Source organism: Lynx rufus, unplaced genomic scaffold (assembly GCF_022079265.1).
Source record: "Lynx rufus isolate CCGP_SWC_20201006 ecotype Redwood Valley unplaced genomic scaffold, mLynRuf1.p SCAF_4, whole genome shotgun sequence".
Lineage (NCBI taxonomy): Eukaryota > Metazoa > Chordata > Mammalia > Carnivora > Felidae > Lynx > Lynx rufus.
Genome location: NW_025814856.1, coordinates 71,896,260 through 71,968,020, shown reverse-complemented (window position 1 = coordinate 71,968,020; position 71,761 = coordinate 71,896,260). Strand labels below are relative to the sequence as shown.

Genomic DNA, 71,761 nt, shown 5'->3' with positions numbered 1-71,761 from the left:
CCTGCCCCTCTCCCATTTGCACATGTGTTCTCTCTTTCTCTCAAAATAAATAAACATTAAAAAAAATTTTTTTAATAAAATGACAGGTCTTTTTTGAAGGAATCTTAACAGACTTCAGTGATCACCATTAAAGAAGTATCGCTGAGCTTTTGTGTAATAGCCACTGCCCTAGGCACTTAACATTTTTAAAAAATTGTCTTTGCCCTCAGTCAACTAAACAAAGAATACAGTGACATGAGTTATGTGTGCAGGATGTGTGTACAATATGTGGGGGCCCAGCCATTGATGGAAGTGCTTCTTTTTTTTAAGTTTATTTATTTATTTTTGAGAGAGAGAGAGAGAGCACGGACGTGCACGCACACATGTTGGGGAAGGGGCAGAGAAAGAGGGAGAGAGAGAGAATCCCAAGCAAGTCCCATGCTGTCAGCACAGAGCTCAGTGTGGGGCTCGAACCCGCGAACTGTGAGATCATAACCTGAGCCGAAGTCAGATGCTTAACCAACTGAGTCACCCAGGCACCCCGAGGGAAGGACTTCTGGCAGTTATACATATATTATAATATGTGAGCCTCAAAATATATTATCTGCATGTTGATGATGCAACACATAAGAATACTTCTACCTGCATTCATTTCTGTGATTTTTTTTTTACCCTAAATGCATAAGAGTGCCGGTGACAGGCTTGATTTCACATAGATATTTTTACTTAGGCGATGGTCTTATCCCAACTTCTGGGGAATTTTTCTAAATGTGAGAAAGAGGGTCAAGAAATACGACTTTGGAAAGTAAGGAATCACTGTCACGGGCAGAGGTGAAGCAGGGGTGGAAGAAGGTGACTTCCCAGATCACCAAACAGGAACAAAGATGGCGCCATGTCAGAGAATCTAGAGACACTGGTGTCCTTCCCTCTGGTCATGGCCTTTTTAGCTCGATGTTTATGAAATGGACTCCTGCCTGCTTCATAAATTGAAGGTGTAACATATGTTTACCACCAACTTTCTTGGAAGATGAGAAATGGGAAGGTACTTACCTTAACAAATTTATCTAAAGACAGAAAATGTTTTAGACCTTAATCTAATGGTTAACACCAGACCAGCCAATAGCTCACCTGCTTTCTTTTCCAGGCTTCTTCCTCATTGTTTGTTTGCTTTCACAACCACACTATGCTTGATTTAATTTAGAGTAGGGTACTTAATTACTATTTAGGGTTAAAATAATCATTCCTAATTTACTATTTGGGGATGTGAAGTAATAGCCTATATTAATGTGTGTCCAGTTTTGTGCTAGGCTCTTCATAGGTTAAATTCATTAAGCGAGAAAAGATCATCTCTTTTTTTAATGTTTATTTATTTTGAGAGAGACAGAGCATGAGCGGGAGAAGAGCAGAGAGAGAGAGAGAGAGAGAATTCCAAACAGGCTCTGTGCTTTCAGTGCAGAGGTCAACACGGGGCTCGAACTCATGAACGATGAGAGTATGGCCTGAGCTGAAATCAAGAGCTAGACCTTTAACTGACGGAGCCACCCAGGCATCCCGAAAAGATCATCTATTTTAAGCCTCATAAAAAATGTATTAGGCAGATGCCATTAATTCCATTTTACAGATTAAGAGACTGAGGCCCTGAGAGCTTACATAACTTGGCCATGGCACACAGCTAGTGGCTGGCTGGCTGTGACCTGGATTGGGTATTCGTGAGCCCAATGCCCCTCCCCCTTCCCTCACATTACCAGCTGCAGTTGAGTTGGTCTCCCTTGGATTCCAGGAGGAAACAAGTGTACCCAGTGTCTCGGGCAGAGCTGAGCAGCAGCAGCCCTCAGTCCCTTGCTGACTGCACTGTCTCAGTGGCATTGGCTGGCTGTGCAAAGAAAGAAATGGAAGGACACCACATGGCACACTGCCACTTGATCTTACCAGTAAATCCCCAAGTGGGTTGATGATGCCTGGTCCCCTTCTCTCCTTATGACTCTCAGGAAATGAAAAACAGCTTCTCTTCATAAAATGTCTGGCACGCCCAGCTTGTGGTCTATAAATATCATCTCACCAAGGGACCAGGAGTCTAAGATGACCTTGGACATCTTGCCTTACCAAACAGCAACAAAGCTCTTGGTGACTACTGGGATTGACACAACAGGGCTCAGAAGCCAACATGAATAAGCCCCCACCTGGCAAAGATAACACAATAACTGCATTGGGTTGGAACCCATCAAATGTATTCAAATCCGTGAACTCACAATGATGCAATAAGAAAAACCTTGTTGGTCACCTTTAGTGGACGCTGGAGAATCAACACATTGTTGAGAATATTGGTGAATAAAAAAGGGAAATCCTCAACCATTTGTCTTGTCTTGTTTTATATAATCTGAACCTGAGTTATCCATGTGGTTGATGAGGGGCAAAGTCTCTTTATCCCAGCTAATAAACAGAAAAAGAATGACAGTCTCTCTATTTCGCAGCTTCTCAGTATTAACAAATCCAGGCAGTGATCCGACGGATAATCTGCCTCTTACCAAGTCTAAACTCCCAATTTATAGGAATTACGGGGGATGCAGCACCACCACAAGCCATTAGCATAATCAAAACTGTGGGAAATCCTCCAGAAGGAAAGACCCAGTTTTTCCAACAGCAAAAAAGAACACAGAGATCATAAGAGACACAAGAGAAATACCAACATATCACAATGTAGGAACTATATTTTCTTTGTGATTAAAACAAACTATTAAAAAGTTAATAAGACAGTCAGGAAACTGTGAACACGAACTGGTTATTTGGTTATATTAAGGTGTTAATGCTAAGTTCTTTAATGTTTATTTATTTTTGAGAGAGGGAGACAGAGCATGAGTGAGGGATGGGCAGAGAGAGAGGGAGACACAGAATCCAAAGCAGGCCCCCAGGCTCTGAGCTGCCAGCATAGAGCCTGACGTGGGGCTCGAGCCCACAAACCCTGAGATTATGACCTGAGCTGAAGTCAGATTCTCAACTGACTGAGCCACTCAGGTGCCCCAAGGTGTTAATGTTAATTATTTGGGTGGGATAATAGTATTCTGATTATTCTGTTTTAGAGGTTCATAAGGAAATATTCAGATAAAATTAGAAGATTTGGTCTGGGGTTTGGTTCAAAACAACATTGAAGAGAGTATAGTTCAAACAAGATTGCCCAGACATTAATAATTACAATTGTGTATTATATATATATATATATATATATATATATATATATATAAAATGACATATCAGGTTCACCATAGTATTATATATATATGTGTGTGTATATATATATATATGTATAATTTGAAATTTTCAATAATAAAAAGCATTCAAAGCTGGAAGACCCTCCCAAAATCTTTTCACCCTTCCAAACTTAAGGACAAATTATATGTGTTGATCCTGTAAAATAGAACATATGCAACCTGAGCTTATTTGCAAATTTAATTCTTTCTTCAACTACAAAGATGAACTGTTCCACACAAACCATTACCACAAGGGAATCCTGAAATGTCTTCCTTGTCTTCCTACGTAACTTTAAATTGACACTAATTTTTAGTGACAAGGCCACCTCGGATGACCAGATTTGGTGGTCCTGTCGAAGAGGGATTATGCATTTGGTCTTAAGGTAGCTGTGGCTCTGGTGCCCTCACCATTAACATCCAAAGGGCGACTGGGTTGTGCAGAAAAGGCCTAAAGCTCCTCCATGTGGCCAGTACAGGTTAAAACAAGTCATGCCTTAAACGGAAAAGCGGCGCAAGCCTCCTGACCCCTTCAGTCCTTACACACAGATACAGCCAGAAATCTAAGAGCGTACTCTTTGCCAGGCCTGATACACACTTTTTTTTTAAATATTTTATTTTGTTTTTGAGAGAGCGCAAGCAGGGGAGGGGCAGAGAGAGGGGGCAGAGATCATGAAGCAGGCTCTGTACTGATAGCAGAGGGCGTGATGTGAGGCTTGAACTCACAAACCTGGAGATCATGACCTGAGCCAAAGTCAGACTCTCAACCGACTGAGCCACCCAGATGCCCCCAGGCCTGATACATTTTTGAATGTGAATCCAGCTCTCCCATGTAATAGTCATAAAACAAATTTTCCAAAGAAATAAGTTTCCTTAGTCGGAGAACAATAAAAAAATATTTCAATAATAATCGTCCTAAAAGGTTTAGACATTTCATGTGTTTAAGGTCTTATGTGTCAGCTTTTGCAAATGTTTTATGTGATTGCCACTAAATTCTGGCATGGAAAAAGGGTTGTAGACATTTTGTTCTACTTTATAACAAATTATCAATGTGTCCAAATGGCGAAAGGATAATCCTAAAAAGTGAGCACTGTGAAAAATTTGACTTTCTCTGATAGCACTGACTTTCTGCAGTTCGCTGGGAATTAGAGCAGGAAAGAGGGCGTAACCGCTCTGGACTCCATCCTCAGGGCGGCTCCAGAGGGATACTGTTTCAGTGCTCGTGATGGAGAGGGCCGTGACCCGCCGCAGGAACACACAGCAGAGCGGACCCCAAGGCCAGGCCTGTCTCCCCCCAGGCGTGCCCTTCCCACAGCCCTACACACCGGGGACTTCCCTCTCTGTATGAGGCCTCAGGGAGCTCATGGCTGCCTTCAGCCTCCACTTCCTCTTCTGCAAAATGAGGGCACTGGGCTAGATGATCATTCTGTTCAAAAGCTAAGCCTTTACATTTCTCTAATGTCTGTGGAGCCCAAGATTCTTTGCTTGACCAAACTTTAGTTAGGTTCCTGAGCTTTCTCGTAGGTCCGTCGGTGGACTTCAGCAAGAACCCCCCACCCTTAACATCTGATTAGGTCCTCACCCTCCCCCATTCCCCAGGAATGGATCACCCCAGCCTACCTTCAGCCAAGATCCTGCTAGGCCCCTTTAGCCAGAATCCCCTCCAACCTCTGATGTTTCCTCTTAGTAATTTTTCATCCATTGACCCCCACCCTGTTCCTTGGCCATAAATCCCCACTTGCCTGTGCAATAATTCGGAATTCAGCCCAGTTCTAAACTGAGGTTTCTTTTCCCTGATTGTGATAGTCCTGAATAAAATCTGTTTTTACTACTTTAACTACTGTCCAGCTCTGACTTTTCTTTGACATGAACCCCTTCTTCAAATTGCTCTGGGCCAAGGGAAGCCTCCTTGTCTGGAGGGACGCTCCTAAGGAGGGGCAACTCGGCCCCAATGACTCAAGGAGGCGTACAGAGGCCAGGACTTATTGCCCCATACAGGGCAATTCTGAAGGGCTGTCCTTGCTCCAAGGCTCCCCATGCCTCAGTTGTGACTATACCAAATTTTAAGTAGTCCCTCTGCCCAATCTTACCTCCTTTACTCCCCACAGTGGATGAATCACAGCTTGGGGTCAAGGGCACACCCCAATAGACCTCCTTCGGCACATAAACCTCCACTTTGGAAGGAGCTCATTAAAGATAGAACCAAGGGAATAAGAGGCAGCTTCTGGGGTCCCAGGAGCCTGGTGTATTAGTTGTATGTTTGAGACTTTTATACGCTTGGTCAGGCGTCTGCATCTGCAACGTGGGAGTGATCCTCAGGCATAGGCTTCTCATGAGAATTAAATAGGACCATAATAAAGACAGGTCGGTAACATTTTTGTTCTTAGTAGTGCTGATGTTGACAATAGTAATGATGTGATGATGATGATGACGAGGTGGTCATGATGGTCGTGATGGCCGTGATGGTGATGGTGATGACGAAGAATGTAAATTAGTGGCTCAATGCCCCACCCATCAGATTAACTATTTCCATTAACGTTCTTTCAAAACTTGACCTAACCCTGTGGTTCCTGAGTTTGGATGCAGAGCAGGATCCCTTGGAAGGTGAAGAGGGGTGAACAGAGAGTCTCCTTTTGTAGCTTAGGACAGCCCCAGGTGAAACAGGGATCCCTGGACTGTACTCTGAGAAAACTGCCTCAAGCACATGGCCTCCTTCAGCTAAGGCCCCACCTACAGACTCAGGTGGCTCCAGGATCTAATCCTGACCCTAATCTGACGGGATCAAAAGATAGCCTTGAGCTCCATTCTAGAAAGGGGGTTTCCACATTATTCCAGAAGATGGCAGGATACAATGAAGAGAAAATGAGATTGTTGAGAACGTAGGTAGGTGTGACTAGGGACCGTAAAGGGGAACAGTCAGTCTGGAGTTTAAGTAGGGTCCTTCCCCGGGACCCAGAAATCCCACTCCCTGGGATGCACCCCAAGAAACTCTCATGTGTAGGTCCTGGTGCACACCAGGATTTTCATCCCAGAGTTATCTGAAGTCATGGGAAGTTGGAGGCAATCTAGAGGTCCATTGCAGGAGAATAGATAAATAAATATGACAGATGCAATTAGAAGCAATAACCTAAAGGTGAAAAAAGCAGAGTGGATAGTTGATGGAAAGAGTACTGAGTGGAAACAGTAGGAACCAAAACAAGACCTTTATAGCACAGGTTTGTCTATATTCCTAGAAATTCATACCCACGCCAGAGCACAAGAGACAGAGTACAAGGACATAGAAGAGCACCAAAGTAGTTACGTGGGAAGGACATATTTGTTATCAAGAAGCAGCTGCAACATTAATATTTTCAAATATTTGCATGAAAACACCCAAGGTGTACCATTCTAATGTGTTTCTCTCCTTCCCACCCTATAACACTTGGTTCTCAAACTCTCTAGTACATCAGAATCATCCAGAGAGCTGATGGAAGATATTGAGAGCTGATGCAAGAAATCGGTCCCACATGGACCACGGATGAGAATGAATTGAGGAGTATAGTTAATACACAACTCTGTATTTGCACTTGCAAGGAAGGGAAGAGAGGGAGGAGGGAAGCAAGGGTAGGGATATTAGACACCAAAATGCTTGAACCTCACCGCTATGCGATAGAATTACATTCAGGCTCTCTGATCCTGTTTCTCTGGCGAGAGTGGAGATGCACCCCTGCGCGTCACTGCTGTCCTTGTTTAGTGACTCGGCCTCTGAAAAGCCTCTGGCATGTGGTAGGGGTCTAATGTTAGTTCCGTTGTCTCCTTTTCTGAGACTATGTCTCCACCCCCTGCTTCTGGTTCCTGAGTTCCTGCCTGGCTAACCTACCCAGAAAGACTTGGGTTGAGGTTCTGCAGGCATGGTCGATGGCCAGGAAGTGGGTGGGATTCAAGATGCACAGATGACATCTACTGTCACTGAAATGGAGTGACTGCTACAGGGTGGCCCTTTGCTCCAAGGCTTCAGATTGCACCACATGAGTTCATTATTGATAAGAAATAGGTCCAGGATTCAAAAGGCACATAAACAGTAACTCTGGTCCACAGGCCCTTATCTGAAATTCTGAGACCCATAAAGCCCTTAAAGCTGCATAAAAACAATCTCAGGTAGCCACAAAACCTGGGCTGGCTTGAGGAGAAAAGATTTGTATTCTTTACATATCCCATTTAATTTAATGTGACTATTCACATGTGTGTGTGCGTGCGTGCGTGTGTGTGTGTGTGTGTGTGTGTGTGTATTTCACTGCTGAAATGTTAATGTGGTTTTTGCACAGAGTGCTGTTCCAGATGCTACTAGGGGATACACAATACATGTTATAATGTTTTTTTCTTAAAATCCAAAATAGTCCGAAATCCAAAACACATCTGACTGCAAAGATTTGAGGTATGGGATCATAGAGAAAGGCAGTATGAACTAAAGGGATGAAAAGTAGAAAATCAAGTCGCCATGTCAGGATTGCCTCCTGTGCCCCTTGGGGAGTAGCATGAGCTGTTGCAAGTGTCTGCTTAACTAGCGTGTCTTTGCTGCCAGGTTGCTTCCAGGGGAACTTGGGTATGTGGGTGTCATCACCTCCCTGATACCATGTGATCAGCTGACGAGAACATTCTGGCCTGCTCGATAGTCACAGTCTTCCAGAAGGACTCATGCATGAGCATCCCTGGCTGTCATCATTTTCCCAGGAGTTTTGTTTTGGCAATTCTGCCCTTTCTCTGGCCCCTGACGCGGATGAGACTAAATTTACAGACTTAGGAGGTTGAGACCCAAACTTAATGGTTTGCTGTGGCAACTGCTCCCTCGGGCCAGGCTGCCTCCTCCACTAGCATCAGGGACAGCCCATCTCTTCATGCAGTTGCCAGGGTTTTCTCAAGGTCTTACTGTTTCCGAACTTCACTTACTCACTCCCGGTTCCCAGCCAAGAACAAAATCTGCTTGCCTCAGGGTTGAGACTCCATAAAGATGCCAGGCCTTTTTTCTTCCTCACACTGTGAAACCAACCAAATCATTTAGAAAGATTTCGTTAGGACAGTTTCTTCACACTTTATATCATATCTTTGGAACAGTATTAAACATATTGTAGGCACTTAATAAAGAGTTATTGGCTGTTTATGCCTGATTTTGATTATTTTCACATTTTCTATGTCTGTCCCAATTCAACTTTGCAAGTGAACCTCTTCCCCAAAAGCTCTGTAATTTTTACTGCTTTGCCACATCATCACTTGTTCCCTGCCTTCCTTCCGCTCTCAAGATAATCTGGAAATAATATAATGTTTTGTATAACTTTTCCCCCCAACGATACCACTATAATTTTTTTCTGATGGTTGGTAACACAACTGAAGGGTTGACAACCTGAGCCCTGAATGGTGTTGGAGACTTAACCTGGATCCATTTAATTACTCGATGTCACCTGGCCAAACGCAACAGGGAGCATCTATGAATAAGGAGGTGACACACACCAGAATCTCTTAAAAGAAAATGATGTGCAGGTTGGAAATCTAAGAACCATTGAAAAAGAACCAATGTTAAATTTTCCCAAGTCAATATGTATGGACTGAGTCACTTTCTTCCAAATTGGTGAACATGCCAATTTGCTCTCAACTATTTGAATAAGAAAATCTCAATCCCCCCAACAGTATTTCTCACAGAAATAGAATAAGAGTAAAATTTGTATGGAACCACAGAAGACCCTGAATAATAATAATCTAGAGAAATATCTAGAGATATAATCTAGAGAAAATAATCCAGAGAAAAAAGAACAAAGCTGGAGGTATCACAATCCCTGATTTCAACATATACTACAAAAATATAATAATCAGAGCAGTATGGTACTGGCACACAAATAGGCACACAGATCAATAAAACAGAACTGAGACCAGAGAGAGACCAGAAATAAACTCACAATATATGGTCAACTAATCTATGACAAAGGAGGTAAGAATATACAATGGGGAAAAGACAGTCTCCTCAGCAAATCATGCTGGGAAAACTGGACAGCTACATGCAAAAGAATGAAACTCAACCACTTTCTTACACCATACACAAAAATAAACTCAAAAGTGGATTAAATACCTAAATGTGAGACATGAAACCATAAAGCTCCTAGAAGACAACATAAGCAGACATTTCTTTGACATCAGCTGTTGCAACATTTTTCTACATGTGTCTCCTTGAAGCAAGGGAAAGAACAAAAACAAACTGTTGGCACTACATCAGAATAAAAAGCTTCTGCACAGCAAAGGAAATCATCAATAAAATGAAAAGGCAACCTACTGAATGGTAAAGGATATTTGAAAATTATATATCAATATGGGGTTAGTATCCAAAATATATAAAGAACTTACTTGTACAAGTCAACACCAAAAAAATAAAATAATCTCATTAGAATGGGCAGAGGAGGGGCGCCTGGGTGGCTCAGTCGGTTGAGCGTCCGACTTCAGCTCAGGTCACGATCTCGTGGTCCGTGAGTTCGAGCCCCGCATCGGGCTCTGGGCCGATGGCTCCGAGCCTGGAGCCTGCTTCCGATTCTGTGTCTCCCTCTCTCTCTGCCCCTCCCCCATTCATGCTCTGTCTCTCTCTGTCTCAAAAATAAATAAATAAATAAACGTAAAAAAAAAAGAATGGGCAGAGGACATGAACAGATATTTCTCCAAGGAAGACACCCAGATGGCCAACAGACACATGAAAAGATGCTCAACATCATCAGGGAAATGCAAATCAAAACCACAACAACTTAACACCTTACCCCCGTTGGAATGGCTAAAATAAAAAAGACAAAAAAGTATTGATGAGGATGTGGAGAAAAAGGAACTTTTGTGCACTGTTGGTGGGAATGCAAATGGTGCAGCCACTATGGAAAACAGTCTGGAGGGTCCTCAAAAAATTAAAAATAGAATTACCATACGATCCAGCAGTTCCACTACTAGATATTTACCCAAAGAAAATGAAAACACTAATTTGAAAAGATCTATGCACCCCTATGTTTATTGCAGCATTCTTTACAATAACCAAGATACGAAAGCAACCCAGCGTTCAATAATGGATATTGAAAGATGAATGGATAAAGAAGATGTGGTATATATACACAATGGGATATTACTCAGTCATAAAAAAGAGTGAGTTATCCCTTTTGTAACAACATGGATAGATCTAGAGGGTATTATGCTAAATGAAATACGTCAGTCAGTCAGAAAAACACAAATATCGTCTGATTTCACTCATATGTGGAATTTGAGAAACAAAACAAATGAGCAAAGAAAAAAAAGAAACAAACACACAAAAAAAATTCTTAAATACAGAGAACAAACTGGCGGTTACAAGAGAGGAGGTAGGTGGGGGAAATGGGTGAAATAGGTGAAGGGGATTAAGAGTACACCGATCATGATGAGGACGAAGTATAGAATTGTTGAATCATAATATCGCACATCTGAAACTAATATAACACCGTATGTTAACTTTTCTAACTTTTCCTCAATTTAACGAAAGAATATCTCAATGCCCTGTACTCTGTAGAATTCAGCTTTTTTCTTTTCACCACCTAGAGCTGGATGTTCGCTACCGCCTGATGTGACCAGGATTTTGAATCAAGTGATCCATTTAGAGTGTCTGCTACAAACCACTTTATCCTCTTACATATCAGTGGCTGTTTGAAGATATACAACTGTTTAAATAACTCCTTTCTCTCTCAGAAGCTAAAGAAAGTCTCCTCCCTGTGCCATACCCTGCTACCCTATACAGACCCAAGCCCACCCTCATCCTACTTATTACTCTTCTTTACCCACCATCCCTGGGTCTGGGGGCCCGGCACTCCTAGTCTTCTGAAGGCAGACCTGGTAGGAAAAAAGGAAAAAGGAGAGGGAAGACAGTGAAAGAAAGGGAAGGGAACCCCCCCATTGTTCCCTTCCCCGACTCCCACCACTTCAGTGCCCCCAGGAGTGGCCTGGAGGAGATGGAGAAAGGGAGGAGGAAGGCAAAAGAAGAGAGAAGCGCCCACAGAGAAAGCCCTCCCTGGACATCCATTCTAGTCTCCCCATCTGCCTGCTGCTTACTTTCACCTGCCGATGCCGCCCAGCCCAGCCCACGACCCTTAACCAGACCATGGACTTGGAAGGACCAGCCCTTCTTCAGGGAAGGTATCCTCTGGCTCCCAAGTCCCACCTCCCAGCACAATGTACAAATGACCTTTTGTAACACAATGTTTTGTAAATAGACACTATTTAAATTCCACCTTAAGTTCTGGGATGTGTATATTTATACTTCATACTAAGTAAAACTGTCTTCCAGCATATATTAAATATAGCTATTTTAGTCTGTCAGTGTAATTAGTTACATCTGAAGACCAGCTCCATTATTTTAACCCTATTCCTTATTTTAAAAATCAACTGTCCTGGGGCGCCTGGGTGGCGCAGTCGGTTAAGCGTCCGACTTCAGCCAGGTCACGATCTCGCGGTCCGTGAGTTCGAGCCCCGCGTCAGGCTCTGGGCTGATGGCTCAGAGCCTGGAGCCTGTTTCCGATTCTGTGTCTCCCTCTCTCTCTGCCCCTCCCCCGTTCATGCTCTGTCTCTCTCTGTCCCAAAAATAAATAAACGTTGAAAAAAAAAATTTTTTTTAAATCAACTGTCTTTACTATATATATTTTATAATAACATTTGGGTAATTTTTATTAATGTTACTACTACAAATGTACAAATTACCATATATATATATATATATATATATATATAGGCACAGTGATGTTCATATCTGTGAAATTTACATATAAGAAATTACATATAATATATTACATACAATATAGATTTTAATACATACACAATATTAAAAGACAAAAGACAAAAAGACTGGCAGAAACTACTAAAATTTTAACAATGATACTAGAATTATGGGATATTTTTAAATCCTTTCTACTTTCTATAGTTCTCAAATTTCTTCTCCTAACAAATACTACTTTTAGAATTGGAAAAATAAAAATAAACATAATTCTATATTTTAATATGTTAATTCCTATTAACTATGAAACCTGGCTAACACAAGTGAAACAAGGGTACTTTTGAGTCAATCTTCCAAATTTGGGTTTTCAAAAACAAGAATACCTATTACAACGCTTTAAAATATGACTGTAGCGGTGCCTGGGTGTCTCAGTCAATTAAGCATCCAACTCTTGATTTCAGCTCAAGTCATGATCTCACAGTTAGTGAATTTGAGCCTTGCATTGGGCTCTGTGCCTATGGCATGGAGCCTGCTTAGAATTCTCTCTCTCCCTCTCTGCCCCTCCCCGACTTGTGCTCGCTTTCTCTCTCAAAATAAGTAGACTTAAAAAATTTTTGAAAACATATGACAGAAATTTGGAAATTGTCAGAGTGATAGAAACCTATAATTAAGAGACTAAAGAAAAATTATCTTTTCAGGATTATCTGTGGTAGAAACAAAATCTAGCTAATTCTTAGAAAAACAAACCCTTGTCTGGATATATATCTCAAGTAATAGAAAATCATTTCACTTCATGAAGTCTTACGTTCTTGGTGGATTTTCTGATTTAAAGACACATGTATATTTTCATCATTTCTGAAGCATAAATGTGTTTTTAACTCAAAATCAAAACCATGATGAGATACCACCTCACATCTGTCAGAATGGCTAAAATTAACAACACAGGAAACAACAGAATGTTGGCGAGTATGCTGAGAAAGGGGAACCCTCTTACACTATTGATGGGAATACAAACTGGTGCACTCTGGAAAACAGCATGGAGTTTCCTTAAAAAGTTAAAAATAGAACTACCCTACAACCTAGGGATTGCACTGTTAGTGTTTATCCAAAGGATACAAAAATACAGATTCAAAGGGACATATGTACCCCAATGTTTATAGCAGCACTATCAACAATAGCCAAACTATGGAGAGAACACTTTAAATGTCCATCGACTGATGAATGGATAAAGAAGATGTGGTTTATACAGACAATGGAGTATCACTCAGCCATCAAAGGGAATGAAACCTTTCCATTTGCAACGATTTGGATGGAACCGGAGTGTGTTATGCTAAGTGAAGCAAGAGAAAAACAGATACCATAGGATTTCAATCAAAAGTGGAATTTAAGAAACAAAACAGATAAACATATGGGGAAGGGAGAAAAGAGAGAGAGAGAGAGAGAGAGAGGGAAACAAATCATAAGAGACTCTTTACGATAGAGAACAAACTGAGGGTTGATGGATGGAAGGAGGTGGCTGGGGGGGTGGGCCAGAAGGGTGATGGGCATTAAGGAGGGCACCTCTTGGGATGAGCACTGGGTGTTGCACATAAGAGATGAATCGCTAAATTCTACTCCTGAAACCATTATTACACTATATGTTAACTAGAATGGAAGTGAAAAGTTGAAAAAGAAAAAAGATTTCTCAACTGTGCCCATCTTGCCTGGTTATATCAGTCTCCATCAAAGCTGTATTTGTGGACAGCGGGAACGGAAGTGAACAGGAATTAGGAGAACTGGTCTTTTTGCCCCGGCAGCTTGAGAAGAACCCTGTCGCTGTGGGCTGGTGACTCAGCAGCCCAGAGCCTCAGCTTCCTCACCTGGAGACTGGGTTCGACAGTACTGAGCACCTCAGCACGTGGCCACGAGGGCCCCACGCCTGTCAAAGGGCACCATCCATAACCTCTGGTGTGGCTGGCCTTTTGTGTCCCTCTTGCTGAGAAGTGAGCCAATTCTAGGGGAAAGCGCACAGTCCTGGAGGGCAGACGGTACCGTCAAGGAGCTTTGCGGATGCTTCAGAGCACCTAAAAAGAAGAGCCTTAGAGGGTAACAGTGTCATGTGACACACGAGACATGGATGCAAAGGAGAGAATGGGGAAAGGGAAGGTGCCCTAGGAGGGACATTGGTTTGTCTCCTTTCCCAAGGCAAAGGGCAGTTGAAAGAACCAGGTGATAGCATTTTCCAAAGCAGTCCCCATTAAGACCAGTGATACGTTAGAGCAGGGCCACGGTGTGTGGGACGAGGACAGACAGTGGCCAGTAGGCTTCCTGGTGAAGTTCTTAAAGAGGCCGCTCAGACGTCTGGCCCAGCTCCCGTCCATGACTCAGACAGGAGGGAGCCTGAGGGGCCGTGGGTTGCGGTGAGAACCTCCGGTTCACTTGTAAGTGACATCTGTAGCTGCTGTGCCTGGTTCCTCAGACACCTTACTAAAATATTGTGATAAGAAAGCTGTTAGCAGGACGCTCCGGGATGTAGGTTGTGTGTATTTTCCCAGGTGCAGGATGGGACCTTCTTCTTCTCTTCTCGTAGACCGAAGAGAAATGCGAAACCTTTCATCTGAGCCACCGGGCTGGTCAGAGCAGGGACATCTCCAATCAAAAGGTTAAAAGGTTGCTATTATGTCTACAGAGCAAGACAACCCCCCTGCCCGCCCGCCAATAACTGAGACCTTGTAGGGGATGTTCGAAGGCAAAATAAAATGCTCATAAACCAAATGCCCTCACTCACATTTCCTGACTATCTAACCCAGATGGCTAATTGGTGAGCCATTTCACATTGCCTGTCTTCAGGCCCCTTGGAGTTTTCTCCGACAGAACCAACAAGTCAGTAACAATCTCACGGGCTAAGGGACAGAAACAAGGAATGGAATAGATCACAAAAGTTTCAGCAAAGAAACCCGAAGTTATTTTGATAAGACGATGATTCTTTTCTCAGTTTAGAATTCTCATGAATCTCCTTTCCTGTCTGTTTCACAGCAGAGAGGCTGGGCTTTTAGCTTCCTGTCTAATGTCTATTGATTGATATTCGTAAATTTTATGGAAAATATATTGCTACTTTAAGGCTGGACCACCATGTTTCTAGATCCTTAATGGCATCCTGAAATTTCAAGGAAAGAAAACTAATAAAAGTTTCAGAAATATGCTGCCCTGGCTCTAGGGAAAGCCTTTCTTTAGAAAGGCGTTTATTTTATCCTTCTTTCAGGCCTCTTTATCTTAGAGAGAAAAGAGATACACAGCGTCTTCAGTTAGCATCACACAAGGGTGAGTTCCTCCAAAAACTAGTCTATTTATGTAACGCAGGAACATGCTCTAGAAAGAGAAAAGGTACATTTCTATAGAAACAAAACAAAAAATTTTGGGGGCAAAAATTGGCCCTTTGCCCTGGGATAGCTGAAGACGGGTTTTTGGAACTGATGTGATTAGTGCCCAAGATTTTAATTTTAATTTTAATGAACTGCATTTTAATTGGGGGCTTGGAGGGAAGTGAATTCCTAAGCGATACCTATAGCATTCCCCTCGCTTATAAGGATAATGTAGCACATGAGATGAATGTGCCTGGATGGAAGTGTAACCAAATGGTTGACAAAAACCTTTCAAGATCTTATTTTACGTATTTCTGGGAAGCTTCCATTTTTAAGCTTTTGTAATCAGAACAAAAAAGGAGACAGAAAGACTTTGGCGTTGGCTTTACTTTAGGTGCTCTATGGATGGATACTGGAAATAGGTTATTTTGATCAAAAGCACAGATCTGCCCACACAAATGAAACTAGTAGAGAAAGGCTGCCCAATAACCACTTATGCCAGAAAAGGCTTGGCCCTGTACGTAGGTACAGAGGGGGCGAGGCCGTGTGCCCCACACCTCGGGTCCCCAGCCCTGCAGTGACCAAGGTTCACTCAAGAGGCCTTTGTTAATGAATCCATTAACCGGTGGGGGGGAGGGGATGTTCACGGTTGGCCCAACTCTTGCCTGCCTCAGAGAGTCTTGTGCTTGTCAGCCTCTGGTCCCCATTCCATGAGCTTATCCAGCACTGCACCTATTCTCACCAGATGCCTCTCGGCTAACAGGGGAAGGTCCACCCCACAAGACCAGTTCCTGCGGAAGGTCCCACGAAGAGGAAAAGTACATAGAGAAAGAGGGTGGGGGGTCTGAGGCTGAGGAAGAATGGGGGATAGGTGTGGAGAAAGGGTGGAAGAGGAGGATGAGGGTGGTGCATGGAGAGTGAAAAACTCTATAGTTTGCGGGAGGGGGAGGGCGTAAAATGGGAAGGGTCCTAAGGAGGCATTCAAAGTGCTTCCAGGGTTGAAACACTGAACCCCCCCAATGTCCTCACTCATGACTTCTGCCTATTGGTCTGTGATTCTTAAAGCACGGTGTTCCTCTGAGCCTGGGCCATTGGGTCACTCAAGTGACAGAGGCAACAAGTCCAACAAGGACCCAGGAAGGGCACAGGGGCGAGGTACACAAAAGGGGGAGCCCAGGTCCTGGGAAGGCCGCCCTGTTGAAGATAAGAAAATGCTCTGAGCACTGGAAAGGGCCCCAGGTGGCCTCAGGAATGGTACTGAGGCAGGAGAAATGATTAACTAGATCTGAGAAGAAATATCCAACATAGAGAAGCAGCGGGAATGGAGGGAGAGCTCAAAAGATCCATCTCATCTATCTCCCTCACACCTTTGTGTGAGGGACACAGTCCCCCAGGGATGCATTTGGAGGCAGTCCCCCCACCCCCCCAACGTGCGCCACCAAGGAAAGGTGGAGGGAAAGGTGGGTGATTAATCACTGCCTGGGCTGACTGGAAGTCACAGACATTGTGATTGGAACGCAGTGTTAATTATTAGCTGCTGGGCCTGGTAACTCAGGCAGCCATCCTTCTTGCCCACCTTTGGTGGCCTTAATGATGGCTGGGCCCAGCACCTGAGTTCGGTTGCTCCCAAAACTGAATTTGAATTTTATTTTTTCTTTCCTTTAGTGAACCCTTTAGTGAGGCTCGTATTTTCAGAACAAATGACTTTATGTTCGAGTCCTTAAACAGATGTAGTGCTTTCACCCTCTAGCTGACTTTGGGCTGCCAGACATCTTAGCTTTCTTTCAACCATATTTAAATTTTTTTTTAACATTTATTTTTTGAGAGACAGAGACAGAGCGTGAGCAGGGGAGGGGCAGAGAGAGGGAGACACAGAATCTGAAGGAGGCTCCAGGTTCTGAGCTGTCAGCACAGACTCCCACGCGGGGCTCAAATTCATCAACCGCAAGATTATTACCTGAGACCAAGTCAGATGCTTAACCGGCTGAGCCACCCAGGCGCCCCTCAATCATATTCTAAACTATTATAAAGAGCACCTCCCATGTAATCAAGTGGAGACCACGGTTAGAGTGGTTTCTCGGTGACAGGAAATCCGCGGCTGCCCTTACGTCTTAAAATATTAGAGACACAGGCTTTGTACTTAGGAGGCCTGGGCTTCAGGCTCCACTCACTGTTGGGCAAGTGAGTTGCCTCTCTGAGGGTCAGTTTGGTCATCTGTCAAAATCAGATGAGGGGAATAATTCCAAGAGCTTTTGTCAGGAGTAAATGAGATAGATCAGTGCCTGGCAACGTGCCCAGCACATCCTGTTAGTTTTCTTCCCTTTCCGAAACATTATTAATTTGCTTTGCAAACCTGTTTTCACCCCCCTCCACAGTGCAATAAACGCCACATGAGCACCTTAGAATTTCAGGTAAATTTAAATGGTTGGGGTATTATTAATTAGACTTAGTTATAACTACTTATTGCAATCAATATTAAATTGCATCATAACAATTACTGTCTCCTCTGCAACACTCACGCATAAAATCAGATGCTTCTATTCAACAACCTGCTCTCAGTCCCTGGTGTGACCATAATTTTATCGATTGTCTGTCCTGGACCTGTAATAGGGTAACACATGCTTCTCCATTCTGGGGAGGACCTCTGTCCCACATCTGCCTTTGGACCTGTATGTAGACCGCACCTTCCTGAGATAAGCAATGCAGGCTCGTCATATGTGACACCTCTTTCTCGAGTTTAAGATGTGCAGAAGCAACAGGGGGAGAGTCTGCAGGTGGTAGTCCTAAGGGGACAGTCCCTCTTTGCCACTGACACCTCCCTGAGGAGCCACCCCCAGGGAAGTCTTGGGAAAGAAGCCTGTGGGATGAAATTATTTCTGTCCATGTCACTTGCAAGTAATTTTTCTTTACATTTCAAAATGTTAGCTGAAATCCAGACTGTGGTACTGTGGCCATTACCAAAGGTTAAAAGCTGAAGGCAACGTTGTGGTGATTCCATAAGTTACAGGAACAAACACAGAGTTTAAAACTGGGTGTCCTGCTATATTTGAATCATGTCCCACCTATCATGGGTCCTACACCCGAGGCAGAGGCCCCCCAGCTCCCAGATGCAGAGGCAAAATGCCAAGACAGGTCCATTCCTCAACAAGCTGGTGGCGACTTTCCGGAAGGTCAGCCTCCCTCATCAGCCTCCACCAGCCTCCAACAATAGGACCCACCAGGATGCCCTGACGTCTGGCCAGCCCCACCTCCTGGCCTCTTCCATAACTGCCATAATGCCTGCTCTCCTCTCCTCTTACACCTTCATACCTCATGCTTGGGCCCTTCTGAATGGAAGCGCACTGAAACTTCCAGATTTTTCTGTGGTGATGGGACTGGAGGAATCTGCACTTTTATTTACAAAGTGTATTCATGTTTGCAGCAACATTTCAAAATGGGTGGAGAAACTAATAGCAAAGAACAAGGGTCTCTAAATATGACTAATTTGACTCAACTAGCTGCCAACATGCCTCAGTTTCCTTCTACTACTCACACTTTCAAAACCTTGCACAAATGCTGAAGCATCTTTGAACTTTTCGGGTTTAACAGGGGCAAAGTAGATATTACCTTTATTTCTCTTTACTGGCTTGTATTTTGTTTTGTCAATTGGTAGTCGAAAAAAAAATTTTAATTAAAAAAATTTTTTTAATTTATTTTGAGAGAGAAAGACAGAGCGTGAGTGGGGGTGGGACAGACAGAGAGGGAGACACAGAATCCAAAGCAGGCTCCAGGCTCTGAGCTGTCAGGCTCTGAGCTCCAGCCCGACACTGGGCTCCAACTCACAAACCTCAAGATCATGACCTGAGCCAAAGTCGGATGCTTAACCAACTGAGCCACCCAGGCGTCCCTGAAGTCAAAAACATTTTATTGTTCTATACTTTTTTGGTTTAGGAGTTCACTAATAAGATAATATAGCTTTGTTCCCTCTCGAATGAAAAGTTTATTCTCCATGTTGCTGGATTGGAACAGTCCCATCAATGGCTAAGCTTAGAACACTCCAGTCACCTAAACCACTGTCTGAATAGATTTGAACCAGGAAAAGCAAGGATGTTAAGGGAAATTATTTGAGAAATTAACTGTATTGGGTTGATTGTTGTATATTTCTATTGATTTCTTATATAGAAAAGATTATTTCCCTTCCTTGGAGACATTCAAATACAAAGATTTTATAAAAAAGACATTACCTGATTTAACATATAAAATGCCTTAGAAGGTGCAAATTTGGTAAGTTCATTACTTTCCAGACCTAGTGATCTGATCACTTGTATCAACAGTTAGAGGCCAAGAACAATCCTTGCAAAAGAGAGTGGAGGAGAGCTCACATTACCTGGACCGTTGTGACGCAGGCATGATTTTGAAGGGAAAGCAAATTTTTCCTAAAATAGTTTGTCATTGTCCCCTTTCTATTATCTAATTGCCTTGATTTAAAAATAGGATAAACTCAGCAGAGTGAAGAAAACAGTCTAATACAGAGCCACATTTCATTAGCTGTCCTTACAGTTGTTGTCATTGTTGTTATTCCTCAGATTTATCTTAAACTTTGCCACCTGAGACCATAAGTCCAATGCTCACAGAAGAAATAAAGATTCCACCTAGCCAAGGCTCAATGGATGACAAGTCTGTGATTACAGAGCCAGTGGAAAACAAGCAACCACAGACAGAATACATGCCACGTCTACTGAGGAGACCAGTCAAAAGCCAATCTAGGAGCCAGATACAAGCCACCTTACCGACTTGGGTGACAATCGCTCAGAGTCCAGTGGCACCAACAATAGACCTGCTTGGGGATTCCACTGCCTGTAAGGACACTCTGCTCCCTGACTTTACACAGAGACTCTTGGTTGACTTTCCAGTTTGAATTTTGCTTTTGTTTCAATTAGCCCATTTTTGTGGGTTTTCCCTCTTCACTCTTACACCTTTTAAAGTTTATTTATTTATTTTGAGACAAAGAGACAATGCATGTTGGGGGGGCGGGGCAGGGGGGTGGAGAGAGAATCCCAAGCAGGCTCCGTGCTGTCAGCTCTGGAACCCCACATGGGACTTGATCTCGTGAACCGTGAGATCATGATGTGGGCTGAAAGCAAGAGTCAGATGCCAAGCCCTCCACTTCTACACCTTTCATAATCCACCACTCTGCTTGGCTCCCATCCTATCACCCTGGATAAATGTGGAAATAAAAACAACCCCTCTGTGGTAGTAAGCCATAGCCTGACTCCGTGTTCAGGAATTCAGAAATGAATAAGATCTAGGGGCGCCTGGGTGGCGCAGTCGGTTAAGCGTCCGACTTCAGCCAGGTCACGATCTCGCGGTCCGTGAGTTCGAGCCCCGCGTCAGGCTCTGGGCTGATGGCTCAGAGCCTGGAGCCTGTTTCCGATTCTGTGTCTCCCTCTCTCTCTGCCCCTCCCCCGTTCATGCTCTGTCTCTCTCTGTCCCAAAAATAAATAAACGTTGAAAAAAAAAATAAAAATAAAAAAAAAAAAAAAAAAGAAATGAATAAGATCTATTAGCATCTCCCATTTGATTTTCTTCCAGCAGGATTTTCTTCAGGATTGTAACCTTCTCCTACTGTCACATTTTTTTTTCTTTTGAACCAATGTTCTCCATTTTAAAAATTATGCATGAAGAGTAAGTCCCCTCAGTTCAATACACATTGTGCAAAATCAAAAGAGAATGGGGCACAGCCAAGAATGCACAAGCACCCTTTTAAGCAGACAGAACTAAATTTACTTTCTGGTCCCAACTCACACGTTATCCATTTGTTTTGCTTTTATAGACTAAGATCACAAGAATCTTCAACAGAAGAAAGGCCAAGAGGGCTAGAATCTCACCAGATGGTGGTATTTAATAATGGAGCAAATAGAACTGATGAGAAAGTCGGGAAATGACACAAAGAATATAAATACGGTGAGACGGCTCTCTCCATCCCAAATAAGCCTATTTGACAAATATTTTCATTCCCTTTGTAATGTTCATGGTAAAATACGGAACACAGAATCACACATCATATCTAAAAATGCTCTGCTGGTGACACTGTGTGATTCACTCTTTGTGTCATACATGTCTTTAAATAATAGATTGACGGGTATTAAAATCACAAAAATATTTAGTAGGAGCTGATATGACTTGTACCACCACTTTGATTAAAAAATAGATTTAAGGCAGTTTATAAGTTGAGAAGGAAAAATGATAAACAAAGCCTAGAGCGTTTACTAGAACCAGAACTGAAGTTGACCTTAAGAACTTGATGCCTCCGTAGTTCTCCATCCTTCCTCTGGGTGGCGTCAGTGTGCACGGCTGAGAAGGGGCTGCAGCGTCTTCCCCACCAATGCCTGCCAGAAGGCTCCTGGAGAGTGGTGGGTAGAGGTAAAACTCAGAAGTGGTTGGACAGGTAGCAAGCAGCACACGTGTAAATGAAGTCTTGAATCTGGGCAAAAAGATCTATTTTGTGTATCTTGGAGTCTTTGAATAGTTTGACATCAGCATTTAAACTTCTCTCCACATAGAATTTACCTGCCCACAAAGGCCCCATCCTTCCCCGCAGTCCATACCCCTGTACCCCCAAATCCACAAAGACACACAGGAAAGGTATCCCGAGCCAGTATTCTCTTCATCACAGAAAATTAAAATAGCCCTCATTAAAACTTGTTAGGACCCTGCTCTAGGACGTGCGTGGTCATGGAGTGCCAATGTCAAGTTTCACAAGGTCTTCCACAGGCCGAGTAGGGTTCCAACCACCTGTAATTAGCACAAATTCAGAGCAATTACATATAAAAAGGTATAGGAAGTATGATAACTAAATAACAATTGATGGTTACTAGGCCCTGTCATTGTGCCAGATTTTGCTTTAAACGCTATGCATACAGTATCTTATTTCATTTAAAGCCTCAAAACAGTCCTATAAAATAAATACTATTCTTATTCTACAGACAAGGAAACCACAGCTCGGTGAGGTTAAGTCCTTGGCCCAAGGCCCACGCAGAGTGCGAACTGAGGAATCAAACCAGAGTCGGCTGGACTTCCAAGGTCTGACCATTCCGCGGTGCTGCCCCCCAGTGGTAAGAGCTGGTAATTAGCAAACCGAAATTCTGGTTCTGTTTCTCTTCGTTTCTCCTGAACTCTGTTTTCACCTCAGAGATGGGCTGGGCAAACATGATCCCCGAAGTCCTTTTTATTCCCAGCCTCCTTCATTGCACCAGAGATAGGGAAATATGTTCAAATAGCAAACTGATTCTTAAGTATCCTGACTTTATGGCCAAACTGATAGTAATTCATTTAGCCTGGATTTATAAATTACATACTAAGGCTAATCGGTGTCTTGCATGTGAATCCTGAGACTATAATTATTAGGATATACATAAATCTCCATGAGGACCAGAACCGAGACTTCATCTGTCTTTGCATTCCTCACACTGGGAACTGTCTTTCACACCAGAGGGGCTCCTAGATGACTAGTTCATCCTCAGAGATTAATGTAAGATCATTAAACCAGCTCTATACTCACTTTTGGGGGGGGGTGAATAAAAGAAAAACTGGAAACCATGGAGCTAGAATTGAATTTAAAGACAATTTATGTAGTTCCCTCTGTTTTATAAGTAACTAAATTAGGCCCTGAGATGACATTTTTCTTATCACTGTATTGTTATTGTTAATAATATGTAGTTATTATCGCCATCTTCAACTTCTAAGGGGCTCCAACTGGCTAAGAATTCCTTTTTCATCCTCTGCCAAATATCCTAGGAAAAGAGTCCTCAAAAGCTCTCTGCTTTTTTCTTCTGAGCTAGAGATTAGGAACCACAACCCTCTGGCCACCTTGACTGCCCCCTACACACACACACACACACACACACACACACTCACCACTCAAAATAAATTCCACCCTTAATTCTTAATGATGGACAATTATTTTCTTTTGCAGAAAGTTTTTGAAGACAGTTTTGTAGAAAAGTTTCGTTTTGCTTTTTTATTTAAAGGGAGAAAACACCGCATCATATACACATACACGTGTGCATGTGCATAAGTGCATGTCTGCATTGTGGGTGTGTGTTGTTTTTACTCTGCAGTTCACTGGTAGATGCAGTTGTCCATCAAAAGAAGAAAAGAACAAAAATGTGCAATTTGAAATTAATTTTAGTTTGGATCTGTAGGCATTCTGTATGAGTCTTCTGTTTACATATGCCTGGTTGGAGATGCAAAAACTCTTTCTTAAAATGAACTGTTTTGTGGGAAAAATGTTTGTCTCCTGGGCTAATCCTACATCCAAGGTGGAAAACCTCATATAGTCCTATCTGTTTTGCTTTCTTGTCAGGATGATCCAAACAGTCAGCCAAAACTCTGGGAAGAGAGAAAAGATCACATCCAAGGAATTCCTTTCAAACTGCAATGAAGGGTGAAGATAATACCCCAAAAAGCTGCATGGAGTCCAGTTATGAAGAAAAAATGGAAGCACAATTCTGTCAGACCCAGTGGAAATGCTCTTTAAATAGTTTTCAACAGTTTAGCAGAATATCAACTTTAAGCATCTATGAGAAGAGCTCATTTATATTGGACTGGTCCTCAAAATTATGTTGCGGTACATATAAAATGTTATCTTATTAGTATAATATGGAAGCCCAAAATAGATTTTGTTCATGGAGCAAGAATACAATTAAATAAAAAGAACTAAAAGACTGATACTCATTTTATTTTGGAAAATATTTTAAAGGTTCTGACTTCGTGTGTACGTTACATACATAGTGAACATACGCACACTGAAATCAAATATAGACACCAGAAAGATGTATAGGGGAATTTTATTTTTAAAAGTAATTTTGGATGAAGAAGGCCTTTCTCAACTTGACACAATCCAGAAGCCATAATGAAGAATAAAAGCCAACATAGTTTAATACATAAAAATTCAACACATCTGTGTAACAACAACAAAAAAAAACCTAACATTGAAAGACTAAAACAAAAATCAGGAATATGCAATGTATTTAACAGGGAAAGGTTTGAATCCTCATGGTGGATTAAAAATGGTCACAAATTCTATAATAGGCTTTCCATCAAGTGCTGGGCCCTATGTCCCCTCCCACTGAAGTGAGCCCCTGGCCTGCTTTAACCATTAGAGTAGGGAAGATGCTGTACTGATTTCTGGGCCCAGCTGGGTCTTAAGAGACTGCATGCTTTCCCTTCCTGTCTTCTGGTGTTACAGCAAATACTCAGCTCCCAGGAAAAGACAAGCGGCCTGCCCTTGGGGAATCAGAAAAGACTGCTTATTTCACACCGGTGCCAGCCCAGCACAGTCGCCTCCAAAGGCTGAGCCCCGAGCCCTGGCGCTGGCCTTCTTTTGTGCCTGGCTAGCTTCTGGGCACTTGGAATCTTTCTATTGGCTGCACAGAGGAAGCACTACTGGTTGTGCTCCTGGAGCAGTTGGCTGATGCAAGAGGCTGCTGGAGAGACCACATGAGGAGGGAGAGGGACCAGCTGAGCACAGCCTCCCAGTCATCCCTGCCAAGGTGACAGCCATGTGAGCAGAGCCACTGTGGAACCTCTAGCTCATGCGAGCTTCCAGTTAAGTACCACCAAGTGACAATGCCAGGCAATGCCACTCAGAGCAGAAGAATCACACAGGAAGTCCTGCTTGAATTCCTAACCGACAAAATCATGAGGTGCAACAAAACGGTGATTATGTTAAGCCACTAAGTTGTGGGATAGCTTGTCATATTAGATAGATAACTGATACAATCCTTAATTTGTATAAACAGATGTTATAAATCAATGAAAAGTAAAACATCTCAGTTAAGAGAGAGGAGATACTAACAAGCAAATTATGACAGAAATACAATGATCATTAAACATATATAAAGAGTCTTAGACTCACTAGTAACCAAATAAGTGAGATTTCTTTTCTTTCTTTCTTTCTTTTTTTTTTTTTTTTTTTTTTTTACCAACTGAAAAAATATAAAAAGTCCAATCCTGGTAAGGCCATAGGGAGCTAAGCACTGCCATATATTATTTATGGAAATGGAAACTGGCAATCTGACAAGAGAACTTTCAGAAAGCCTTTTCAAGACTGATGCAGAATCCAGGAAGAAAGAGAGACTAATAATTTGATTGTATGAAATGCAAAACATCTCCAAGACAAGAGAAATACCATTAATTAAGGCAAAGCATATATTTATCAGTGGATTATCGACAGTGTTAGACTCTGCTCATGTAGGTAGACTTTGCTCACCAATGTTAAAAAATAAAAAAAAAAAATTCACCCGAGTAAATGTAAAGATCAAATTGGTTTTATTCAAGGATTCATGAATTGGCAAGCATCCCATCTAGCAATAGGAAAGAGCTTTGCTGAGCTGTACAAAGGGAAGGGTGTTTAAAGGCAGAAAGGGGCAGAAAAAGGAAATTATTAGCAAAAAAAAAAAATTCATTGTTTTAGGCAAGGTCATCCTTCTAAGGGGAATGGAAGGGCTGTATTTGGTGAGGATTATCTCACTAGTGCTGAATGGGTAATTACAGGTTCATTGGTTAAAGGGTACATCCTGGAAAAGGTTGAAACTGAAGTTATGTTATGTCTTGGTTTGCTGACATGGGGCTTAGCACAGGTGACTCCTTTTCGGTCCTGTTGTTTCTTTTTTAACACCATAGACACCATTAACCCAGTTCCCTTTATTTGGTACCTCCACCAACCCACAGGCTCCAAGTCTTCCACTAATTCTTTTGTATCTGTCCACAAAAGAGAAAAAGAGTGTGAAGGATTATGCAAGAAGGATTAAAGCCAAACCTGGAAGTAGTGTATTTCACTTCTACCCATATTCCATGGTCCCATCTTATAAAAGTCAGCCCATTTATCAGAGGAGGCTGATAAATGTGGTTCAGCTGTGTGCTCAGGACAAAAAGGGTAATGGGGTTTGATAAACATAACAGCATTTTCTTAGTCACACACACACACACACACACACACACACACACACACAAACTAGATTTTACCAATATGTAACACATAAAAAATATAATTTCCTTCTTATACAAAGAGCACCTATAAATCAGTAAAGAAATAGAAAAACATAAAGGAATGCTCCAAAAGATATAAAGTAATTCAGGGGCACCTGGGTGGTTCAGTCTGTTAAGCAACCAACTTCGGCTCAGCTTATGATCTCACGCTTTGTGGGTTCGAGCCCTATGTCTGGCTCTGTGGCTCTGTGCTGACAGCTCAGAGCCTGGAGCCTGCTTCAAATTCTGTGTCTCCCTCTCTCTCTGCCTTTCCCCCACTCACACTCTCTCTCTAAAAATAAATAAACTTTTTTTTTAATTTAAAAATATATATAAAGTGATTCAGAGCAAGGGAAACATAAATGGCAAATAAACCTACCAACAACCTGACTCACAATTAAATACATGTTCTTTTAGATAATGAAATCTTTTTATATACTTGTTAAAATTTTCTAAAGTTTGTATGATACTCAGTATTCCTAAGTATATGGGTTAAAGATGCCTTCACAAACCATTTCTGTAACTGTAAATTGGTTCAATTTATTGGAGGGCAATCTGGCAATAAATTGGTATAGGCACATAACACTTAATATTTTAATTCTATTGTTAGGAATTTATGTGTTGTGTAAGGTAGAGTGTCCAATTTTCCCAGGACAGCTGGTTCAAGAAGCTAGCCCTGTTGTCTTAGCATCTTCTTGTATTTTCAAGTTTCTTGGTTTAGACAACAAATTACACAACGGTAGCCCTAGTGATGGATAGATTTTTTTTCAGAACTGCTTATAATAGCAAAGTACTATAAATTCCTAAAAGTCCATCAATAGATTGTATAGTAGTTCATGAAAATTATGATATATATATATTCAATGGGAGCTATTAAACAATTAATGACAGACATCTACAGTCATCTTCACTACTGCTCTCCTCTAAACCATATGGAACAAAAAGGAGAGCAAATAAAACACCCACAATCTACTCCTATGGCATAACTATAATACAGAGAAGAAAACAAACTCCTACTTTACAAATAAATGGGGAAATGCACACCTAAAGTCAACAGATTTGGAAGAAACTTCATGGAAAAGCAGAGATGTGGAAGATTCCTGGGGAAAATAGACCTGAGAGAAAACAAAAATGTTCCATTTCCAAAAGTAGAGGACAGCACTAGAAGTGGGAACTATCTCCATAGTCAATCTGAGACCAGGAGGGTCTGAGGCCTAGGAACACCAGAATCAAAAAGAAAAGACTTGGAAAGTACTCCTTACTAGACATGGCAGTATGGAGCAGGCACTGAGTTTGGAAGAAAGCAAGGCTGTGGAATCCCTTGGAGAGAGAATCTGATGACAAAGGAAGGAAGGGAGAAGCTGATGATAACAGCTCTACTAAACTGTGTTAACACTGAAGAATTATAGGGACCCAGAACAAACATACACACACATACATATGTGGCACAGTGTATTTAAAAAATAATTTTAAAGAAACTGCATCTACAGCACCAGAAGAGATCACCCTTGAATTGTGAAACCAGAAATTAACAATCTAACTTTACACCACAAGGAACTAGACAAAGAAGAACCAACTAAGCCCAAAGTTAGGAAAGAAGGAAATAACAAAGATCATTATGAAAATAAATGAAAAGAATAATGAGACTAAACTGGGTTTTTGAAAAGGTAAATAAAATATACACACTTTAGTTAGACTTGCCATGAAAAAAATGACAGGACTCAACAAAATAAAATTAGAAATGAAAGAGGAGACATTACAACAGATAATACAGAAATACATATGATCATAAAGACTACTATAACAATTATACACCAACAAATTGAACAATCTACAAAAAATGGAAAATTTCTAAAACGTAAAACCTACCAAGACCGATTCATGAAGAAATAGAAAATCTGAACAGATCAATTAATAGTAAGGTGATTGAGTTAGTAATCAAAAACCTTCAACAAAGTCCAGGACCAGATGGTTTCATTGGTGACATTTATCAAACATTTAAAAAAGGATTAATACCAATCCCTATACTCTTTCAAAAATTAAAGAGGAAGAAATACTTCCAAACTCATTTTATGAAGTCAGCATGATCCTGATACCAAAACCAGACAAAAACACTGTAAGGAAAGAAAATTACAAGCCAACATCTGTGATAAACATAGGTGCAAAAATATTCAACAAAATATTAGCAAACCAAATTCAACAGTTTAAAAGGATTATACGCCTTAATTAAGTGGGATTTATTCTAGGCATGCAAAGATAGTCTAACATCCATAAATCAGTGTGATATGCCACATTAACAAAATGAGGAATGAAAATCATATGATTACCCCAATAGACACAGAAAAAGCATTTGACAAATTTTAACATTCATTCATGATAAAAACTCTCAGAAAACTGAGGTTAGAGGGAATGTACCTCACCATAATGCAGGCCATATAAGGCAAACCCACAAGTAACATCCTACTTAAAGCTACAAACTTTTCCTCTAAGATCAGGAACAGACAAGGAAAGGATGTTGACTCTTGCCACTTTTCTTCAACGTAATATTAGAAGTCCTTACCATAACAATCAGGCAAGAAAAAGAAATAAAAGGCATTCAAATAAATAAAAAACAAGTAAAGCTTCTAAAAAACTTATCTGCAGATGATGTATTATAGATAGAAATCCCTAAAGAGTCCACACACACACACAGACACAAAACTATTAGAACTAAAATTAATATTCAGTAAAGCTGCAGAATACAAAATCAATACACAGAAATCTGTTGTATTTTGATACATTAAAAGCAAATCTTCAGAAAAAGAAATTAAGAAAACAATTTCACTTATAATTGTATCAAAAGAATGAAATCCCTAGTAATAAAATTAAACAAAGAGGTGAAAGATCTGTACATTGAAAACCATAAGACATTGATGAAAGAGATTGAAGATGAGACACATAAATGGAAAGATATTCCATGCTCAAGGATTAGAATTAATATTGTTAAAATGTCCATATCACCCAAACCAATCTACAGGTTCAATGCAATCCTTATCAAAATTCTAATGGTATTTTTCCCAGAAGTAGACAAAGCAATCTTAAAATTTGTATAGAACCACAAAAGACCCCAAAGAACCAAAGCAATCTTGAGAAGAAGACAAAGCTGGAGCCATCACACGTCCTGATTTCAAACCATATTACAAAGCTAGAAGTAACCAAAACACTATGGTATTGGCATAAAAACAGACACATAAGTCAATGGAACAGAATAGAGAGTCCAGAAATACGCCCATGCATTTATGGTCAATTAATTAAGGACAAAGTTGCCAAAAGAATATGTATGGGCAAAGAATAGTTTCTTCAATAAATGGTGCTGGGGAAACTAGAAAGTCACATGCAAATATTAATGAAACTAGACCCCACCTTACACCATGCACAAAAATCAAATTAAAATTAATTAAAGACTTGAACATAAGACCTGAAACCATAAAACTCCTAAAAGAAAACATAGGAAATAAGCTTATTGACCTTGGTCTTGGCAATGATTTTTTGATTTGACACCAAAAGTAAAGGTGACAAATGCAAAATTAAACAAGTGGGACTAAATCAAACTAAAACCTCTACACAGCAACGGAAACCATCAACAAAATGAAAAGGTAACCTACAGAATGGGAGAAAATATTTGCAAATCATATCTCTAGTAAGGAGTTAACATCCAAAATGTATAAGGAACTGATACAATTCAACAGAAAAAAATAAATCCAATTAAAAATAAACAGAAGAGGGCCTGGGTGGCTCCATTGGTTAAACATCCGACTTTGCTCAGGTCGTGATCTCGCAGTTTGTGAGCGACTCACCGGGCTCACTGCTGTCAGTGTGGAACCTGCTTCATATCCTCTGTTGCCCTCTTTCTGTCCCTTCCCTGCTCATGCTGTCTTTCTCAAAAACAAATAAATATTTTAAAAAGTAAGCAGAGGAACTGAATAGACATTTTTCCAAAGAAGATACACAAATAGCCAACAGGTACAGGAAAAAGTGCTCAACATCAGTACACATCAGGAAAATGAAAATCAAACTACAATGAGATCACCTCACACCTGTTACAATGGCTATCATCAAGAAGACAAGTATAACAAGTGTTGGCAAGGATGTGGAGAAAAGGGAACCCTTGGGTACTGTTGGTAGGAATGTAAACTGGCTTAGCCATGATGGAAAATAATATGGAGGTTCCTCAAAAAAATTAAAAAGAGAACTGCCATGTGATCGAGCAATTTCACTTCTGGGTATTTATCAGAAAGAAACAAACTCACAAATATATCTACACCGCCAAGTTCACTGCAGCATTATTTACAAGAGACGAGACATAGGAACAATCTAAGTGTCCATCTATGGAGCAATGAACATATATATACATATATACGTATATATGTGTATATATATATATATATATATATATACTGATATATATATTGATATATATATTGATATATAATGAAACATTATTTAGCCATTAAAAAGAAAGGAAATCCTGCCTGACCTTAATGCTGGTTAGAAATATTTCAACTACATGTAACTGAAAAGCCAAGGTGGCTTAAATAAATTGAGGTTTTATTTTTCCACACGGCAACAAATCCTGAAGGAAGCACCAGGTTGGTCAGCACCAAAGTGTACAAGATTCCATTGGCCTTTCTCTCATCCTTATAAAATTATTTAATTCAGAATGACAAAATGGTGACTTCCCCAATTTTCTCATCCCCTTTACACTTCTTAGCTATCATTTTCCCATAAGTGAGCTTCACCATCACCCACACTAACCAGGAGGAAGACACAAAGAGGAGGCAGCACTAACAGAACCCCACTTCCGTCTCATTGGAAAGGAATTTGGGCACTTATGGATAAGACTGGGGGGATGAGGGTTTGCAGCCTCTACAGGACTGGCAGGCAAAGGAAGTGAGAACCGGGGCCAGGCTCAGAGTGCCAGCCTATATCTGCTGTGACTCTTGTTGGATATTCCTAAGTGTCCTCTTTGTCATCTGGTCACATTTTCCAACACTTAACTTTTTTTGTTGAATTCTGGGAAATTTATTAAGATCTATATTTCAACTCAGAATTTTTTCTTTAGGTTTGTCTAATCTTTTTAAAAGTTTGTTTCTCAACTATTAATTTTAGTGAGAGTTTTTATATTTCTAGAAGCCCTGTTTGCCCGCACACTTATGTTCCTTAATCCCTTTTATTTGGGTGGAGACAGAAATGTCTTTTTCCTATTGTGATTTCCATGATGGTGGAAGGGCGGGGCGGGGAGGGGGGAGGGTTTCTCTCTGCCCGCCCAGTACACTCCTGGCCTTGTTCCACTGTGGGAATATAGAGCCATTTATGTGATCACTAAATCTGAGAGGACAGCATGGGATGCTTGGCTCATCTCTTTTTCCCTCTTGGAAACAAGTTTCCCACAGATGCGGTGTTCTCTGCAGCTTTGCAAGGGACAAGCTCTCCGGTCACAATGCCGGCACAACCTGTGACTGGGTAGGTAGCATCTGCTACCTGAGCTAAACCCTACCTGAGCTAACCCAGCTCTCTTTCTGTAGATATAAACCACATCCTCCAACTTAGCTGCACCCAATGTTTTGTTGCAAATGGTATTTTAGCCTCCATTTGCCATTCTGGATTATTCCTCTTGTCCCCAGAACATACATGTGGAACACATCAAAGACCCCAATACTGAGGAACTCTTTGTGTTGCTGATTCACTGATGGTGGGTTTCCTCATGTTTTCAGGATGTCACACTGAAAGCTCATCCACGCCAAGTTTGGTTTTTCCATTGGACTCTGTGACGCTTATGTGAGACTTGGGAAACTGAAGTGTCCCCAAGCCCAGAATGATGCCACGTACGTTTCTGTCAGGTGTCTGAGGGATAGTACTTGCCTGAGACAACTTTTATACTAATTTTACATCCTCAGGAAGCTACTAATAGAATTTGGACTCTAAACCCATGTACAGCATGGGCTGGGCAAATCAAGCCCAAATCTGACTTATTTTCTTCTGCTCAGAGCCACTAGAGTCAAATTTCCTTGCTGCCTTCCTGGGCAATGTTTGCATGATCTTCTTTCATGGGGACACAGATTTTCAAAGGTTCTGGCTTTACACAGGCGTCTTGGGGATAACCTCATCTCAAGTGAGCTTTAGGTCTCTGATTCTACCCCAGCATGGAGCTTAATCCCCAAACCCCCAGTACTAAGGTTGGGGACTCATCTCTGCCTTTCATCCTCTGGGAAACAATATTCCCACGGGGTGAGGTGTTCTCTGCCTTGGCTCCATTTTAACTGAGATGTTTATGCATATATTCTTAAAACTGAAACTTAGCTGTAGCTTTTTTTTTTTTTTTTCAGGATACAATGTCAGGTTTCAGTATCAGAATTATGCTTATATTCCATAAAATGAATTTGAAAACATTCCTGATACAGTAATGATGTGAGATGACCAGCCTACTGTCACATGAATTCCAAAATAGCCAAAGGGCTCCAGCCCTCCACAGAGGCCCTGCCCTCAAGCAGGAGCAGGCCAGAGCTCTCTTCAGACAGGAGAGGGGCAGTAAAGAGAACACCACAGCGACCATGTTGCATATTTTCCATGTGGCTTATAGTGTTGTGCTGCACGTTACTGTTCAAGCAAGAGCATTATTTGATACTTAAAAGTAAGCAAAAACTTACCTAATGAAGCTAACTGGACCTGGACATTTTTTGGGTCATTATTTAATAACTGTAATTTTTTCAATGGCTATTGGTTAGGTAGGTCTTCTATTTCTTCAATTCTATTTCATTGAGATTTCCAAATTTATCCAGACAATATACAAATACAGTGTATTTCCCTATACTAATTTATCTTCTCCCCAGCTATTTTATATCCTTCTTGGTCTTACATGTCTTATTTTATGCTTTCTGTTTTTTCTGCTCCCTTGAGAGTTCTCCTGGCTTGTCTTTACCTATATGGACTAGATTTATTCTCCATCCTCACCCCTCATTTGAAAGCGAGTCAGCTTGGTTTAACTTACACCATCAGTCACATTTCCTGTTTGACACCTCAAATTATACTGTTCTATTTTTCAATGGCAAAAATGACAAAGTTGCTGTTGACTCCCTTCTAAAGAAGATGAGGCCTTAACACGCTTTTACTTTCCCCCACCGCGTTTAATTCTTGGTCGTAGCCATAGTTTTTACATTATGTATATCCACTCTTCATAACATTTTGGACATCTCATTTCCTTTATAACCATAGGATTCCTTGGACTTGACAGTTTTTAACTGCTATTTGACAACATTCTCTTTTCTCATTCTTTTATTAATTTTTTACCTTTGCTAATTTTTTTTTCCTTTGGTTGGCTGTAACAGGTCTAGGATATATATAGGTGGAGTGTGCATGTATGTCTTTCTAGAGAAGGCACTTCTTTATATTTTAGGATCCAGTGCCCCACCACGTGTCCATATCTAGTGCTTGCATTATTGACTAGATTGTTGGGAATTGTTAACAACTGGATGTCTACAAAAGGTTAATGATCATGGGAGAAGCACAGGTATGGCCACTTCAGAAATCAATTTCTTCAAAGAGTACTGTGGTTGTACACATCGTGGCTGGCAAAGATTCAAGTTTTTTGGTGCCAACTCATAGCAGAAAGGAATAAAAATCTACCTTCTTCCTGCTACTGCTTGAAAGCTCAGCCCTTCATACTGTGCCTGACTCATGACAACACTCAAGTTAATCACACTTCAGTTGTTCAGCTCCATTTCAGAATAAGAATTCCTTAGTGCAAAGACCAATAATTCATTTTTTTTAGACCAAACTATTATAATAATGCTCGGTACTTAATAGTACCAAGCACTTCAGTACCTTAATAAGTGCTTGAAAAGGCCTAAGCCCAATTTCTAACACTACACAATTTCAGTTGCAATACAAGTTAAATCCACCTCTCCCCACTAAATGTGAACCCCAATCCCAGCCTTTTCCCCTAGGAAATGTGTTCCTAGTTAATAATGGAATCTCTCCCAAGAGAAACACCCCTGAGTTTACTTTTTCATTTCATCTCAGTGTTCACGGACATCCTATAACCAAATTCTACCCCCCTGCCCCCAACAAACACTGTGGCTAGAAGTTGAGTTTCCCTTCTCACAGAACAGTAAAGTTGGCGCAACAGAAAGAGGTTAGGCTGTGGCAATGTGTTCTAATACCATTTCCTACGCTTAGCTTGCATCAACACTTAAGCTCCAAGGTGTAATGTCCCATTTTTTTAAATGCTGTCAGTGCCTATCTACTTTGCTAATTTTGTTTTGCTTTGCTGTAAATGAAGCACCTAGGGCAATGTGGACATAAAAATTTATTTTTAATTACAAATTGTGTCGTGCAACAAGTATGGAATCTCCCCTACCACCATTTCACAAGAGTGAAGTAATGCAGTTGTTACTTGCCACTTGCAAAAGAAACAGTAAAGGCAGTATTTATAAGTCAAATACTTGCACTATGGGAACTATTTGTACTTTAAAGTAAAATGTGATTTAAATGCTTAATTCTTTTACCATTTATTCAAATTACGATTTTGCCTTAAATGTCCCAGCTTTACAGGAGTGGGACTGCTGCTTACCTTTCTTTTCACAAAGGCGTATCCATAGGCTCATGGGACTCCCATGACCAGTATTCACTTTATTTTCCTCTACATTAATGTACTCCTTAACCACCAGAGTATGCCTGACACATAGCAACCAAGGAAGTTCCTTTTCATTGATAATGGCCATAACTTTACAATCTAAAACTAATCATAAACTATTACTTCCCAGCCTCAACCCACATCAACTGATCAATCACCATAATGAAAAACAAGCTTCAAGAGTTTTCTCCAGATATTTAATGCAAGATGCAGTGTAGCCATATTCCATGAAATGCTGATGACCACTAGGGGGCTGTTGCCCTACTCAATCAAACAAAAGTACCACAACACAGCTAAAAGCTTTAATATAGGTGTATTTCTGTTCTTAACTGCTATCATGTAGACAGTCTGATAAATAAGGTTGTCTCTTGTGCTTTTGCTACTGCTGTAGGAGGTTATATATTTTATAGATGACACACACAATCAACTCTACTGGTTTAAGAGTTCTAAATGTTATGTGTACTATAGACCTTTTTTTCTTCCCCATTTAAGATGGGAAGACCCAGCCTTTGGTATAAGTAACTTACTTCCATGACAATATTTAAAGGATATCATTAGTGTTCGCTGTCAGTTGTGTCGTCTTTTGGTAAGGGGGTGGCCAGGGCCTCTTTGCTCTCAGTAAGCGCTCTGGGCTGGTGGATAAACACACTAAATTTAACACCCTGGTTGTTGGCAGCTCTGACAAAACCACTATTGGCAGTCATTGTGATGGCTTTTAGAGTGTCTCCCGTCCCAAAAATTGTTAATGAGCGGCTATTGATTTTTGAACTGGCCACTAGTCTCAAGGCACGCTCAGAAGGCTGGTCTGGCACCACATTAATTTGTTTAATTAGCATAGTGGCCCTCTCTCTCTCCCCAGGTCCTCCTAAGGTATCTAGAATAGACTGAAAGTCCTTGACAGCAGATTCACAAGCAAACAACTCTTTGTCCTTCATAAACGCCTCCAGCTGTGGTAACACCTGCTCTTTCCTCTCTTGCTCGGCTTGTTCTGTGAGCACTTTTTCTTTGAAGATAAAGTGGCAGCCCCCATAGCTGAGGGCAGATACGTATGTGATTAAAGTAGTAATGTCCAGATTTACCCTTTTGCACACATCAACCTTAATTTCTGTTGGAAACGCAACACTTGCTAGTATATTTTCTCGGTCTACTCTGGTCACTTGCAAAAGTTCAGGGCCTTCGTCATCGGACTCACTCTCGCTTGGTTGGAGCTCTTCAGGGTGATCTAACAGAGAGTTAACCGCTACTATGTCTCCTCGCACGGATATGCCCATTTCTTGGAGCTTCTCCGCCATGGGGCTGGAGACACTGTTGTAAAACGCAAAGATGATGTGAGGATTGCTATACTGCACTGGCTGCTGGTGACTGGCCTGGAGGAAGTCTTCAGCCTGCTCAATGATGCTCTTGTCACCATACTGGCCCCTGCCCAGCCAAATGTTGTGTAGAGCTTCAGCCTTGCGGCCAATGGCTTTCACCCACGTATGACCACCGTTTGCAACTACATCCACCACAAGGGTCTGCTTTTCTCCCAAGGTATCTGTGTAACCAAAGACATGAAGAACACTAACAACTTCTTCCAAGTTTTCTGCTGATTCCACAATGGCTCTTAGGTGTGTTAGATTAGTGCTCTGTAAATGGGATTCCTTAATAGCTACTTTCCCAGCTTCTACTTTCTGTAGGAATTTTAATTCTGCCTTCAATTTGCTGCACAGTTTTGCACCACCTTCTATACCACCTTTCCTTGATCGAGAAAGTGATTCCGCTCTCTTGATCAGTTCCTTGGCTATGGCGATTCGTTCACAGAGCATGGAGTGTGCGGACATGCTGACAGCATTATTCCTTTCCTATGAAAAGAAACAAGACAAGGCAAATTGAAATAGTCCTCAAACATTATGGCAATCAATTCTTCACTGAGGACTACCTAAATTCAATCCAGCAACAAAGCTTATGGAGTCTGAGTCTATGAACCTGGACTTGGGCATGACTGATTTGGGAGTGACTCCCTCCTCTGACAACTAAGGATGATACCTGTATTTCTGAACTCTTCTGCCGGGTTCGACACACTTTTTAGACCTTTATTTTTTTTCAGTTTGAAGGTAGTATTCGGCACGTCCCAGGTCAGAATAAAGGCAGTTGTCCAGCAATCTACTACATAAGGGATTCGCTCAGCAGCAGCTTTGCTGTTTGGTGGGAGAGCAATTTTATAAAAGGCTGGGAAAGTGTAGAGAACGTGACTAGATTAAAAATGACTAGCCGGTTATAGCAAATTGTCCAAACCCATACTGTAAGCCTTTCTAACCTTTTCCTCCTTCGTGAGTCGCTCTCCTTGACGTGACTGCCTCGTGCTATGCCACAGGCACACGGTACACCCGCCGAGGAATCAAGACTGCCCCGTTCCTGCATTTGACGTCAACACAGTATATTTTAAAAGAGCTACGGGACCCACCAACTCGGCTCCCGCTCACACCAGGAAGGAAGGACAAGCCAAAGATTAACTAGACCCCACGAGTGCAGCCCGTGACGACCCGAAGGTCTGCGGAGCCTTCCGGGGGCGGGGGGGGGGGGGGGGGGGCATTGGGCCCTGGAACCCTAACGGGTCCGCCCGCACAGCATGACCCCGCCACGCAGACTCGGGCTCAAACAGCCCCCGAAACCAGCGCCGGGCGTGGAGGCCAGAGCGGGGACGGAGGGGGCAGGGGGGAGGACGCGGCGGCCGGGAGCCGGCCCCCTCCCCCTGCCAGGCCGGCCGGCCCAGCCCCCTCCCGGTCCCGGTAGGGGCGCCCCGTTCCCTCCCTCTGCCTCCCCGGCTCCTCACCGGCAGCGCCAGGACCGGGAGCGCGAGCAAGCGGGCACGTGCGTGCGCGAGGCCGGGACCCGCCGGGAAACCTCGTCTGGCGGACCCCACCCCACTCTAGCCGCCGCGGCTGCTCAGCCCGCGCGAGCGCCACCGCCTCGGCAGCCTCTCGCGTCACGTGGCCCCGCGCCGGGTGACGCCGAGCCCGCGAGTCCCAGGCGGCAGCGCGATCTACCGAGCGTGGCTGACGCTAACGCGGCGGCCATGTTTGTTGAGGGCACCCGGCTTCTCGCACGCACGGAGCAGGGAGGCACCGGGGGTTCGCGGCCACTTGGGCCCAGGAAAGGAACGGAGGCGAAGCTCGCGGGGCTGGGCATCATTCCCAGTGGGTCGTCGGCCCCTCGGTCTAGGAGGCCGACCCCGCACCCTAGGTCTTAGGCTCGGTTGGACTTTCCCTGGGGCGGGAGTCGTGCATTTTGGTGGAGAAAACTCCCAGTTGTGCCCAAGTACCCCACTCCTGCTGTCAAGCTCAAACCCCTACCAAGTGACAGGCAGCGGTGGTTCCAGAAAGATTTTCAGCTCATTTTAATATAAGAGGAGACAGGCAGGAAGCTTGTCAAAGGTGTCACAGCTGGTAAGTGCCGGAACTGGGAGTCCGGATTCCAAGCCAAAGCACTTTCTACTGCACCATCCTGGGCTCTCCATGGAAAGTGTGGTATCAGAGATATGCTGCCTTTCTGAAGAGGAAAAAATAATCGGATGGCTTCTGAGGGAGGAACTTATATTAGGCTAACAAGAGTGTCCAAAGTCAACCAAAAGGTTAGGACTTTTGATAAAGCTAATTTTAAAAAATTAAAATAGGCTTCAAGTTAATATTAATCCCATGTGTGCCTGCTCCTTCCCCAAGCCTTACTTGAATGGCAGTCTTAGGAAAGAAAAAGCAACAGACCCACGAAAATAAAAAGAACAAGAAATGAGACTGCACATGAGATATGTCAACACATTTTTGGAAGGCCAAGAGCAATAATAACATCCATTCAATGCTTATTATATGGCAGGTGTTACTCTAAGTACTTTTCACATATTAACTTATTTGATCCTCTTCGCAAACTGAAAGGTAAATATATTTTACAGGTAGTCACCACAAAGAGGTTGTTTAACCCAGGCAACCTCTCTGTAAATGGAGCAGTGAGCACAGTGGAGAAAGTGTCTACAGCAAGTGACTGATAGAGCAGAGCCCAAAAAGGTTTTGGAACTGCAGGTGCCTGGAAGACAGAAGGGAGGAGAGCAGTGAGGCAGGACTGAAAATGGGCACGGCTTCAGTCTGTGAGAACAAACAGCCAAATGCTCTCTCAGGTGCAGTGCAAGCTGGACAGCTAGCCACCCTTCCCCGGGTAGAAAACTAGAGTTTACCATGTCGAAGGCAGGGAGTCAGAGGGATTCGAGACACATTATGAAGTGACAGTCTCCTATGGAATGTGAAATACTATTAGTCCCTCCTCTGCCCCTCGCAGGATGCAGACGCTCCTCTCCCTATTTTTCTCTGGAGAAGCCGAGCAAATGAAAGACCACAGAAAATGGCCTATAGCAGGATCTCTGAGTAAGTAGGCGCGGGGCTCGCAAACACAGTGCTTCCAAACATTCTTCTGTTTGAAATTTGAAGTAAACATAAAGCAGAACAAATGGCTTTGAAAAGTATTCTATAACTAGCATCCTCAGATAAAAGGTGTTCCATTCATGAAACACGAGGACTTTTTTAAGGGAAAGGTGACAAAGAATGAGTTTTCTTTTTTTTTTAATGTTTATTTTCAAGAAAGAGCATGCACGCGAGTGGGGGAAGGGCAGAGAGAGGGAGACTGAGGATCAGAAGGGGGCTCCGCACTGAAAACAGAGAACCCAGTGCAGGACTCATGAACCAAACCATGAGATCGTGACCTAAGCACAAGTCGGAGGCTTAACCAACTAAGTCACCCAGGCGCCCCAAGAATGAGTTTTTCAAAATTAAAAATGGTACCGCCAATGTTAAAATATCAATGAAAGAGTAGGAAGAATGGGTAAAACTGTACTAGAATGCACAATAAAGACAGGTGAAAACTTTAGCAAAAAATGTTTCTCAAACACTATGAAATTTACCAAAACTGAAAGATCTTAGTTTCTACAGTGAAAAGGCCTCCTGAGTTAAGAAACCCAAAGACAGACCTGTCATTGTGAAATTTCAAAATGCTGCAGATAAAAGTCCTAAGAACTGCAAAGGAGAAAAAAGTTATACCAGCCAATGGAGAGAGAACATAGTTTCAAACCTGCAACTGGCTGGATTAGGGCAGAAAAAGAGAAGGTTCCAAGACAGAAACTTCTGGAGGTGTTGGGGAACCAGGGTGGGGGATTGGAGGACTGAGGAGAGAACCGTTAAGGTCACTTGACACGATATACTGAGGAAAACAGTATGCAGGTTTTACGATCCTGTCACAGGAATCTGGGAGTTGGTGATGGCTACACAGAACACAAAGAAGTGAAGCAGTATTACCTGCAGGAAGATTATTTAGGAAACGGGGTAACAGCATACTTCCATAGCCATAACAGAAACTTTTAAACTGAATATTATGATCTAATTAAACTGAGGCAGAGAGAAGGGAGGGAGAGTTCCGAATTCCCATCTTGCAGGATATAAAGTTTATATAGTGGCTCAACTTCAGGAATCTGGAGATAACTGGATAAGCCTACTGTGTGAAATATGGAGGACAGTACCTGCTGGAAAACCTAAAAAAGTTCAAAGTGATGAAACGCAGGGGCACAGCCTTTGATGAAGTGTTAGAATTATCGAACTTTTTTAAATATGCTCATGCTTAGGAAGCTGTCGCTCACGTGGAGTTACGTGACAGAGGTGGGGTTAAGGGCTGACTTGGCGGTTTCAGTCCCTGAACATGTGAAAGCTCTTTTGATCCTCCTTATCATCCAGTCAGTGCCCAGTGAACCGGTGCTCGAGAACTATAAAGGTCAGTATTGCCCCTCATCCTTATCTCGCCTTTCCAACTCCCTCCTGCCCCCACATGTGAATTTTAAACATTTCCATGGTTCATAACTAATTATTCTGCCAACTTCAGTGAGGAACTAGAAAAGAGGAAGGACAGCACAAGTGGAGGCAAACTTTTTAAGACTGGGAAGATACAAAATGAACTGAGAATGGAGGGGGCTGTGCACATGAGGAGCACTCTGACACGTAAGTGGATTAAAAGCGGCTCAACTCCACAAGCTAGAGATGACTGAAGGGTTGTGGGGCATTCTGGGATGCAGTGGGTCATAAGTCCAAAGAACTGAGTTCCCCAAGAACTGAGACGAAAAGGAAGGGCTTAATTTTAAGGTTAATGAAAAGAATAAACTGAGAACAAAGGTAAAAGTGTTCTAGGCAGCTTCAGTTGAACTAGGCTTTGCATTTAGTGGGGCAAGAGGCAAGAACAGAATATGGACATAAATCTGCTTCGGTGAGTTTTTCCTCCCTTTATTCTGCGGACTTACTCTGTTAGCCCCCATTAGGAATCTTACACACATTTTCCTTTTGTCCCTAATATGCCTGCCTTATGTTTCCCTTCTTTGATTTGTAGGATTTTGGCATTCCTCTAGTTTTTGAATATTGGATAGAAGGGAGGGCTTACGCAAATCAAAGGCAGCTAAACCTTAGAGTACTTGACCGTCAACCCTGCCAGGCCTTTCATTGGCATCATCAAATTCTGTCCTTAGAAAACCCTCTGAGATAATTACCTGTACAGTCCCTTAGCCTGTAAATGAGAGTTAAGACCTGACCCCAAACCCATTCCTTTTTACCACTATGTTCTCTTTCCAGTGTGCAATATATCAAGAGCCCATGACATGAGGACAGATGATTAGATAAGGCCTTCAAGACCAACATCTTGATGTTGGGTATCAAGTTGCCATCTTCCATCTTTCATAATAATCCTGCTGCTGCCTATGCTAAGATATGGTGCTGTCGTGATTGTGGGAGCAGAACTGGGAATCCTGACCAAACTGTCCAAGGTAAGACTCTTTTCTCCTACACTCAGCTAAATCTTAATCAAGATCTTTTGAGCCACATTTAAATCATAGAACTACATACTGTATCTTTGTTGGTAAGAATGATGTTCATAATCTCTGTTCTGTGAGCCAAACTAATGATTTCTCTTATCCTAAGAAGCTTTAAAAAACAAAAAAACTAAGCAAATGTCTACACATCTGATGAAAACAGAGTTCGCGTTATTTGCCTGTTTGTATGGGCCTTAATTTAAAGCCAAGGTTCTGATTACACTGAGATAACATGAATAAGGGAGACCCTTAAGCCATAGTTTTGATGTTTAAGTATTAGGATTTTATTTCCATACTCATGTTTATCCTGGAGTTTAAAAAGTCTAGTAGAATCTAAGGGACTCCTTTTAAATACATTTACCTACTTGTGATGGAGAAACCAATAGGAACCAGTACATCATTTTTATCCACTTGCATCATGTATCTCCTATAGGAGCCTCTTTGGCCTGGCACTCTTCACAGCTCCAGTGCAATCTCAGTGTGCTACAGTTTCACTGATCCACACCTAATGGTGCCTACAAAGCACCCATGCTTCCCATCTTGTCTCATGAATCCATGAAAGCCTGCAGATTCTCCCAGCTCTAAAAGCAGTGTTTACCAAAATCAGCATTTTGCTTTCCTGAAACATGGACAACATCTGATAGTAAAGAGGTTAACAAGATTTGACTTAACCAAAATTGCATGAAGATTAAAGAGTGTGTTACCATTCTGCTCTGCAATGTAGTTTCCAGAAGTCAACTGTGATAAAAAGCAGGAGATAACTATTTTAAAATTTTACTAACTCCTAAAAAGCTGAAGTTGGATTTAACAGTTTATTATGATTTATAAGTGTCATTTTAAAAACATCTGTCCATTAAACCATGTAGAAATAAGTATGCAAAAAGTCTGCAAAACAAAACATACTTTAAACATGTTTAAGTAGAGGGATTATTTGAAATTCCAGATTTTTCAGTCACTTCATTATTATGCTATTGCAGCCAAGTAATCCTTAACTTCAGTCGGAGTAAGCCTCCTGAATCCGGCTTCATTGCAGATTCCAACCTCTATGTTGTCTTCTGTCATCTGCCCTTCAAAGCTTTCCTATTGAAGAGGAAGGGCAAAAGGTCAGTTTTCCAAGCACTTAATTATAAACTCATTATAAATCCCATTGTTACAAATTGTGCTAACCTTTAGAGTTAATATGGCTGTGTGAATGGCATCTTCAAGTTCCAGGTCTTCGTTATATCTAAAGAATTTTTTGAAAAGGCAATGATTTATAGCAGAACTTACATTATTTATGGTTACTTAAACATGACAGCGACAACGAGAATTTCTCAAAATCTAAAACGCTCCTAAAAATACTAAGCTACAGATTAATTCTTTTAGTCCACTCATTGTGATAGCTGTCCCCCAATAATAAATTGATGCTTGTAATCCTAACAGCAGTATAAATATTTTAATATAATCAGAATGTGGTGGCAATATTATAATTTTTTTAAATAAAGAAATCAGACCTTTGCTAAAATTTCTTTTGTTTGTTCTTGTAAGTTTTAACTTCATGTGAAATGTTTAAAGACTATTAATACGTAAAAGGAAAAGGAAAGTGCTTTAGGAAAGATCTTAAAATTATTTGTTTACTGATTAATCCAATGTCTAAAACTTTTCATAATCTTTTAACATTATGTGAAAAATGTACTGAAAGGTTCATCTGCTGGTTATATAGAGTTAATTATAAATTTTTGCCGTTCAAAATGCGTGTAGGACATTTTTCGGTGGACCAATGCTCAGAAGATAGCTGGAAATAAGAGCAGTGACAGCAGATTTTTACACGGTACCACACTTTTCATCCAGCACATACAACAATCTACTGCCAATACCAGGAACTCAGCTTCACCATTTTTTTCTGTAACTGTCATAAGGTAAACGGTTATCACTTACGTCACTTAAATTTTCCACCCCAATTTTTTACTCCAATTCCAACTATCTTTTCTTTGAGATTGTAGGAGGAAAAATGAAGTAAAAAATAAAAACAATTAAATTTAGGAAAAAACCCAAAGAATGCAGAAATAAAAGTTCTTAAGAAATAAATAATATTACCACTTAATATACTGAAGACTAGGGAGCCAGGGTGAAGAGAAGTTTTTACTTTATTTGTAACTAGGCTAAACAAATGAGTGTTTGAATATAAAGTAATAAATGTGTTTAGATTCGGGATACTAATTGTTTAAAAACACTGAGAACCATAAAGTGAGATTGCTAAGAAATTGAGTTTCAGTAAGCCTACCTTTTCTCTAGGAAAGTCTTCCCATTCACGTAGTTCTTTCCCATTGCTGTGGCTTTCCATGCAAAGTAAGCTCCCTAATCAGGAAGAGAAGGGAAACACATTTTAAATCATTAATCTAGTTATATCACTCTGCCGTTTCTTTTTTAGGTCTATAAATTTGTCTCTAACAGTTCACAGAATATTTGGAATATAATGAAGTATGTCACAAGAGAGGCTACTTTCTAAAAAGATTAGAGAGCTAAACAACAAAGAGGAACAAAGATACCTCTGGAGATTATGGAGAAGTTCAGTAATTTGATCGTGGTGACAGCTTTCTCAGCTATTTACATCCATCAAAACTCATCAAATTGTACACTTTGCATATGTGTGATTTATGGTTACAATTTATGTGAAAAAGTCAGTTAAAGGCTACAGGTTCACTTACAACAAATAATCAAAAGTAATATTTCAGCATATTAGGATTGAAGGACTCTAGAATCATATATATATGTATATATATGTGTATATATATATATGTATATATACACATATATATACACATACACACACACACACACACACACACACACACACACACACACACACACATATATGTGAGAAAAATGGTGACCAAGTCTTTATCATCACTGCTGAACAAAGTAAAAAGAGACAGTGTTTCATTAAAAATATTTTGAAGTTTTGGGGCACCTGGATGGCTCAGTCAGTTGAATGTCCAACTCTCAGTTTCAGCTCCGATCATGACCTCATGGTTTCATGAGTCCAAGCCCCGTGTCAGGCTCTATGCTGACAGTGCGGAGCCTGCTTGGGATTCTCTTTCTCCCTGTCTTTACTCACACTGTCTCTGTCTCTCTCAAAAATAAATAAATAAAACTTAAAAATAATTTTTTTTAATATTTTGAAATTTTCATATTTTGTAATCTAATGTTTAATGAAAGCAGCAATATGTTGTATATAACATGGCCTCATCTGTTGAAAAAAATACATATGCACACACATTAAGAAAAATACTGAAAGAAATACACCAAACATTCTTTAAAAGAAACAACTGCCTTTGAAATAAAGCAGGGAAGAAAAGGGCAAAAGATGAAACCTGGATTCCAGTGATGATGGCTTCTGCTACCCACTGGGAAGAAAGCTAACAGGGCATGTCATTTAGTTTCAGAGGCTCAGAGATGGGGTAACAGACACTGTCAGAACTCCCAGAATACTTGTTTTTTCTTCCGGCTTTCCTCAGACAAGGAAGAAACTTCCTCACACAGTTGCAGAGCACTAGTAGCCCCTCTGAATGCCTTCTAACTCAGATGCCGATCTCCTGCTTTAGAGTAGACGGACTCACCCACTTTGCACAACACTGTCTTCAAGAGTCATGTCTGTGTAATTAGAGTCATACTCCAAGTCGGCCCCAGGATTAAACAGATGGCAAGGAGTGCAGCACTGTCTTCTAGACCCAAATCTTTCATCGGAATATTTCTCAAAGTAATAAAACTCCACAGATTTAAAGAGATTTGATAACTATTTCAAGAAATCATTCCACTGTGTGAACTTAATGAATACGAAAAGGAAGAACAGAGAGCGCAGACCTAATGTACCCTCTTCAATCAGAAGACTGAATTACCAACATTTTAAATGTACAAATGCACTACTCCATATGTTCTAAAGCCCAAATGAAAAAGAAAAAAAGAAAATACTGCTAAATTTTAAACTTTTTATGGTTTTTGTTTTTATTAGCTGTTCAAAGGGTACTTTAATCCCTCCAGTATATCTGATAATACTTACAGATGGATCTGACTGAAATAAATATGGTCGCCCCTCATTCCAACCACAAATTAGTAAAGAAACTCCAAATGGCCGAACACCACTAAAGAAAGGAGAAACAAAAATTATTTGGCATCTTCATGGTGTTAAAATCAACCTAAGGTAGGAATTTATTAACACTTTCAAGTCTTAACAAAGCAAATCATCAGGTAAAATGAATTAGACTTTTAAGTTCCTTAAACAGTATTTAGTATCTTTCTGAACAAATCAATTCAAAAACGAATTCTCTTTATGGTACTAAGGAACACTAGTCAAATCATTTTGGTAAATGGAGTGACACAAATTTTGGAGTTAATAAGTGTGGAGTAACATTTTGTGTCTTAACAAAGGACAACTTTCAACAAATGCAGTTTTTTTCCACTAGCTTTACACGTTAGCAAGTACTTTTATACTATCTCATCCACGTGTATACCCAGATTCAAGAGAATTACAATGAATATGGATGTGTCCAACAGCTATTGCTTTCATTATGTGCTTATAATCATTTATAGTTGGAAAGATAAATTTGGAAGCAGAAATAACTGCCTGCCCATAGGGAAGTGTTTCAGTCACTGGCAAAAGGGCTTTATTGAGAAGCCGCATTTTGCTAGTACATCAACAGCAAGAAAACACTCCAATCTCTTCCTTAAAAAATATTCTAGCTCCAACTAAGATCAGAAATATTCATCATAGTAATTTTCTCTACTTGTTCAATAAATACAGGAATAGTAAGTCCTCTTTTTAAATACACCTACTCTTCTAAAATGTTTTTTTTCTAATTCATGATGCATTTCAAGTAATAAAATCAACTTACCCTGACTGAGTATATTCTTGCATCACAGAAGCTACTCTCTGTACCAACTGAGCTGTGGGAATGGGTTCTTGGTACACGAGATAGTACTGCTGAGCTAGTTTTCGAGCTCTGTGCACAAGCACTCTAATAAACAAGGAAGAAATAAGACTTCATGAAAATCTTGACACTCGGCTCCTTAACGACTCTTCTTCTACAGGCATATACCTACAGCACAAGTCTTACATGCTTCTATGGAATAGTAACGATCAGCTCAAAGCCAGTCTTGCTCTTACATCTGGTTACAGTTATCTTACACGAAAACAGAGCCACACAGAGAAGCTGAGCCACAGGAGACGAGACAAGGACAAGGCAAAAGGAAGAAAATTAGGGACAAGGGGTAGCAGTCAGCTAGGTACTAACAGATTTAGCATACACAATGGGAGCCTTATCTCCCTCCATGGCTTCTTCAAGATTGTGCCCCCTTTCCTGAGGGCAGTCACCCTGTCTTTGTATCTTAGTCAAGCCAACACACATAAATGCCCACACGATCACTCACTCGCACACACACACACAATTTGGGGCATATCTTTCTCACTCTACTTCAATCTTTTTGCTACTCTGCACTTCAAAGAGTACCCTTAAGAGATTAAGGAACAGCAAGAAACTACTTAGAACATAAAAAATAAGGGGCGCCTGGGTGGCGCAGTCGGTTAAGCGTCCGACTTCAGCCAGGTCACGATCTCGCGGTCCGTGAGTTCGAGCCCCGCGTCAGGCTCTGGGTTGATGGCTCAGAGCCTGGAGCCTGTTTCCGATTCTGTGTCTCCCTCTCTCTCTGCCCCTCCCCCGTTCATGCTCTGTCTCTCTCTGTCCCAAAAATAAATAAACGTTGAAAAAAAAAAATTTAAAAAAAAAAAAAGAACATAAAAAATAACAAATGTATTAAATAATAAGAATATTCTATATAATAATCAAATTAGCAAGACAAATAGATGTACCTTTACCTGCTCCTAAACTACTCATGTGAACCATCACCCCCAGTGTAATACTCAGTTTGTCTTCCGCTGTCCTGTCCTCACACTTTACGCCATCAGTGCACTGCAGCATCCCTTCTACACAGTGGCAACGGGATCCACTGTAGTGAGGCTTGACCACATTCCAGCAACTGTGGCTTTTTCCAACTCATGAAAGTGAAACTCTGGCTCTGTCTTGTTCCCCCAAAATCAGGAATGAAGTTAATTGTTTTTTCTTTCTTTACTTTCTTTACTTCCTTTGCTTTACTGGTTAAGTGGCAAACATACAAAGTTGCCAATCTCTTTCAACTTCCTGGTACCCTGATGTTTCAGGGGCCTTGAGAATTTTGTCCCTTTGCTAAGAACAAAAATATAATGGGGATAACTCTGAATGGGATGGTAATGTTTTCTTTTGCTGCCTTGTAACTTTTTTTTTTAAATATAGTTTACTATAACTTGTATTGCTTTGGTTTTTAAAATACATGAGAGAACAGCAAATCCTCTGAAGCCCAGTCCTTGGATGGAAAAAAAGGGGTGTAATCAGAGGGGAAAAACCACTAAACAGATAAGAGAATTACTGGATCTCCTCTTTTACAATGCAGTGGCACTGAGTTATCCTTAAAGCAACCCTTGGTCTATTCCATGCAGACAGACTAAATTCAGCTGCCCGTGATGCTGCTGTTGCTAAGCAAAGCACAAAAATGAAGAGTTGGGAGATTAAAGGAAAAACATCCCTTGATTTTTCTCCTCAAAGTGTATAAGCAGCTCATAAAACAGTGAGGAAAAACAAACAGTACAAAGTACCTGTAATCTGGGCCCATGCCACTATACACCAAGCCTATATGCTTGGTGATTGGTTCCACTTTGTGTACACTTCGCTCGTCATACAGAATGGATTTCTGTTTCTTCTCGGTTGCCAATACCACACCATTTGCAGCTTTAAAAAAAAAAAAAAAAAGTGCTAAATGTTTAGTCACTTAAAGATTCTGCTTTAACAGTTTTCTACTTATGGATGCATTTTACCCAAATTCCTTTATTTCTTATTTATAAAACTTTTTCTGTATTAAAATCACCTAAGAAATGATAAATTCAGGGCATCTGGGTGGCTCAGTCAGTTAAACATCTGACTCTTGATTTCGGCTCAGGTCATGATCTTAGGGTTCATGGGAGTGACCCCCCTGTCCGGCTCAGTGCTGACACCTCAGAGCCTGGAGCCTGCTCTGGATTCTGTGTCTCCCTTTCTCTCTGCCCCTCCCCTGCTTGTTTTCTCTCTCTCTCTCTCTCTCTCTCAAAAATAAATAATCAAAAAAAATTTTTTAAAAATGGTAAATCCATTTTTCCCTCATTGGTCATCTCTATTATGCTAAGGAATCCCTATAGGTAAATGCATTACCCAATATTCCAGAACACCGAAGAGTCCAAAGAGTCTGTACCTTTTAGAATTCTGCTTGGCTATTGTTCTTGTAATTTGAAATTTAAAATCAATGATACAGGCTTTTTTTAAAAAAAGGGTATCTTTAGATGAAGTTTTATAATTAAATTTCTCTAAATTATAGAAAGGATAAAAACTGCCACAGAATAGTGATTATTATCAGTGGAAAAACAAAAGAATGCTCAGTTTTTCTCAATGGGAAAGACTACTTGTGGGTTATTACAACTAAAAGATAAAGGAGCTATATTTATTTTGAAAAAAAAATTAATCATCTTCTTGTACTCATTGGCTTATTACTTTTCTTTAAACTTCAAAATACTGTAAATCAACAGAAAGAACTATTAAAAATTATGCTGCCCTATTTATTTATATTAATCACTAATTAATTCCAAAAGCACTTTAGGATAACTATTAACAGGCATGTGAAATGAATGAAACATTTAATTACCTTTAATTCCCACTGAAGGGGCTCCTCCAGCTACAGCAGCCAAAGCATATTCAATCTGGACAAGTTTACCAGATGGGCTTAAAAAGAAACAAAGGTATTCGCTAAATTCACATATTTTCAAATATGTATAATAGGAATATCTCTAGGAGAGGGCAGATATATAAGTCAAATCCATTAACCAAATACCAAGGAATAGCTGGGCTTTCACATTATGAAGCTGTACAGAAATTGAGGATACCAGGCAATTTGTACATATACATAGTAAAGCACTTAGCTTTCCTTTTTCCCCCCCTCCTTCTTGTCTGACTCTTTAAGCACCATCATTATTATTACTGTTGCCTTTTATCACTCACCAACCTTGTGACTTCAGGCAAGTTACTTAATCCTGCTGTGTCTGTTTTCACATCCATAAAATGGGGATAATAGTACTACAGCCATTTTAGAAGTTTGTTGTGAAGATTAAATAAAGGGATGCCTTTTGTTCCTGGCACAAAATCAGCAGCAAGTAAATACCAAATAGTGTTATTAAGAACATGTATATGTCTGTTAAATACCAAATAACAGCATAGATTTCATATCGGTGGAGTTCCACATTTTAGAAAGTAGGCATGGCCTAAGATGTAAGACCTAGATAGTTACCAGCCACGACAAAGTATCTTCTATATAAGCTATTTCTAGAAGCTGTGAGCTGGCGATACCTAACATACCTGATTTCATGGGTTTGGTAGCCAGATTCTAGCCCTAACCTGGCTTTTAAGATCATACTTTATTTCGAACCAGTTGTTGAGTTAAAATCATCGTAAACTAACCTGATTTCACAGTTAAAAAGTTTTTGAGTGAAAGTAGTTTGTCCAGAATGACATAGCTTGGTCCGTGTCTCTAGTCTTCTAGTGAAAATAAAACTTGAGTTTCAGAAGGTCATTTATCTTCATAAAATTATGGATACTCTCATGTCACCCAAGCCTCAGCTTTGTTCCAGACACACAGACTACTCTTAGAATTCAAAAACCCCTTTGACAAGCTAACCCCCTCTGTCTGCAATGCATTTCACCCTTGTCTGGTGAACTCGTTCCTCCTGGTCATCCTTCAGTCTTCAGTAGAAATGTCATTCATGTCCTTAAAGAAGCTGTCCTGGCCACAGGGACTAGGCTGAATCCCACACACTCATGCCTATGGTGCCCCATACTTCCTCTCTGGCTAAGATTCATCATGCTTAAATTACTCATACAATGTTCGCCTTCCTCAACAAAGTCTAAGCTCTGTTTGGTCAGTATCCTAACGTACAACCTAGTACCAGGAGTCCGCATCATTTAGCTGACAGAGACACAAAGGAGACCTATTTAAGGGATAAGCCTAAGTGTGACGGTTTAAAGACTCTTAAGTGACAAAAGCAGTTAACTTGAGTGGAATAACATTAATAGGTATTTAAATTTTTAAAATTAGGCTGTAGTTGTTAGTCACTATTTCAATAATCATATGACCCACTAGGTCCATCTGGCTTTCAATTATTGCTCAACATCGAGCTCAAATACACTTGGGAACATTTTAAAGGCTCAGGTAAACTTAAACTTACCTTTTCACTGTTCCCCACAATCACCTGCATGAACATCTACTGTTACATCTTCCTGTATGAAAGCTCGCCCATCTGTGAGCTCACTGAGCAATCAACCATCTGTGTATTCAGTCACACAACTAGCCCATTCCAAAGCACCAGCACCTCTACCTGGGATAACCGATACAGCCTTCTAACTAGTTTTCCTCTTTCCCACCCTTACTTTTATCCCACCAGTCAGTTACCTTTGTACCAGGTCACCTGTCACTTAAATATAACTTCCTGGTTCACTTAAAATACAAACTTCTGGGGCGCCTGGGTGGCTCAGTCGGTTGAGCGTCTGACTTCGGCTCAGGTCATGATCTCACGGTCCGTGAGTTCGAGCCCCGCGTCGGGCTCTGTGCTGACACCTCAGAGCCTGGAGCCTGCTTCGGATTCTGTGTCTCCCTCTCTCTCTGACCCTCCCCCCGTTCATGCTCTGTCTCTCTCTGTCTCAAAAATAAATAAACATTAAAAATTAAAAAAAAAAAAAATACAAACTTCTTCTGGCCTGCCAGGCTCTTCAAGATCGGCCCTACCCACACTAACTCTTTGCTCACTATACTCTAGCACACTGGCCTTATTATCAATTCCTGTAAGAGTTCAAGCTCTTTCCAACTTCAGGACTTTCATTTATCCTCTTTCCTCTGTCCATAAGTCTCTCTACCCCTAAATCTTCAGTTTGCTCTTTTTCACCTTCTTGTCTCAAAAATCACCCTGAAGCACTGGCTTTTCCTGACTATCCAATCTACAGTTATGCTGCTTCTTTTAGGCTCTTTTAATAAAATTCCTGAGTAAAACATTTTTCAGAATGTATTAGTAGACACCAATTTGTTTACTCATTTACTGTCAATATCCTCAACTGAATGTAATTCACATGAACACTTTTTCATCCTATAATACAGCCTCATCACTTCCATCATTAAGAGTTTAATTCTAATTACAACAGGCGAGAAACACATTTTTAAAATCTAAAACAGAGTTGAACCATTATGTTAAAAAAAGTTTATTTTACTAAAGACATTATTACAGAAGGATTTAGCTCCTGATGATATTTGATTGTTTCGGCTCCAGTTATTCTAAAGAAAGGATTACACTCTCTTAAAGATACAGAACCAAGTTTGCTTTGTTCACAAATATGAACAGTGACTATTTAGCAAATATTGTTCTCTATCATTGTATATAAGACCTTTGATTTACAAAATTTCATTTCATTCAAAGGTTAAAACACCCTCATTTATCACTGAAAACTGTGAGGTTTACACTTGGAAAGTACTTTACTTTTTTAGTATATTACTATTTTACTATTTTAAAAAGACATCTAACAGTAATAGGAAATGTATTAATTTTGTCATCAGAAAGAACCCAGTTTGAATGTGACCTCAGCTACTCATCTAAGACCTTGGACAAGTAACTTAGTTTGACCAACCTGTGGTTGGTTCATCTGTAAGATGTTGAGATAACGTTTATCTCACATGATAGGAGGAAGAAATGGAGTAGGTTAAGTTGCACCCACACATAAAGTACTCAACAAGTTGGATCCTGCTTGCCTTCAGTTGCCAGATACAACTACATTTCAACTAAATGGGAGATTACCGATCCGTAAGAAAATGGTAAAACTGAATCATTACCCGGTCGATTTATTAAACCCTTCACTGCGCTGACGGTTTCTTACATTGTGAACAATATTGAAAAGTATACGTATTATTTTAATCCTTTGTTCTAAAACAGAAAAGCCTACAATCTTTTGCAAAGTAGACATTCCCCTCCCCCTCCCCCCCCCCCCCCCCCCGCCAAATGTAAATGTAGTCTAGTAGTTTGGGGCCCACAAACACTAAGTGACACAGAGAGATTCGCGCTTTCCTTTTTAGTCCTTAAACTTCTAACAGGGGCATGGAAGAAACCGAAAGCGGGAAGAGGTTTCTAAGTACCAAATGGAGTCTAAGACTCAGACCAAACTGTATCGGTGAGGTTTTCAGAAGAGAAAAGGGGACCTCAGAGATTTGACCAAGATTCTAAGCTCCAGAAGCTCCCCAATCAGGCCTACGTGGTGGGTCAGGAAGGAAATCCCGAGTTCCGAACGGGACACCCGGAGACAGCTAATCCAAAACTGCCTTATTCTCCAGTTTCCAAAGAGAAAGCAAATCCCTGACTGAAGGCCTTACCCTCCCTCAGCCCCAAGGTCGCCCTGGATCCCCAAAACCGCGTTCCCGCGGCTTCCCGGCATCGGGGTTTTCAGGCCGCGGGCGAGCCAAGCAAATGACTTTGCAAACTCGCGTTTCCATCCCTATTTCCTAGTGTGCCCCCCGGAAGCATTCAGCCAGAGACTAGGCCGGAAAAAAAACTAGGAGCCGGGGAGTTCCTGCAACCTCGATTACGCGGAGGGCTTTCGGTGCCCCTTCCATACCTGAATGTAGTCAGCGAAAAGCTGTAACCGCGCTCCGCCATCTTTGCCTGGAGTGCCAAAGCACATCCGCACACATGCGCACTGGCGCCGGTTTCTTTTCATTTCCCCTCCCCGCTCCTTCCTTTCTCTCTCTCTGATTGGAGGAAAGTCAGAGCCGTTCCAGGGACCTGCTGGGCGTTGTAGTTCCAGTAGCCAGGTTTGTCAGACTCTGCATCTCTGCGCATGCTCGAGATGGGGCCGGGAGCCAATAGCCAGGTGGGAGTGGTCTTCAGGCGAGGAAGATGGCGTTGGCCATGCTGGTCCTGGTGGTTCCTCCGTGGCCGGCAGCCCGGGGACTCCTCCAGAACTGTTGGGAACGACTGCAACGGAAACTTTGGCAGAGCTGGCGAGGCTTTCCCAGTTCCCCGTGGGGTACGTAAGCTATACCGCCGTGGAGGAGGGATTGGATGAGAGGACCCCAAGCATCGTGGTGAACGCTGCTCATATTTCGCCCTCCTCCCGCGCTTTGATCCGCTGCCGCCGGTGGGGACGTTGTCCGGGTTAGTTCCTTACTTAGAAACTAAAAACAGCTGGTTTTGCTTCCCTTCGCCCTGAAAAACAGAAAACGTTCTGTGTCCTTTTCGCACAAGGAATGTAACCGAAGCCCATCTTAGATCAGGGGCGCTACTATCTGGATCCTGTTTCCTTATCAGCCTCTCAACCCCTGAAGCGATTTGCCCTCCTTTGTGGTGTTTGAGCTCTGCAGTTGAATACTGTTGATATCGGTGTGTTCCCTGGGAACTAATTTCAGTTAGAAGTATCTTGAAGGTTAAAATTTCATTGCTTTGACATTTACATCTATCCTTAATTCTAAGGTATTACGAACATAATACCCCGGGAGTCTGAACCGAGAGTCCCCGATATGCCAAAGCCTACATGTGCTTCCTAGGAAATCTCCACACCATCCCTTTAGGTACCACTGCTTTTCAACGGAAGAAGTAGGCTCGTGAGGGCCTCAAGGTCACACGGGCCGAGCTGTTAACCAGTGAGCTATGCGTAACAATACTTCTATAGATATACTGAAAAGGAATACCGGTTGTTAAATGTTAGCTTTGTATATTTTTAAGAGCTCCTAAAACCAAAAGAAGTATTCCAGGTCTGAGGAACAGCAGGAAAAGGATAAAGGAGTCTTTTTGACTTGATCAGCCATTTAGGAAAACAAAACCTGATAGTTGATAGTCATATAAGTAAATATGATATAGAGTGGTGAGTTCTTTAGAGAACGGATAATAAATATTACGAAGAACTAAGTGATGTAAAGGGCCTACCAGGTTATATGACAAAGGAGCTAACTCAATTGGAATATAAAAAAAAGGGCGGGGGGCAGGGTGGCAATAGACAGTTACCTGAGTGAAGTACATTTTGGGAATCTCAAGCTTAGATTGACTTGTAAAGTAAATAGGAACTGCCTACCAAGTAACATGTGGAGTTTGAGTGATTTATTCATGTTTACCAAACCCGTGGGTTCTGTATTTCAAAAGGTGAGAAGTCTGGGTAGAATTTCACAGATTCATTTCAGCAGGTGCCTCTAAGAAAAATTCTGTTTGTGTTGTTTAAAATTGTGTATAAGTTTTAGTGTATTTTAATAGCCAAGGTTTCTGTTAAATGCCTATTGAATGTAATATTCTAAACTTTATATAGGGCTGTTGACATCACTGTTGGTTGTTAAGGAGAACGATACGTGTAAACAGTCATTTTGAAGCTAGAAATCCATTCTGCATTTCCATGTTTTGTTTTTATAGGACCAGCATTAGCGGTCCAAGGTCCAGCAGTATTTACAGAACCAGCAAATGATACTAATGGAAGTAAGGAGATCTCCAGCCTTTTGGATAGTATTTTTTGGATGGCAGCTCCTAAAAACAGACGCAGCATTGAAGTTAACCGCTGTAGGAGAAGAAACCCTCAGAAGCTTATTAAAATTAAGGTAATACACTGATTTTTGTGGGTTTGCTTTCTCTCATATCCACCACTGCTTGTCTTCTGGTACTTATATGGCCTATCAGTAAATCATCCTTAGAGCTTATGTGTACTTTGCTCTGGCCTCTCGCTATATATGTATGTATGTCAGTTGTCCTATAGCCTAAATATTAGGACCACAGTTGAGAGTTTGGAATCTGGGCAGAGGACTGGGTTGTGAAGAACCTGTGTGACTTTTGTTAGGAGCTGGTGATTTGGAATTATATATGGGTAAACATCTTAATGAGGGCAGAACCTAAAATTAAAGTCAGAAGCAGTAGATATATTGGGTCCTGTGTTTTACTAGCCCTTACGTATTTATTCTCTTCTTCACTGTGATCATTAAAATGCTGTGAAGGAAAATCCTTAGGTAGGTAATAAAAATGGCTAATATCTGTTAAATACCTACGATGGATATAAGTGCTTTATGTGAATTATCTCATCGAATCCTCACAACAGCCCTCCAAAGTAAATACAGCTTTGCTCATTTTTAGGATGAAGACATTACTGCAAAAAGAATTTGACTGTAGTCACAAACTGTCAAGTGATAGAGCCAGGATTTGAGCCTAGGCAGTCTGATTGTTGAACTCACATTCTTTTGAAACTTTCTGGTGTGTTCCTGTCCTCAGACAATTCCAGGTCTCCACACCTGCTCCCTGCCCCCATAGATACACTCTTCATTAATCTAGTAGACAGAAATTAGAGTGTTTACTACCTTTGATTTGTTCACTTAAGGCTTTACCAGCCATCATTTGAGTGGTTCTCCTCCATAACATTCCGCAGCAGCTCAGTACAGGTGAAACTCAAGAACAGAGAATCGACTTGCATAAACTTCCACATTCAGTATTAAACCACACCCTTAGAACTGAAGCCAAAAAGCATTACTGAGTCACATTTGGAACTGGACTTAAAGTCTGGAGCTGAAAAGTATGTCCTTAATTAAAGCAACAATAATTTATACAATTTGGTTGAGAGAACCGAAGATTTTCAGAATGAGAGCCTATACCAGTCTGCGACATGATTTTATTCTGAGGGAAAAGGATATCACCCTGTGTATTCATTTTCCTCACTAAATTGTTTTCTGCCACACACGGTACATTTTGCTGCTGTCGTGGTCAGGAAGAGAGCACCAACTTCACGTATAGCTCCTGTACCTCTGGTTAGACATGCAGTCCAGTGTCATGAGGAAAATGAGAAATTGGCAAGGCAAGTCATTTGCAGGGTTCTTTGCTCCTTTCAAAAAATGAAGTTGTTTTTGTCCTTGCCTCACAAACGTTTATATGTTAATCTCATGAAGTGGTTGGAATTTCTTTGATGCTCCTATTTACAATTTTTCTTTTCTATTTCAAATCTACCTTTACAACATTGTTGAAGGGATTTCTATAGAGGTTATAAATGCCTTATGAAAGTAGGGCAGACATGTATAAAAACTCATTAAATTACTTTCAAATTGTAGCATAACAAGAGAGTTTTATGTTAAGGATTACAATCAGTCTTCATTCTTAAAAAGAAAAATTATACCATATGCCAACTATTATACCATATATGATACATATACTATTATACCATATGTTTCATACAGGAATTTAGGGTACACCGATAAATAGGGGAAGCCAATTTTAATGTTTGTCGCCTTGTTTTCCCCACAGTAAATTGAAAGAAAAAATGAGTTCCATATCCCTTGGCTACATCTAGATGCTGGCCATATGGATCTCCCCATTGTGTTGAAGGACTCCTTATTAGATGTTTAGTATTTGAAGGTGGGGTAATAGAGTTCAATTTACATAATATGCCTGTATGGTTAAGAAAAATGTACCAAGTTCATACTTGGTAAACCTGAGTTCTAGTCCCACTTTTTCTATTAATTGAAATTCATTTGTCCTCTGTTTCCTTATTAAAGTGAGGTTGAACTACGTGTTGCATGACCTTATGCAACGTGAACAGTCCAAGAAAGTTCAAGTGTGAGCGTCATTCCTGTCCGTGATTGCTGTGCATTATTATGCTTCTTGTTAAAACAGGATTTTGTTGTTTTTTTGTTTGATTTTTTAAAGAACAATATTGACGTGTGTCCTGAATGTGGTCACCTGAAACTGAAGCACGTCCTTTGTGGCTATTGCTATGAGAAGGTGTGCAAGGAGACGGCAGAAATCAGAAGACAGATAGGGAAACAAGAAGGGGGACCGTTCAAGGCTCCTCCCGTGGAGACTGTGGTGCTGTACACAGGAGAGGCACCATCTGAACAAGATCAGGGTAAGAGAATCATTGAACGAGACAGGAAGCGACCGTCCTGGTTCACCCAGCATTAAGACCAAAGGTATTCGAGGAAGATAACTTCATATAAAACACTTGTCCTGGAAGAGAGGAAGATGCTTTGTTTTCATGTTGATTTTATGCTTGTTTTAAAATCACCAGTATAGTTTAAAACATTCTCTCAAAGCAGTTACTTTTATGTGGGTTAATTTGAAGAATATACCAGGAGTAAACTCTGAAAATGCTTGTTTATGCAGAGGCACAATGGATTAATATGTGCGTTTCTGTTACACTGTAAGGTTTTGAGTAAACCTAACATTTCCAGTACAGAAAAATAAACAATGTAAAATTCTTAGCAAAGATCACATGTTTTGGAGGTGCCTGGGTGGCTCAGTCGGTTAAGCGTCTGACTCTTGATTTCAGCTCAGGTCATGATCTCGGGTTCATGAGGGCGGGCCCCACATCAGACTCTGTGGTAACATCAAGGGGCCTGCTTGGGATTGTCTCCCTCGCTCTTGGCCCCTCCCCTGCTCAGTCTCATTCTCTCAAAATAAATAAAAAAAAAAAAAGTATGTGTTCTGGTTCTGGTTTTGTTTTCTAGTGATTTGTCTTACACAAAAATACACAGATACTTTTAGTTAAGTAACACCTGAAAATAGGTTAATTTGAATTCTGGGTATTGTTTCTTCAAATGGTGGTAGTGGCAGTAAGAGAAGGTTTGTTCGGTTTTGTTTTAGCAAATTAGAATTTCCTTTGGTGGAACTCACTTTATATGGGTATATTATGTTAATTTAGATAGAAAGCTCTTCATATTTTACATTAAATCAAAATGACGTTCAGAATTTATTGGATAGCTCATGAGATTTGTACTTTATAGTTTTGAAAGAGATTTTTTTTATTTTTATTTTTTATGTTTTTATTTTATTTTTGAGAGAGAGAGAGACAGAGTACAAGCAGTCAAGGGGCAGAGAAAGGGAGACACAGAATCTGAAGCAAGCTCCAGGCTCTGAGCTGTCAGCACAGAGCCTGACGCGGGGCTCAAACTCACAGACTGTGGCTTGAGCCACCCAGGCGCCCCTGGAAGAGATTTTTAACAGATGTGAGTAAATTCACTAGTCCGCAGAAAATGTACTAAGAATGTTGTCTTTTGTGTTTTTCTTCTAGAATGTCCTTTTATTTTATTTTTCACTTTATCTCTTTGTAGCAATGGCATTTTTAACATAATTCATTTCAAATTTCCCTCTTCGTGCCCCATTCTTGTGTCTATCCTGAACCTGAAGTTGGCTGTTTTATGTGTCTCCTGCCTCATCAAAAAAAAGAAAAAGTGAGAAAACTTATTAAAACACAAAAACACACAGATAAATAAGGGAATTACAATTAAATGGAAAATTAGTAGGCAAAATAATATAAAACCTAGAGATACATTTAAATGCATGCCACTGTAGCCTGAATATTTTTTGGAAGTAGGCAGGGAATTCAACTAGGAACTTTTTCCTTGAAAGAACCTACGAGGATAAACCCTCACAAGGTAAGACACATGATCCAGAAATATACCACATTCTTCATACTCAAACCTGAGGGCTGTTTCTCCCATGGGATTTCATAGTGAGGATTCTGTGATGTAGTAATCCATGTTAGTATTCCTAGAAGGAAATGAACCAATTTCATGAGGTACAGTATAGACCAGTACTGCGTTGTGGTACAATTTAGTAAAAGCAAATCCTTAAAACTTCCAAAGTATTGGAATCCCAGTAAGTAACTTTTGACTCTATCCAAGCATGAAATTAAGATTCTGGAAGAATTAATTATGTGGGTAATCATATGAAGGCAGTCATCTGCAGATCATTATTTCTTAATGTTGATAAGCTTTAGAAGTGCTGTGTGTCGAACTTAAGGTGGAATAGGTGATTCATGAAAGCTGAGGCCAGATGCCTGAATCTTCCCACCGCCTACTCAGCCTCCCCGTGGACAACAGGTTGTGTAGTGTGCCCCTAGGTAATGTGCCGTCCTTGATTTAGCAGCTCCACACACAGACCTGGTGAGCATATGTGGGCAGGTCACTTTGCTATTCACGGATAGATAAACATTCATGGATGTTATAAAATAGATCCCCAGATTTGATGTCAAAACCAGATGTTTATGTTAGGAAATGGTGTCATAAAAGATTACCATTTTTTTTAAGAAGCCCCCTCAAAGTTATCTTTGTAGTACATTTTATTAGTTCATTCTTCCAGTTTTTAGTATTAGAAGAAAAAGGGCATCATGAGCTTGAATTAAATTATTCATGTACCTGATGTGTTACTGTTCTGAACATTAGAAATGAACTCCTTCCCTACTTGTCCCCTGCCCTCAAGACACTGAGACCTTTTGCTAGGCACTCTTGGAGAAGAACTCCACAAGGGTTCAAGTTGTGGTTGGGAGAGGCTGGGGCGGAGGTGCATGCCCCCTCTGAGCTTGAGGCGCTCCCCTCCTCCTTCCTGACTCGTGTTTAACCTGGTCCTAGCAGATTAACCAAGTCCTAGTGGATTCTGAAAATCAGGTGTCTGACTTCATTCCATCTCCCTGCCAGTGTCCTCATTCTGACCCTGTCCTCCTTCCTGAGCTGTTGTTACCATGTGCTTCCCAATTATTAGTTTCTAGTCTTCTCATATTTCTAATTTTCTTCAGTAGTTTTTAAATTACAGAAGTGACACGTCATTCTGGCTAATGAAACAATGCAAAGTATGTAAGCAAAAGTTGAGAATCATTTCTCTCCCACTATGCCTTCTACCACACTGCCTGGTGTCTATGCTTCTAAATGTCACACTGCCACTAGATGCTTTCTAAAACCCATGTCTGATTGTATCACTACCCTGATCAGAACCAGGCTCCTGGTTAAACCCTCCCTCATCTTCACAGTCCGTCCAAGTCTTCATGCCTGCCTCCTACCGCAGTGTAGTGTGCCGCCCATCCCTCAGATTGTTGAAGTCAACCATCTGCAGCCGCTAGTTGACCACCTTCTCAGCAGGCTTCACTCCTCTCCCACTGCGTTCACTTGGCCTCACTGCCTCTCCGACCTCAGCGTCCTTCAGACTCCCTTACTGATTGCACCTCTTGTCCCTAGCCCTTTCACCTTGTAGTGCCCAAGGCTCCCTCCTTGGTGATCTCATCCAGTCAATGGCCTTAACTACATGTTGACACCTTCCAGTGTGGTGTTTCTGGCATGGGCCTTGCCCTTGAACTGCAGACCCATGCTCAACTGCAAGAGTCTTCTACACTCTTCTACATGACATCTCCAGTCGAATGTCTAGATGTCTTCAACTCCCTATCTCCAGTTCAGAATCCCTTCTCTCCCAGTCTACTTTCGGCTACTCCCTAGACCTTTTTCATCCCAGCTGATGGCAACTCCATTCTGGTTGCTCAGTCCCACAACCCACCCCAGTCATCCTTAAATTGGCCATCTACCCGTCTCTTCCTCTCATATTCAATCGGAGCAAATCCACAAATCCCACTGGTTCTACATTTAAAAATATACTTAGAATCTGACCTCTCACCACCAACTGCCATCCCAATCAAAGCCTCTATCATCTTGTCTAGAATACCAAAGTATCCCTCTCACTGGTATCTCTGTTACCACTTGGTCTCCTATAGTCTGTCCCCAACACAGCAGCCAGAATCCTTTCAAAACTGGGCAAGCCATGGCTCTCCTCTCTTCAAATTCCTTTATTCAAAATGTTAACTCGGATGAAACGTGAGGATACATACGTGAGGACTTTTGCATTACGTAAATACGTACCTTTTGTGGATAAACTGAGTTTTGAGATTTAGGTGTACTGTGGATGACCCCCACTTAAAGAAATTGTAATAAATCTTTTAAAAATGTGAATCAGGGGCGCCTGGGTGGCGCAGTCGGTTAAGCGTCCGACTTCAGCCAGGTCACGATCTCGCGGTCCGTGAGTTCGAGCCCCGCGTCAGGCTCTGGGCTGATGGCTCGGAGCCTGGAGCCTGTTTCCGGTTCTGTGTCTCCCTCTCTCTCTGCCCCTCCCCCGTTCATGCTCTGTCTCTCTCTGTCCCAAAAATAAATAAACGTTGAAAAAAAAATTTTTTTAAAAAATAAATAAATAAAAATGTGAATCATTCTTCATAATTTGTCAGGCATGACTTTCAAATTCAAGATTTCTTTTTATATATATGAAAAATAGAGGGCTTTCAGCCATTCCTGGTAGGGGAATGGGTCACTTTAACACTCTTCTAACTGGAGAACTCTTCTATCCGAGCCCCCACCCTCCCATATGCAGTTGTTATGTTTCAGGGACAGGATTAGTCCCTCAGAATTTCTAAAACTGTGCTTAGGAACTCTACCATCTATGATTAGTGTTTCTTTTCCTGGCACGCACACCAAAATAGATGCTCTGCCTTTGGGCGCAGCTCACAAGGAGCAGTGTCATCCTGTGGCCTATATTGGTGCATAGCGTTTTAACTTGTGCCTTTCTAATGGAATGGTGCCTCTTCCAGCTGCTGTCTTCACTCCTGTCTACGGCAGAGGGCAACAGAGAGCGTGTTCTGGCACCAGAGGCTCTTTTTACCTTACTGGAAACACTTCCTGTAATGGCCATGCCCCTGTGTCACCCTGCTCCTCTCCTGTCCCATTGACCTCCTTTGCCTTCCCCCTTCTCAATGTTTGGTAAGTGGCTAGAGAGTGTTAGGGAGGCAGGTTGGAGCCAGGACGGGAAGAAAGCTAGGCGACCAGCATAATCTGGTCTCCTGGACCCTGTTTCTCAAGCTCTGAAACAGCTTGACAGTTCTCAGCCTTGAAACCAAACCCTGGAAGTGCCACAACGTACCAGGCATCCCGAGCTGCCTCACTAGAGGGCAGCAGGTGAACTGCACTGCCTCTTCTCCAGAGAAATGGCCTGTCAGGTCCTGCAATGCAGGGGACATTTTTTTCTGATTCTACCAAAGCCATACATTTAAAGCCATGGAGACGAATGAGATTATCCAGAACAAGTACTCGAGAGTGAGAGGAAAGAACCCTAAACGGAGGAGGAAATCAGGATGGTTGTTCAGCCACGGATTCCAAGAGAGGAGAGCATGTCAGGAAGAGGGAGTTCCCTATTCTGTCAAGTGCGGCTGGGGTGAGGATCGAAGGGGGCCCAGCGATCAGGACAAATCTCATTTGTGACCTGGCAAAACTGCTATCATTTGAATGTTTGCGGCCAGAGCCAGATTGAAGTGGGCTGAAGAGTAGACAGACTGAGGAGGGAAGCAGTGTTCCTAGAGAGTTCTTTCCAAAAGTCTTCCTCTGCAAGGGAGTAGAGAGATGAGGGGAAAGCTGGAGGAAGACAGGGAAGGAAGAGGCCGGTGTAGCACACAACGTGTGCTATGAACTTACAGCTCAGACATGTGTTTATGCTTATGGGAATTATCCAGTAAAAGAGGAGACTTGATGAAATGATGAAGGACAGACAGAGTCTAGTTCTGTATTCATTGAGACTTTGCTTGAGATGTTAACCCTAAACTTTAATGGATTTGGTATAGTCTTTCCACATGGCAACATGGTATTTTTCTATATTTATCCCAATCTTATTTCCCAGCCTTAATTAAGGTCCCACACATTCATTGCAAGGGCCACCTCGATGCCCTTGACCCAAACCACTGTCAGTGGAGAGGAGACTATGTCCTGCTAGTTAGCCAGAGAAACTTCCACCTCCATCAGGCATGGAATAAATAGTGATCAGACATCAGTATTTACTAAAGTAGTCCCAGAAGCTGGAGGAAATCTGAGAAGGCTGATTCATCTTCATACTTTTCTGGAATATGCCTAAGACGCCTAGGTCTCTGAATCTGTGCTCACCACAGCCCAATCTATAATTTTGCTTTTCCCATTTTCCTGCCATTAGATTTAGGTAAAGCAAATACTTCTATTCAGTCCAATGTATTGATGATTTAATGGCTGGTGTTGTAAGTCATGTATCATTTGGGAAGCTTAATGGTTATTTCTGCTGATACTATTTTCCAGAACATGGAGGCCAGGGACATCGAATTGTACACTTAGAGTTAGCACAGGATATGGTTTATAGGAGGTAAAAATGAGCAACAGGAAGGACAAATTCTCAAAGCTTTTAAAAAATTATTATTTCCAGTTAATGTCCTCATTCAAAAACCAATACTAGTCTTTATAATAAGCTCAAAATCATTTTTCTTCAATGTGAGTGATGTTTACTGAACATGTCAGGCATTTTGCATGTTATAAATAACCTTTAAAATAATATTGTAGAGCCATTACTAATAATTACAGCTGAGTGTGTATAATGCATGAGGCACAGTGCTGAGTGTTTTATATAGACTACTATTTAAATATATGCTGTAAAGCAATATATGCTGTAAAAATTTAATGTTTTTTTTCTGTGATACTTCCTGTATCTTTTGGCCTTTATCTGAATCAGGGAACTAGAACACCTTATTTACTTTCTCAAGGAAGGAAAGGCAGAAAGAGAGAGAAAGAAAAAAAAAAAAGACTTCAAAATCTTGGCCGTTAGGGGTAAAAGCAAAGAATTAAGGAAAATGATTGGGGAAGGCACACATTTATGTAGTAGGTTAGCTTCCCTGCCCGAGGGACCAGATGAAAAAACCCTGGGCCAGAGAACAAGAAGGCAGGAGTCTGAGGAAGTTTTCTGTGTCCTGCCCACCCCACCCACTCCCCAGTCAAATTCTAACTCTGGAAGGAGGACTGGAGTTTTTGGTTTTTGTTTTTGTTTTTTCTTGGGGGGGGGGTGGGGGGGTGGGGGGGTGGGGGGGAGGGCGGGTATAGCCTCGGGGAGGCAGAAAGACTCCAGGGAACAAGTGTCTGTGTGGTGTTTTTAGGCAGGCAGTGCCTTTTGCAGTATCACTGAGAGGTGAAGAACCACGGAATGTCTGGTCTGGAATGTTCCTGTCTTATAGACAGGAACCAAGGATGACTCTCCAGATGTATGTGTGGTGAGGCAAAGCAGGATCTGTTGACCTTGAATTGGTGGTTGTATCTGTCACCTGGTAGAATGGAGCCTCACAATAGAAACTAAGCAACACCGTGAGGTAGACTTTGGCACACAGCAAAGCCTTGCCATTGTCAAACCAGCAAAGAGGCTAAGAATTGAGATTAAACTGATTCTAAATTCTAAATCCTAGTGACTTTGTTACTATGGTAGACTGCCTTGGGGTTTACAGATGGTGAACATGACAGAAACTTGCCCACATCCCGGAGCTTCTGGAAGGGAGCTTGTGTCTGAAGCTAGCCTGGGCTCTCCCATGTGCCTCATTGCATCTTTGGTGTTGGCACGTGCTAATCGTAAAGCTGTACTTTTTAATTCTATAGAACAAATGTTGGCGAGCCTCCCAGATGGTATATAGATATTTATAGTAGAATAGGTTGTTAGAGCTTGAAAGAAAATGATTTAGTCCAATGGCTTCATTTTGGAGTTCAGGAAATTTAACCCTAGATTTAACCAAGATCACAAAGCTAGTGAATGTTAGAGATGGGTCTAGGACTATCTATTTGGACCATAATCCCAGCCATACTTGACTTTTAAAATATTCTTTTTTTTTTTTCAAATTTTTCTAATGTTCTAAATTGTTTTTTTTCTTTTTAATGTTTATTTTTTAAAATATAATTTATTATCAAATTGACTAACATACAGTATGTAAAGTGTTCTCTTGGCTTTTGGGATAGATTCCCATGGTTCATCGCTTACATACAACACCGAGTGCTCATCCCAACAAGTGCCCTCCTCAGTGGCCATCATCCATTTTCCCCTCTCCCCCACCCCCTGCCATCAACCCTCAGATTGTTCTCTGTATTCAAGAGTCTCTTGTGGTTTGCCTCGCTCCCTCTCTATTTGTAACTCTTTTCCCCCTTCCCTTCCCCATGGTCTTCTGTTAAGTTTCTCAATATCCACATATGAGTGAAAACGTGATATCTGTCCTCTGACATTTCACTCAGCATAATACTACCTTCCATTTCCATCCACGTTGCTGCAAATGGCATGATTTCATTCTTTCTCATTGCCAAGTAGTATTCCATTGTATATATAAACCACATCTTCTTTATCCATTCATCAGTTGATGGTCATTTAGGCTCTTTCCATAATTTGGCTATTGTTGAAAGTGCTGCTTAAACATTGGGGTACATGTGCCCTGTATCCTTTGGATAAATTCCTAGTAGTGCTATTGCTGGGTTGTAAGGTTGTTCTCTTTTGAATTTTTTGAGGAACCGCCACACTGTTTTCCAGAGCAACTGCACCAGTTTGCATTCCCACCAACAGTGCAAGAGGGTTCCCTTTTCTCCACTGTTGTGGAGCATCTGTTGTTTACTGAGCTGTTAATTTTAGCCAATCTGACCAGTGTGAAGTGGTATCTCAGTGTGGTTTTGATTTGTATTTCCCTGATGATGAGTGACATTGAGCATCTTTTCATGTTTCTATTGGCCATCCGGATATCTTCTTTGGAAAACTTTCTATTCATGTCTTCTGCCCATTTCTTCACTGGATTATTTGTTTTTCAGGTGTTGAGTTTTGTTAAGTTCTTTATAGATTTTGGATACTGATCCTTTATCTGATATGTCATTTGCAAATATCTTTTCCCATTCCATTGGTTGCCTTTTAGTTTTGTTGTTTCCTTTGTAGTGCAGAAGCTTTTCATCTTGGTGAGGTCCCAATAGTTCATTTTTGCTTTTAATTCCCTTGCCTTTGGAGATGTGTCGAGCCAGAAATTACTGCATCTGAGGTCAAAGAGATTGTTGCCTGCTTTCTCCTCTAGGGTTTTGATGGTTTCCTGTCTCACATTTAGATCTTTCATCCATTTTGAGTTTTTTTGTGTATGGTCTAAGAAAGTGGTTTAATTTCATTCTTCTTCATGTTGCTATCCAGTTCTCCCAGCACCATTTGCTAAAGAGACTGATTTTATTCCATTGGATACTCTCTCCTGCTTTGTCAAAGATTAGTTGGCCTTACATTTGTGGGTCCAATTCTGGGTTCTCTATTCTATTCCATTGGTCTATGTGTCTGTTTTTGTGCCAGTACCATACTGTCTTGATGATTACAGCTTTGTAATAGAGGCTAAAGTCTGGGATTGTGATGCCTCCCGCTTTCGTTTTCTTTTTCACTTGGCTATTTGGGGTTCCATACAGATTTTAGGATTGTTTGTTCTAAGTTTGAGAAGAATGCTGGTGCAATTTTGATTGGGATTGCATTGAATTTAACAATATTTATTCTTCCAATCCATGAGCATGGAATGTTTTTCCATTTCTTTGTGTCTTCTTCAATTCCCTCATAAGTTTTCTGTAGTTTTCAACATACAGATCTTGTATATCTTTGTTAAGTTTATTCCTAGGTGTTTTATGGTTCTTGGTGCAATTATAAGTGGGATCAATTTCTTGATTTCTTTTTCTGTTGCTTCATTGTTGGTGTATAGAAATGCAACCAACTTCTGTACATTGATTTTGTACCCTGTGACTTTGCTGAATTCATGTATCAGTTCTAGCAGACTTTTGGTGGGGTCTTTTGGATTTTCCATGTAGAGTATCATGTCATCTGTGAAAAGTGAAAGGTTGACTTCCTCTTTGCCAATTTTGATGACTTTTATTTCGTTTTCTTGTCTGATTGCTGATGCCAGGACTTCCAACACTATGTTAAACAACAGCAGTGAGAGTGGACATCCCTGTCATGTTCCTGATCTCAGGAGGAAAGCTCTCAATTTTTTCCCATTAAGGATGATATTACCTGTGGGCTTCTCATATATAGCTTTCATGATGTTTAGATATGTTCCTTCTTTCCTGACTTTCTTGAGGGTTTGTATTAAAAAAGCATGCTGAATTTTGTCAGATGTTTTTTTCTGCATGTATTGACAGGATCACATGGTTCTTATCCTTTCTTTTATTAATGTGATGTATCACATTGATTGATTTGCGAATATTGAACCAGTTCTGCAGGCCAGGAATGAATCCCACTTGATCATTGTGGATAATTCTTTTTATATGCTGTAGGATTTGATTTGCTAGTATCTTGTGGAGAATTTTTGCATGCATGTTCATCAGGGACATTGACCTGTAATTCTTCTTTCTAATGAGGTCTCTTTCTGGCTTGGGAATCAAGGTAATGCTGGCTTCATAGAATGAGTCCAGAAGTTTTCCTTCCATTTCTATTTTTTGGAACAGCTTGAGAAGGGTAGGTATTAACTCTGCTTTAAATGTCTGATAGAATTTCCCTGGGAAGCCATCTGGTCCTGGACTCTTATTTGTTGGGAGATTTTTGACAACTGATTCAATTTCTTCTTATGGATCTGTTCAAATTTTCTATTTCTTCCCATTTGAGTTTTGGTATCGTATGGGTGTCTAGGAATTTGTCCATTGCTTCCAGGTTGTCCAGTTTGTTGGCATATAATTTTTCATAGTATTCTCTGATAATTGCTTGTATTTCTGAGGGATTGGTTTTGATAAATCCATTTGCATTTGTGATTTTATCTATTTGGGTCCTCTGTTTTCTTTCTGAGAAGTCTGGATAGGGGTTTATCATTTTGTTTAATTTTTTCAAACAACGAACTCTTAGTTTCATTGATCTGTTCTGTTTTTTTGGATTCTATATTGTTTATTTCTGCTTGGATCTTTATTATTTCTCTTCTTCTACTGCCCTTGGGGTTTCTTTGTTGTTCTGCTTCTAGTTTCTTTAGGTGTGCTGTTAGAGTTTGTATTTGGGATTTTTCTTATTTCTTGAGATAGGCCTGGATTGCAATGTATTTTCCTCTTAGGACTGCCTTTGCAGCATCCCAAAGGGTTTGGACTATTGCATTTTCATTTTCATTTGTTTCCACATATTTTTAAATTTCTTCTTTAATTGTGTGGTTGACCCGTTTATTCTTTAGCAGGATGTTCTTTAACCTCCATGCATTTAGAGGTTTTCCAAACTTTTTCCTGTGGTTGCTTCCAAATTTCATAACATTGTGATCTGAAACGTGCATGGTATGATCTCAATTCTTTTATATTTATTGAGGGCTGTTTTGTGACCCAGTATGTGATCTATCTTGGAGAATGTTCTGTGTGCACTCGAGAAGAATGTGTATTCTGCTGCTTTAGGATGAGAAGCTCTGAATATTTCTGTCAAGTCCATCAGGTCCAGTGTATCATTCAGGGCCATTGTTTCTTTATTGATTTTCTGTCTGGATGATCTGTCCATTGTTGGAAGTGGAGTATTGAAGTCCCCTGCAATTACCACATTCTTACCAATAAGATTGCTTATGTTTATTATTAATTGTTTTATATATTTGGGTGCTTCCAAATTTGGTGCATAAACATTAACAATTGTTAGCTCTTCTTGAAGGACCGACCCCATAATTATGATATAATGCCCTTCATCTCTTGTTACAGCCTTAGTTTAAAATCTAGTTTGTCTGATATAAGTATGGCTACTCCAGCTTTCTTTTGACTTCCAGTAGCTTGATAGATGTCCATCCCCTCACTTTTAATCTGAAGGTGTCCTCAGGTCTAAAATGGGTCTCTTGGAAAGACAGATACCATATGTTTTCACTCTTATGTGGATCCTGAGAAACTTAACAGGAACCCATGGGGGAGGGGAAGAAAAAAAAAAAGAGGTTAGAGTGGGAGAGAGCCAAAGCATAAGAGACTCTTAAAAACTGAGAACAAACTGAGAGCTGGTGGGGGGTGGGAGGGAGGGGAGGGTGGGTGATGGGTATTGAGGAGGGAACCTGTTGGGATGAGCACTGGGTGTTGTATGGAAACCAATTTGACAATAAATTTCATATATTAAAAAAATTTTTAAAAATAAAATGAGTCTCTTGTAGACAGCAAATAGATGGGTCTTGTTTTTTTTTTTTTTTTTAATCCATTCTGATGCCCTATGTCTTTTGATTGAAGCATTTAGTCCATTTACATTCAGTGTTGTTATTGAAAGATATGGATTTAGCATCATTGTCTTATCTGTAGGTTTCTTGCTGGTAGTGATGTCTCTGGTCCTTTGTGGCCTTTGCAACATTTCCCTCACAGAGTCCCCCTTAGGATCTCTTGTAGGCCTGCTTTAGTGGTGATGAATTCCTTCAGTTTTTGGGGAAAACCTTTATCTCTCCTTCTATTCTGAATGGCAGGCTTGTTGGAGAAAGGATTCTTGGCTGCATATTTTTCCTATTTAGCACATTGAAAATTTCCTGCCACTCTTTTCTGGCCTGCCAAGTTCCAGTATGTAGGTCTGCTACTACCCTTATGTGTCTCCCCTTGTAGGTTAAGGCCCATTTGTCCCTAGCTGCTTTCAGAATTCTCTTTATCTTTGTATTTTGCCAGTTTCACTGTAATATGTCCTGTCTGGAGGGAGTTCTCTGTGCCTCCTGGATTTCAGTGTCTGTTTCCTTCCCCAGATTGGGGAAGTTGTCAGCTACGATTTGTTCGAGTATATTCCACCCCTTTTTTCTCTCTCTTCTTCTGGAAATCCTATGATATGGATATTATTCCATTTCATTGAATCACTTAGTTCTCTAATTCTCCCCTTGTGGGCCGGAGTTTTTTTATCTCTCTTTTTCTCAGCTTCATCTTTTTCCATAATTTTATCTTCTATTTCACCTATTCTTCCCTCTGCCTCTTCAACCTCACTGTCACCACCTCTAGTTTATTTTGTACCTCATTTACAACATTTTTCAATTCATCATGACTGTTTTTTAGTTCCTTAATCTCTGCAGCAATAGATTCTCTGCAGTCTTCTGTGCTTTTTTCAAGCCCAGCAATTAATATTATGACTATGATTCTAAATTCTTTTTCAGTTATATTGTTTATATCGGTTTTGATCAATTATTTAGCCGTCATTTCTTCCTGGAATTTCTTTTGAGGAGAATTCTTCCGTTTCATCATTTTGGCTGATTTTCTGTCCCTTATGTGTTTTAAAAGTTTGCTATGTGACTTGCACCTGTGAGCACTACTATATTAAAGAGGGGTCATACACTGTCCAGGGCCTTGCCTTTCAGGAGGTGTTTTTTGGAGTGTGTTACTTGTTGTCTGTTGTTGTGACTCTGGTTGCTTTATCTCCCTACTCGTAGTGATGTTTTGGACCCTATACCAGGCGTGCTTTGATTTGTTCTCCAAAGTAGCCCTGGAAAAGAAAACAAACAAACAAACAAAAACAGGAAAAACAAAAACACGCACTACAGCAAAACAACGAGGTGGCCACCTTGTTGCTGGAAGAGGGCTTATCTCATACAGAAAGAGAGATGACAAGGGTGGGGGAAAAATAAAAGAAAACTGACTAGGCAGAGGAACTCTATGGCTTAATACAGAGAGAGGCAGAGGAAAATAAAGAAGGAGCTATAGACCAGTTATAAAGAGAATGGATTGAATATGTCCACTTAAACAAATCAACAATAAGCAGACTATAGGAGGGAAGAAATAATAAGGAGAAAAGGAAGAGGGAAAAAATATCTATATCTATATCTATATCTATATCTGTATCCATCTATATATGTATATATAAAATAAGAATTGTCCAAGAATTAAATAAGGAAACGCAAAACCACTGAGTGCCTTGGAACCAGTGGCAGCACTGGTGTGGAGGAGGGGCCGTCTGGTTCGACAGTTGCAATCTCACTCCAGTAGATAGGCGGCTACCAGGCACGGAGGGGCGTGGCTAGGTGTAGGTGGGTCCTGCCTCCCCAGTGGAGAGCTGTCCATTCCTTGAAGCCCCACCTTGTCGGCGACGGGGAGAAAAATGGTGACACCCCAGCCTCTCCTCCCTGACCAAGTGTCCCAAACCACTCTGCTCAGGCCGTCCTTGCAGTGCCGCGGGCACGAACGAGGCGGTTTGTCCCACTGCACCAGTTCTTGTGCCTCCCTGGAGCTCGGCTGGGATTTAAACCCGATGTCTTAAAGGATCCCTCTCTGTGCACCCCGGTTCCAGGGAAGAGCCGCCCCATGCCACCTCACAGTGTCGTGAGA

At 41.1% G+C, this 71,761-nt stretch overlaps 3 protein-coding genes across 4 annotated transcripts; 1 reads left to right on the top strand and 2 right to left on the bottom strand.

Moving 5' to 3' along the window:
* Positions 1 to 35,152: 35,152 nt before the first annotated feature.
* CUNH7orf25 (chromosome unknown C7orf25 homolog) lies at positions 35,153 to 37,890 on the bottom strand. 2 transcript variants are annotated; one of them, XM_047097124.1, is made up of 3 exons: positions 37,787 to 37,880; positions 37,271 to 37,368; positions 35,153 to 36,815 (listed from the first exon to the last, which is right to left on the bottom strand). In XM_047097124.1, exon 3 carries the CDS (start codon positions 36,792 to 36,794, stop codon positions 35,529 to 35,531), a length of 1,266 nt encoding a protein of 421 aa, XP_046953080.1. In that variant the 5' UTR covers positions 36,795 to 36,815; positions 37,271 to 37,368; positions 37,787 to 37,880; the 3' UTR covers positions 35,153 to 35,528. The 2 variants fall into 2 exon arrangements, with proteins under 2 accessions (XP_046953080.1, XP_046953079.1); XM_047097123.1 differs by lacking the exon at positions 37,271 to 37,368 and having other exon boundaries at positions 37,787 to 37,890.
* A 4,747-nt stretch (positions 37,891 to 42,637) lies between these two features.
* Positions 42,638 to 53,629, bottom strand: PSMA2 (proteasome 20S subunit alpha 2). Its single transcript, XM_047096734.1, has 8 exons — positions 53,578 to 53,629; positions 49,580 to 49,656; positions 48,504 to 48,636; positions 46,711 to 46,833; positions 45,879 to 45,960; positions 44,103 to 44,176; positions 43,007 to 43,064; positions 42,638 to 42,919 (listed from the first exon to the last, which is right to left on the bottom strand). The coding sequence occupies exons 1-8, from the start codon at positions 53,616 to 53,618 to the stop codon at positions 42,803 to 42,805; spliced, it is 705 nt and encodes a 234-aa protein (XP_046952690.1). The 5' UTR covers positions 53,619 to 53,629; the 3' UTR covers positions 42,638 to 42,802.
* Positions 53,630 to 53,852: 223 nt separating this feature from the next.
* MRPL32 (mitochondrial ribosomal protein L32) lies at positions 53,853 to 58,269 on the top strand. Its single transcript, XM_047095736.1, has 3 exons — positions 53,853 to 53,988; positions 55,359 to 55,540; positions 57,624 to 58,269. The coding sequence occupies exons 1-3, from the start codon at positions 53,859 to 53,861 to the stop codon at positions 57,876 to 57,878; spliced, it is 567 nt and encodes a 188-aa protein (XP_046951692.1). The 5' UTR covers positions 53,853 to 53,858; the 3' UTR covers positions 57,879 to 58,269.
* The last annotated feature ends 13,492 nt before the right edge of the window (positions 58,270 to 71,761 follow it).

Bases quoted from the DNA above. Each gene is read 5' to 3' on its own strand.
- MRPL32 (XM_047095736.1), top strand. From the start codon at position 53,859: ATGGCGTTGGCCATGCTGGTCCTGGTGGTTCCTCCGTGGCCGGCAGCC. The intron at 53,989-55,358 runs GTACGTAAGCTA...TTGTTTTTATAG, and splicing joins CTTTCCCAGTTCCCCGTGGG to GACCAGCATTAGCGGTCCAA. The intron at 55,541-57,623 runs GTAATACACTGA...GATTTTTTAAAG, and splicing joins AGAAGCTTATTAAAATTAAG to AACAATATTGACGTGTGTCC.
- CUNH7orf25 (XM_047097123.1), bottom strand. From the start codon at position 36,794: ATGTCCGCACACTCCATGCTCTGTGAACGAATCGCCATAGCCAAGGAA.
- PSMA2 (XM_047096734.1), bottom strand. From the start codon at position 53,618: ATGGCGGAGCGCGGTTACAGCTTTTCGCTGACTACATTCAG. The intron at 48,637-49,579 runs GTAATTAAATGT...TTTTTTTTAAAG, and splicing joins CCCTTCAGTGGGAATTAAAG to CTGCAAATGGTGTGGTATTG. The intron at 42,920-43,006 runs GTTAGCACAATT...CCTCTTCAATAG, and splicing joins CAGCCATATTAACTCTAAAG to GAAAGCTTTGAAGGGCAGAT.